The sequence below is a fragment of the Monopterus albus genome, unplaced genomic scaffold (assembly GCF_001952655.1).
Source record: "Monopterus albus unplaced genomic scaffold, M_albus_1.0 scaffold74.1, whole genome shotgun sequence".
Taxonomy (NCBI): Eukaryota; Metazoa; Chordata; class Actinopteri; order Synbranchiformes; family Synbranchidae; genus Monopterus; species Monopterus albus.
This window is the reverse complement of record NW_018127954.1, coordinates 1,119,848-1,191,936: the sequence shown is the minus strand read 5'-3', so window position 1 is coordinate 1,191,936 and position 72,089 is coordinate 1,119,848.

The window sequence follows — 72,089 nt, the reverse complement described above, 5'->3', positions numbered from 1 at the left end:
TAAAACACATCTACACAATAAAATAACAACAAAAATGCATAGTCAAAACAAATACATCAATCAATAAAATTGTCAAAGGCCCGTGAATACAAATGCATTTTGAGAAGCAATCTAAAAACAGTCAGATTCGGAGCAGATCTAATATCCCGTGGCAGACCATTCCACAGTATAGGAGCCCGAACTGGAAAAGCTTGGTCTCCCCAATGTTTTCATCTGGACTTCAGTACTTCCTGGAACAACTGGTTCGAAGACCTAAGTGTCCTTTCTGGAGTATAAAAACGCACAAGCTCAGAAATATATGAAGGTGCCAGACAATGTACAGCCTTATAGACAAACATCAACAATTTAAAATCAATCCTAAAATGAACAGGAAGCCAATGTAGTGAGGTAAGAACTGGAGTGATATGCTCATGACGCCGTGTATTAGTTAAAATATGAGCTGCTGCATTTTGGACCAACTGGAGTCGGGACAATAAGGCTTGAGAAATGCCAGTATACAGTGCGTTACAATAATCAAGTCTAGAGGTAATAAAGGCATGATTTGCCTTTTGAAAATCACTAAAAGAAAGAAAGTGTTTAACCTTAGCCAGAAGTCTCAATTGAAAGAAGCTGGCTTTAACCACAGATTTTATCTGTTCGTCCAGCTTAAGAGCACCATCAAATACCACCCCAAGATTTCTCACATAAGGCCTCAGGTAGGAGGCCAAAGAGCTAGGAATATCAGAACCAGTGACACCAGAGTTACCAATTACAACACATTCTGTCTTACTTTCATTAATATGTAAGAAATTATGTGATAATCAAGTCTTAATGTCCCTCAGGCAATCCATCAAGGTCTGAAATGAGTTGCTCTTCTTGACATTCAATGGCAAATAAATTTGAATATCATCCGCGTAACAATGAAAAGACAATCCATATTTCATAAAAATCGATCCAAGGGGAAGTAAATACAAATAAGAGGACTGGCCCAAGTATGAATGCCTGAGGAACAACACAGTTCAAAGGAACAACAGAAGAAGAGAAATCATCAATATGTACAGAAAAACTCCTATCAGATAAATATGATTCAAACCATTTTAGAACACCACCATGAAGTCCTACAGAGTGCTGCAGACGGGACAACAAAATACGATGGTCTACTGTATCAAAAGCAGCCGAAAGATCTAAGAGAATCAGAATAGCAGTATTACCTTCATCCACAGTCAACACAAGATCATTAAATACCCGCAACAGCACTGATTCGGTACTATGGTGTGTCTTAAAACCAGAGTGGAACTTCTCAAATATCCCATTATTCTCCAAAAAAGTCTGTAACTGTAACAAAACCGTTTTCTATAAAAGCTTAGATAAAAATGGTAACTTGGAAGCTGGTCTAAAATTTGATAAAACAGTAATATCAAGATTGTTTTTTTTAAGAATTGGTTGAACCGCTGCATGTTTAAGTGCCGTTGGGACAATCCCAGAAGCCAAAGAGCCATTAATAAGATTGACAATGCCCAAACCAATACTATGAAAAACCTCTTTAAACAGAGCTGCTGGCATAAAGGATAATGAGAGGTTTTCACAAGCTGAACTGCTTTCATAAGAGCAGTTAATGTAATAGTCTCAAATTGGTCAAAAACAGCTGAGCATATAGGAGCAACAGAAGGATCCAGAACAGAGTCATCAATCTGGGACCTGATCATAACAATTTTATCCACAAAAAATTGAAGAAACTCATTACAAGTAGCGGAGGACACATCTGTCCAAGCAACAGTAGGTAGATATAAGACCACATTTATGATGCTAAACAACACCCTGGGTCTATGACAATTGTTTACAATAAGCCTGGAAAAGTATTGAGCTGAGCTCTTAATCGCTTTTTTAAAATATCCAGCGAAATCTGAAGATGGTCTTTTTTTCCACTTCCGCTCAGCCTGCCTACATAACAAGTTTAAGTGAACGGGTGTTTTCATTTAGCCAAGGTTCAGGCTTAATTCTGGCTCATTTATTCCTAAAAGGAGCACACGAGTCAAGGATGTCAGTGCATGTAGAGCTAAACCAGGCTAATAGCTCATCTACAGTCTCTTGACCAGCATCCAGTGACATATGAGGCTGTAGGTCATTATAGGCAGTGGAAAACAATTCAGCTGTCTTAGGAGTAATCAAGCGGCATCGGCGGGCAGGCATACTAGAAGTAGTTATAGAATAAGAAATTGTAGCATCGAATAAAACAGGGAAATGATCAGAAATCCCCACATCACAAATATCAGTCATGCAGACGGGACACCAAGAGAAAGCATCAAATCAGGAGTATGGCCTTGAGCATGTGTAGGGCCACTTACAAACTGGGTCAAATTAAAAGAGTCAATAATGTTCATAATATCCTTACTCTTGGACAGGACACATGAATATTAAAATCCCCAAAGATTAAAATTTTGTCAAATTTTGGCATGATTCCAGCAAGAAAGTCAGAGTAATCACAAATAAAATCCTTATTAAATTTAGGGGGGCAATAAACTATCACACACAAAATAGGACAGCTCACCTTTATCACAAACAGCTGCATTTCAAAGCTGGAATAAGCATCCATTGTAATTTGACGACAATCAAAACAATTTCTAAAAATTGTTGCCACACCACCACCTCTCCCAGTAGTCCTCGGAGAGTTAAAGAACGTACAGTCCGGGGGAAGGAGTTCAGAGAAGGTTTCCACTTCACCGGGCCTCAGCCAAGTCTCAGTTAATAACATAAAATCTAGGCCATGAGCTTTTGGAAAAGAAGTCCTTTAGGATAAAGGTCTTGTTCACTAGTGATCTAGCATTGATAATAGCCATCCTCATAGTCATCTGCCTGGTAGGTAGATGCGACGCCTGATCCAACGGGCTTAGATTAGCCCAGGCTACACCCCTCATCAGCCTTCATTGGATCCTTTGCTGGTAAAAAGCCAATGAGTAGACTGGTACAATGGGCCGGACCCATCTGTAGCAGTCCCTATGAACACTCAAAATAGAGGGATGGTCCTGACTTAAATTATATCCACCATTAAAAATGTGAAGATCAGAGCCAGGATAATGCCCCAGGTGGGCCTTAAGCCTCACCAACACTCCTCCTCTCTTTCCCCCTATACAGCCCTTCCTCCGTGGAAGGCCTCAGGGAGAACGGCAAAGATAGGGTGGAACAGCTGCTAGAAATCGAGGAAGGCTCTTTGATGGCTTTCCCGGTGCAAAAACAAGCAACTTCTCCACTGAGGCCCTGATACTAATAAGGGTAAGGTGATCGTATACCAAGGCAGGCAAGGTGCTATGAAAATAGTGTAAAAAACATATTAAAACAAACCACAAACACTATAGCCGCAGATGTGAGAGGGATACCCTCAAACAATTTTGCCATGGAAAAGCACACTGCGGTTTTTTTATTACAGCTAACTGAGCTCATGTCTTCCTGTTAACATCCTCCATTTGGTAAGTATGCGGGGTACCTATTGGAATTTATTTCACTACTTTGGGATTGTATGTGGTCGTGAAGGGGAGACGTATTGACCACCAGTTGGATTTACTGACACTTTGGACACAACACCGGCAACAGGAGTTGTGCGTGTTCACAAACTCTCCTCTCATTTTTAAGAAAAGGCTCTCTGGTTTTATGGTTCTGAGTATTTAGAGTTATGAAGGGTGCCAAGCTGATCTAGAGGTATCCAAGATTAAACATTAAATGACTGGAAATGAGCAAAATGAGCATGCCATGGCCACTTTAATAGTGCTTCACTGAAGCATTTGTTTTGTTGGACCTTTACCTATTTTCGCATCAAAGAAAGACTTTCGTCAAAGCCGGTTTTTGTATTTCCCTTTTGTTGTCTTGGAAACAAAACCTGACATCTCACTTGTCCACTCTCCAGGAAAAGTGTTTGTAGCATACGGGCAGAACTGTTATAACATTAATTCTGCTTCTTAAAGGGCTCTGGGCAGAAACTCTTTCATAAACCGTGGTTCTGCTTCTCTGCATCGCAAAAAATGACTCCAAAAATTATTTGATTTTTATTTCAATATTTGATGACACTGATATTTTCAACTAATCGAATAATCAGTTGTTAATGAACATCTCTAGTAGCAGCTATGTCAAACAAAAAAACTGATTGGCCTCGGGCTTGACTTCCAGCCTACAACTGTCCAGCACATAATCCAAACCCCTTTATTATACAGTAGCTCCCACTGCTTTGTGCCACTAATACACTGTACTGTTTTCTAGAGAATGATGTCTGACCCTCCTTCTCTGACTCTGTAGGTGGGCATGTCAGTGATCTTGCCCATCCTGTCTCCATGCCATCCATTCCTCTCCATCTTTCTCTCCCCTTCCATCTCCTCAGTCCATCACTCTGTGAGTCAGTGTTTCAGATCTGTGGGGAGTTTGACATCCCATCTACCACTTCATCACTGACCTTCCTCCTCCTCCTCCTACACTGTCTTTTTCCCTTCTGTTTCTTTCCTTTACTTGTCAATTTGTTCCCCCACTCTTTCTCCCATCCTCTTTATCACTGACCTCTCGCTCTGCCTGATGCTATCTCTGCTCCTCCATCCATGTCTCTCTCATTCTCCCTGTATCCATATGGATGTTGATAAATGTGGCGTGCTGGCCAGTTCAATTACTCAGAATTGTTCATTTCCATATAAAATGTTGTTCTGCAGCCAGTGTTGTGGAGGAGGGATGGAACATATTCTCCAGAGTTTTATTAGTGGGTATTAGAGAGGTTGCAGGGCTTTTCTGCAGAGAAGGAGAAGAGGGCAGATGGAAAAGGGTGGAAATATGCCACACATCTTGGTGATAATAACTCTTTTACAAATATCACTGGATACAGTTTATCTTGCATGATATTGTAGATTTTTAGGATTTTTTTGACACTGTATATCATTGGCCTAAGTTGCAAGTAACAAAAAAATCTTTCCACATGGTCCTTCATTGCCCTGATAACAGCACATTGTCATTTTTAGCCACTTTATTTAAATTAATGGCTCCTGCTATCCACAAGTTAATGAGCCATTTTCAGCTCAAAGACAGTCAAAAGGGAACAAACTTTAAGCCATAATGAAAAAGTACAATTTGCAGGGTAACTGTATCATTTGTCTTCCAACTTCAATTCTCCAAAAAAATACCATGTACACTTTAAATCAGAAGTTTACATACACTTAGGCTCCACAGATATCATGTTAACAAGCTCTCATTTTGACAAGTCGGCTAGGACATGTACATTATGAATGACAAGCAATTTCCCAGCAGTTGTTTACAGATAGATTCTTTCACTTATAATTTACTATATTACAATTCTAGTGGGTCAGAAGTTTATATACACTTAGTTGACTGGGCCTTTAAACAGCTTAGAAAATTTCAGAAAATGTCATGGCTTCTGATCGGCTCACTGACATCATCTGAATCAATGGGAGGTGCATCTGTGGATGTATTTTAAAGTCTACCTGTTTGTTTGACATCATGGGAAAATCAAAAGAAATTAGCTAAGACCTCTGACAAATAACTGGATCTCCACAAGTCTGGTACTCCTGAAGGGACCACGTTCATCGGTACAAACAATTCTACAAAAAGTATACACACCTTAGGACTACGTAGCCATCATACAGAAATGACTAGACTTATGAACATAAATATTAATATTTAATATTAAATACCTCATTAGATTAGGGCACCAGATAGTTTTAAGTGCTATCACACTGTGATTAAGTCAATAGGAGTAATTAATTCAGTCTCACTAATAATTCTGGAGTTCTCATAACACTGACCGATTTACTGAAAATCGGAGAGACCCAAAGATGGCACGATAAAGCCAGTTATAAGCTATATAAATGTTTTACAATATGTACACATGGAAAATGATCAGGATCAGAGTTTGAGTTTAAATAGTACATTTGTAACAGAGATTAATGTGTTTGATAACGGGAGGAATTACTAGTCTCTTGTTAGCAATGGCGGAGAATGAGTTATTTATCTAAAATGACATTAGATTATGATCTAAACTGTGTGGTTTCAAAATAAATTTGAAAGCCTGCAGTTTTAAGAGAGCCATCAGCTGTTAGCCATGAGGTCACTTAGCTGTTAGCAGGAGTTAGCCATTAGCTCTGGATCATGGTCGATCAGGAAAGTGGCCTTTGTTCCAAAGCCTTTGGGCTGAAGTTTCAGAACACAGTTTAGCTCAGAAGGTATTCATCATCTTTGGAGTGGCGTTGCCTCTCTCTTGTTATAATGTTGCTTCCAGTCTGCAGTTGTGACTTTATGCTTGAACACTGGCTTCACCAGATTCTATTCTTTGCACGTGGTGTTTAGAAATGCCTCAGAAAAAATGTATTTAATTTAAATTGATTGTTGTGGGATTGTTTTGATTGTGTCTCTGGAGTTTAACAAAGGATTCAGCTTAAATAAAACTCAATATAAACTTGGCTACAAAACATTTATTTTGTGGCAAAACTGTCAAAGACAATTTGAACTGTTTGCATGTGTTCATATTGAAGGTGTCGTAGTGGGGTTTTGTGCTGAAGAAGTAAAGTGACACAACAGGAATATGCAATATGCATTTTAAAGTGTTCCCATTCAGGGATGCAAAATAAGGGCGGAGAGAATGAAAATTTATAGACACCCTCAGCGCCAGATTTAAAGTCAGGAGGCCACAGGTATAAATTTGCAGAACTGCTGTCAGCATGGCAGCTGTTCGTCATCTGCATTTCTTGGAGTGCAGATCACATAAGGAAGGAGATGGTGCTTGTAAATTGCATCGCTCACCAGAGAATGTGAGGGCCTTGCACAGGCTTTCAGGCCAAACCATGCTTTAATTACTGAAAAAAGCAAAAGATGAATTGTCTGTCAAGAGACTATGTGACTGGCTCGAAATATGTTTGTTAATGTCTACAACTACATTAAGTTTCAGTCACTGTAAACTTTGTTCTACTCTGCCTCTCGGTGCACAAGATCTTAAACAGAGAGGTATTAATGGAGATGCACAGCTACGACTATGCTCATTTACAGAATCAGTGTTGGTAGATATGCTGCTAAATTAAGGAAAAGGGTTTCAGCAATATTTTGCACACCTTATGGTAATTTGCGGCAGGTTTAGTAAATATCCCGTACAGTATCTGTGTTCTCTCCATGTTACATTATGAACTATGTTAACCTGGTCATGGGGCCACATTTCTCACACCCGCACCCATGCACTGTCTCACTCTTCCTTTACCTGCAATTCTCAAGCATGAGTTCACTTTTCTTGCCTGTGTATTGCTGTGACACACATTATATTGGTGTTTAAGTTACATCCATCTTTGTCTGCTTTATCCGAGACCGGGTCGCAGGGGCAGTAGTCTGAGCAGAGCGTCCCAGACTTCCCTGTCCCCACACACCTCCTCTAGCTTCTCAGGAGGAACCCCAAGGCGTTCCCAGGCCAGCCGGGAGACATAGTCTCTCCAACGTGTCCTGGGTCTGCCCTGAGGCCTTCTCCCGGAGGGACATTCCTGAAATACCTCCCCAGGGAGGCGTCCAGGGGGCATCCTAAACAGGTACCCGAGCCACCTCAATTGGCTTCGCTCAGCGTGGAGGAGCAGCTCCTCATGGGTGACTGAGCTCCGCGCCTTATCCCTAAGGGTGCGCCCAGTCACTCTCTGGAGGAAACTTATTTCTGCCGCTTGTATCCGCGATTTCATTTTTTCGGTCATGATCCAGAGTTCATGGACATAGGTGAGGGTAGGCACGTAGATTAACTGCTATTTTGAGAGCTTCGCCTTATGACTCAGCTCCTTCTTCACCACAACGGACCAGTACAGAGATCCCATTACTACGGACGCTGCACCTATCCGTCTGTCAACCTGCCGCTCCATTTTTCCCTCATTCCCTCCCTGGAACCGACACCTTAACGTGGTTGAGGGGTTTGAGTGCCTGAATGTTCCCAGGAGCTATGTTGTCAGGGGCTATATGTCCCTGGTAGGGTCTCTCATGGCAAACATGTTCTGGGTGACAGACCGGATATAGGGTGGCTCATAGTCCACTTATGGCGAATAAAAAATCAGGGCTCACGTTTACCCCGCCCGGTATGGGGTCACCGGGACCCCACCCTTGAGCCAGGCCTGGGGGAGGGGCTCGCATGTGAGTGCCTGGTGGCCAGGCCTATACCCATGAGGCCTGGTTGGGCTCAGCCTGAAACCATAATGTGGAGCCACTCCCCGGTGGGCTCACCACCTGCTGGAGAGGCCGTAAGGGGCGGGTGTATTGTGTTTTGGGCAGTGGCCAGGGCCGAGTGCCTGGCTGATCCAAACCTTGGTTTTTGGGACTTGGTGTTAAAGCTAGCTAGATAAAATCATTATATTTTACAGTAATTATAATATAATGCCTAGCATTTAGTATGGCATCATTATATAGACAAAGTTTCACTTTCAGCATCCCTGATGTGAAACAGCTGCAGGAAATGTTTGCTCATGCTGGGTACAGCTCTGGCTATGATTTATGTTTCAACTCTTATTTGAATGCCAGCTTTTATTTGAGAATTTACAGTGGACAGATCAATAAAACGCCCTTCCGTCTCACTACAAAGACATTATTTTCATATTATGCTTCTTAGTTATTTTTAGTGTTTATTTCTGTTTTCTCCATTTGTTTTTTTCCTTTGCTTGTGCATCCACCCATGCCATCATAATGTGTTTTTATTTCTTGTTCAATAGTCCTAATTACATTCATTTAACAGTTCAGCAAACACCACTACCTCCAGGAAGGGTTAATGAAGACATGTCACAGCATGTTAGTAAGTGGTGCCCATGAAAATGCAGCATGAGACACAAAAAAGATAAGATCACAGTTTAGACCAGGCAGTTATGTACATGTAAGGTAAAAAAAAAACTGTGGAGGAACAACCATGAAAATGTTTGGTACAGGCAACTTTCAAGTGATTGCATATGCTATGTCTACAATGAAAGCATAGTGTGTGCTGTGCATAGCACCTCTCATGCACCTCGTGCGAGGCCCAATTTGACACAGGCCTTGTGTTCACTCACACATTGGAAGCACACAGAGGAGCCTACAGAAACCCCTTGGACAAGGGAAAGCAACCTATTGGCAACACTTGAAATGCATGTGTTGCAGGCTGTGTACAGCAAATGAAAACCGCACACAAAAGAACGGCATGTTCAGTAGGATTGATGTAACAGGCATTCTTGTGTTTCTATTACCTGTTGAACCTGTTTATATTTTGAAAAGCACGAACAATGCTTGAGTGGTGTGGTGGAAGAGTGGTTAGTGCTGTCGTCTCACAGCAAGAAGGTTCTGGTCTTTCTATGTAGAGTTTACATGTCTTTCCTGTGTTTGTGTGGGTTCTCTCCAGGTACTCCGGCTTCCTCCCACAATACAAAGACATGCAGCTTAAGTTGACTGGTGACTCTAAATTGCCCATAGGAGTGAATGTGGGTGTGTGTGGTTGTCTGTCTCTAAGTGTCAGCCCTGTGATAGACTGGCAACCTGTCCAGCATGTACCCCGCCTCTCGCCCAGTGTCAGCTGAGACTGGCTCCAGTCCCCCTGACCCTCTTCAGGATAAGTGGTATAAATAATGGATGAACAAACATTGCCACCCTATTTCATCCCTTTTCCAGCCTTTATATTTCATCAATTGCTGTATTGCTCCAAACTGCTGAACAATAACTTACTGACTGCCAATTAAAGGTAGAGTTGGTGATCCTGGAAAAACCAGCAAAAGGAAGCTCCATTTTGAAAGTAGCCAACAGACGAAATCTCACCCTTTAGTTCTGACTTCTCTCCAAAACACAGCACACACTGCAATGCCTGCTGCCTGACTACTAGTTACAAATGTCAAACGCCCCCCAAACAAAACAAAAGCAATAATTACCAGCAGAATTACGGCCACCATGGCATCACTTTTCAGCACCTTTTGTTCTCTTAGTTGTCACCATCAGTCAAAAGCCACACCAATGTTAATTCTGGTTTTACTTCTTGCAGCATCCAACTTCTTTTTAGTTGTAACTTTCTTGAATACAGTGTTACCTGCCCAGATCTGTGGGCATAGTTGGGGACCTCTGGTTCGTGACTAAGCTGCTTTAGGCTTGGCTCGTAGCTGGTAACTAGCCTTAGAAGTCAGGGCTTCTCCGCAAGGGAGAAGTGAAGAGGGAGGCCAGATAACTGTTCAAAACACAGGCTTTAGTTTGTCTTGGTAACATGAACACTGCATGTGGCCTAGTTAACTGCATTACAATCCTATCTATACACTTAGAGCAGACTACTATTGGTATTTTCCTGCCCGTGGCTGCATGTACCTATAGGGTTATGTCTTACAAAGCCTTAGCCTGTAACAACAGTGTCCATTCTCTGCCATAGCTCGCTAGGTTTAGCTAGTGAAATAGAGCGGTAACATGTCTGCCTGCAGCTGCAGTGCCTTGTGGGAGACTCTTGGCTCATGCACGGGCAGAGTGCGCACAAGTAGGAATTTAGGTTAACTGGCAGGTTGGGCATTCAATGGTTTTGTTTGAGATGAGTAAAATTACTGGTCAGGTTTTTTTCACTCCTGCTGCTGCCACAGATCATGGCTTTTTTTTTCTTTATGTTGTCAGTGCATTTAATTTTACTTAATATATTCACTGCCACTGGGATTACAAGAGAAATTCAAGACATGCAACACAAAACGCTCCTGACAAGAATCACCAGGCCTACCTTTAAGGCATATGATTGGGTTAACTGTTTCATTACCTCCATAGACAAATAGTCAGCTATTCAGTGATTCATACAGGCTGAGCTAGCAATCTCTTTTGATAGATAATCAATATGGGGAGACAATGATAAAAGATTATGGTTGCCTAAAAGACATAAGTGAAACCTGCTCAGTACATTCTCCCTCAAAGATGTTTGAAGGGCCTCCTCTTTAAGTGTTATGGCTTAGTTCCCCTCACCAGGAGGGTGAGGGAGAACTGGGGTTGGACTCAAGATGGCTGACCCAGGTGCTAGTACAAAAAAAGGAGGTTTAATGGAATAAAAAAACAAAAAACAAAGTGACAACATAACAGGGTCCATAATACATACAACAAGGGAAGGGCAGTGATGACTACGGAGACCAGGACGAACAGGTACACATGCACACTAATGGCAGGAATAAGGAGGATGAGAACGGACAGATGAACAAAAAGAACTAACATACACAATGTAATCCACAGCACAGGGACTGTCAGCATGGAAGACAAAGCACGTATTTAAGTATTGCTAACCACATAATTAGCGTGATAAGGTCAAGCCAAAACGCACAGAGACTGTCAGCGTAGCATCTTACACACGTCTAAAAATATGCGGGTCAAACACAACATTTATCTTACTTTGGGTAAGTATTGTCCATTACATGCCGCAATGCTCCGTCTGCCAGAGGTATAAATAAGGAAGCCAACAAATCACTGGAATACGCCTCAGGTGTGCGCACCGACCCCCGAGTCACTAATTACCCGATGTGACACAGCTGAGGCCAACACAGCTGAGGTGCAGAATCCCGCAGATCAAGAAAATAGAGGAGAGAAAGGTGGGGGAGAGGCAGCGGCCGCAGAGCGGCCCTGACATTAAGTACTGCTCAATGTTCCCCAGTATACACAATGATGTTGTCAGCAAATGTTGTGTTATAAATCACAAATACTGACCCTACTCTTTAAATAGTTGCCTACTGGAATATGTTATCTTGGTGTTAATTTAAAACAAAGTATATTTGATATGGTTTTATTTAACTTCAGCACACATCAATAATATTAAAATGGACATTGAAAGATGGAGCCATCTTCAATTGACCATTTTTGGGTGAAGTAGATTCAAATTGAATATTTTACCACATATTTCTTTTTTAAAAGTATCAATTCCTCCATTCATAAAGGTTTCAAGACATCAATGTGATACAAAGAAAATTTATTTGGAAAGACAAGGCAAGTGGGGTTTACCAGAAAACTGTCCATAAATAAGGAAAATTGAGGCCTTGGCCTACAAGATTACTGTATACTGTATGTAATTACTATATTGCTTTTCACTTAAGGTACTTTCTAGTACCTTCATCTTCAGCCAATAATAGACAAAGTGAACTGATATGGGATTACAGAAGATGCACACCAGATAGACACTGACAATGAGCTTCACAACTATGACACAGCTCTCTATCTTAAATGCAGTAATGAGACCTTCAGAAGACAATGATCCCGCAAACCATTCCTCAGCCAGCCCTGAAGTCATCCCTTATAACCTCGTGTCACACTGCCCACGCAAAGAAACCACTCAGAGCTGATGAAAATCTAATTCTGCCTGCTGCTGCAGATACTGTCTGGGAAATTGATGAGGCTGCTAGGAGAGCTGATAAAGTACCACTCTTCATCGGCACTGTGGTGTGGTGCATAAGTGAGCTGGCCTAGGTATCAAGACAAACACCTGAAAGTGGCTCACTCAATTCAGTTCAGTATAACAAAATTTTAAAATTATGAAATGCATGTGGAACACATCTAAATAAAGCTCAGTGAAACAATCACTGAAATGAACTAATGACGAATACATGTATAAAGATTTTTTTGCTGAAAGGCATTCTAAGGACAGTGAAAATGAAAAAGAAAGCACGTTCTTGCAAAAGTAACTAAATCTAAAGAACACAATAGGTCATGTACAGTAGGTCCATGTTGGCACAAGTACATCCACGCCCCTGTGATCTAAATCAGATGGTGCTCAGTCTTGCACAGCATGTGGGTGGATGATAGCTTATTTTGGATGTCCTTGGCCCTGTACATTAGCTCTGATTACAGTTTTACTTGCTTTAATAGGTGCTGAAATTTGCCTTATCTACAACCTGGTTATAGATATGATGAACAATTATATTTAAAACTGGTTTAGTGTGATCAAATTACATCTACTAATATACAAGAATGAATTGTGTTTTGTGCTATGTGAGCACAAAAGCAAAAAAGCTTCTGTTTCACACAGTACATATTGCTATTTATACACACTGAATTGAAATGCTGCACAAATATATGCCTGTTGTGCCAAATGCCAAAAAAAAAAAAAAAATTATAAAAGAGTGCGAACTCTGTAAACTCTTCTCCTCTCAGTCACTGACCTTTGAGGAAGACTTATTTGACAGAGGACCTCGGCTTAGAGGAGACATCATCTCAAGTGGATTGTGAAATATTTAAGACAAGTTTGGTCTTAATCTACCCAGGATGAAAACAGTTTTTTTTACTTTAGAGGTCTTTTTTTCCACAGGGACAGGGCAGCTTATCATATGTCATCTCAGATCAGGATAGTTTTGAGAAATGCCCAAGCTAGAATTCATATGTGGTAGATCTGGTGTGGATCAGTGAATATGACGGTTATGTTAGGAGAACAGGCACATTGCTGCATTCCATTGCTACAAGTTATTGGCTTTGTGTGTAATAGTTCTTGTTGTATCTTAACTGAATGATGTAACTGCACATCAGGTACAGGAAACCTACTGCCATAGTGTATTAAGATATGTTTAAAACTGTTGTGTAATTTAATAGCTTTAAATGCATTAAAAAGAAATCACAAGTGTGAAATTGACTATGTATCATACAATGTCCTGTCCCGACTACTAACCCTAACCCCATTACTATGAAAAGCAAGCTAGCAAACACAGTCATAATGCATTTATTAGACTGACACAGCCGCACTCCCATCATCTGACAACAAACCCATGCCCTTACTACTGATCATGTGTAAAGAAGCTTTGTTGTGGATCTAATCATGAATAATGATGATGATATAATTTTATCATTTCTGTAAGAGATATGAAAAATTTGGAAACTATTTCTCTTACTAGTAAAGACACAAACCTGATTGCCATATAAAGAATGTATAGACAACAAGCACTTGTTTTGAATAAATGTGCTCAGTTACAGAGTTTTTACAAAGAAAAATAAAGTCAATAGCTGCTAGCTGTTCTTTTCTGGGCCAACAATAACTGTCAGCCAGGCAGAGCGCGGGAGCTGCATGTGTAATCAATAAGTCTGCCAAACTCAAATTTAGTGGTTTTAGACTTGTGACACAGAAATCAAAGGTGGGTTTGTGTGTGCTGATGTTGAGAGTACAAAGCTTGTACTGTATGTACAGTATATGACAGTACGATGTGAGCAGCTGTGGGGTAATTTCTTCCCATGGACTGCAGAGAAGCTATCTTCTCTGACAGAAAGGTCCAGCAGAGGGAGGAGGTATTCTAAACTCTAATCTCAATGGTTTGTCGATAACGCTGCAGGTGATTTCACAGCCCATTCTGCTCTCAGCTCTGTCAGTTGGGTAAACTCAGCAGTGGCCAAGATAATGCATACACTCTCTCTCTCACAAACTTAACACTTCTTCTTTACTTTCTTCCTCTCCTTACTCATTACATGGAAGGACAGGCAGAAAGATGTTGTTTCTTTCTTGGAAAACAGAAACTAAGCGTGCCATCCAGAGACTATCTATGGAGAGATGCTTGCTTTGCATGTGCTGCAGTGAAGCACAGACACTTCTTCAGAAAAAGTCCTATCTCCATCCTCATAGCACATAGTTTGAACTGATAATCTTGTCTTTTATGTTACTGATTCATCTTTTTTACAGCATTCAAGAATGTTGTACTGTAGAATAGATGATGCTAACATATTCTCCTTAGGCTTTGGAGTACAATCTTATATTACTAGTGAACAGAAATTGCCCTTAAAAGGCACCAATATCTGTGATGAGACATGCATCTTAGTGACATTTACACCTGTGGATTTATTTTGCTGCAATAGGGCACAGCACTAAACTCCAAGTGCAAGGTGAATATGGGCGTGTTCAACTGTGTTTTGCAAGTTTGGTGACCACAGATGCAGTACACTTTCATGTGCAGCCTAGCATTACTGGGAGCAGTATGGAGGAGAGGCAGGATACATTATTAGAGGGAGGGATTGGGTCTGAGCAGGTGGAGTCGGGCTGAGTTAAAAATTCTTAATCTGCTAATATCACTGACCAGCTTTTGTACACGGAAGAAAGAATGTCTCTGGTCCTGGAACCAGCAACAATTATATAGTGTAATTTACTCACAGCTGAGTCCAGTGTGTGAAATCCACAGGGGTCTCACATGTAACTTTATAAATGTTTCTCTGTTTATAAAATAATACAATAACATCCCACTGTAATCACTGTATTTATGGTAAAACTGACTGTGGTCCACCAGAGCTCAGAGCCAGTGGATGTGTCGCCCACCTTATCTCCACCTACAGCTGCTTTGAAAGCTGATCAGACCACAATAAAATGCAAAAACATACACAACATATATTCCCGTGGTAGTAACGAAGGTATGTCTTTGTGAAACTTGTTCATTTGAAGAAACTGTAACTTAACAGTGACAGCAGCCACAGTGAGGTCAGACTGACTTTACCTGCTGTGTAACAGGATTAATGGCAGTGTCTGCAGGGTGTTTGTGGTTTATCTTGGCTCATGAGCTGTTTTATGTGTTATTATTATTATTATTATGTGTTATACTGTGTATTTCTAGTCAAAACAAGCACCAAAACTGCACTGCGCTGTCTGATTAGCATACACGTGTCCTCAACAGCACCTCTCCTCACACCTCAGCATTAGTGCATTCATTCATAGCAGGTAAATACCAAACACACCAATGTGCAAAAAATGGTGGCATGTGCCAGAGGAAAACTGCACAAGGACTGCAGAAATTGCACTGGCAGGAAAATAGAGCCCCTGGTGTTAACAGAAGATCTGTGCCTAATAAGGAAATGTGCATAATAATGCAAAGAGTGAAGGCCTGCAGAATGCATTGTAACTGGAATGCCTTTGGATGCTAATTACGGCTGGATCACTTTCAGCCATAATTACAAAATATCTTTAGGCTAAACACAGCTTCTAATTGGCTAAGTCAGAAGAAACTCCAAAAGTAGTGGGTGTGTCAATCTTAACAACACTGTTAAGTGTTTGCTTTGCAATTAATTTGCAATGATTCAAATTAATATAGTATAAATTATCAATGATGAAAACAACAGGTAAGACAAACACCAGTAAAATAACAATAAAAATATACAGACTGATGGAAAAATACACTAAAGTATGTAAAAAAAAAAAAAACTCATAGCCTAAAAAAACAAAAATAAAATTGTTTGGCCAAACAAAAAACAACAGCAACAGCATGTCAACATGCAGGTGTTTCCAGTCTACAAGTAAATGTTACTTACAAGCAGACAAAATAAAAGGTTGGAACCAGAAATCTAGCAGCTACAGTGCAGAAAGTGCAGCTTAGAAACCAGTCAAACAAAGCCACAGAAAATCAGGTGAGACTTGAAAGTGGCAGAGTTGGGGCACAATCAAACAAAGTTTGCCCCGTGTGCTGTGCTGTACTGATAAACATCTTATTTCACATTCATCAACACAGATTGGTCGCCTATCAACCAATCACTGAATTGCATTCATTAAAGGTTGTCATACAGAGCAATGGTTAACCCCGCCCTCTCTCACTTCTCAGTATCCTGTTCTAAAATCCTTGCGAATGTATGATAACTGGAGAGGGTGGGGCCTGCCCTATTCTTTCCAATGGGCATTGTTTCTAAGTTGAAAGGTTCCCGTCCTCTGCGTCTTGCTGCTGCCTCAGCCTGGCAAAAAGCTATGTTTCCCTGTCAAAATCAAGGACACACAGTAGCATTGTTTCTATTAACCTTAAACATGCAATGGTGCACGTGTAAAAGCCTGTGATCATGTTATTATTCTGATAACGCATTCAGATACATGATAATAGCAAGTGCAAGTGTCTTCTAGTTCATCCATGACCGTTAACCTTTTGCTCATGGTAGAAAGTAAAAGTGCTGAAGATCTTGTTGGTGAAGCATTAAGTCTGTGAAAGAACTGAATGACTTAGAACCTTCTGTATGCTATTTGTTTAAAAAAACATTTAAACCTCTCAAAGCAAAAATGCTTGGGATGCTTTCGAGGTTGTTCGTGCCTGTAGGAGCACAGTTATGAGCCGCCCACCCTGGTAAACAAGTCATACAGAGCTTTTAGTGAGAATACATGTGCTGTGATGGAAATGCAGGGTTATAGTCCAGGTCAGCATCGGCTCCAAGTGAATGTGAGAGAGAATTTAAATTTCAAAAGGTATAAAAGTCCTACTTAAGTATGTAGGACTTTTTTTTTTTATTGCAACACAAAATAAAACATTTACAGGACAAAGAACATAACATAGTAAATGAGCCAACAGACATTAACAAAGGAGACAAAGGGATTATTAAATTAAGTTATTGAGCTGTGTGTGTAACAGTGTGAGTGTATCCACACTGTGCAGACTGATATTCAGTACTTATTGAAAATAATAATAATAATATTAAACCAAAAATATTAAGAAATTGTATTGGTGGGTTAAATGTAAGGAAGGAAAAGACAGTTGATAGAAAATGGATGATTGTAGTAGTGAAATAAAAAAAAAGAATAAAGCAATTTCAATAATATTAATACAATATATACATTTTGCATAGACAATACTTATATATACCCAGATATATACTGTATGTATAGACATATTCATAAAACAAAAGTAAATGAAATTCAATTGGTAAATGATTAGAAAGAGAGGAGAAAAAAGGAAGGGGAGTAGGTAATATTCTCAGTTAATTTGGTTTGATTGATAGGTGTGACATACTCAAAACAGTAGCATGGACAATGAGGACTTATAACAGTAACAATAATAAAATAACAAGCAACTTGTTGTAGCTCTAGGAGTTTGTGGAAATGTGTGTGGCCTCAGCCCCTGGTATCTGGTTTAAGTTAAAAAGATAGAAGATGATTTCAAATGCTGGTCCAACCTCCCACTCTCACTTATTGGCCAAATTGCTACAGTCAAAATGAAAATTTTACCACAAATTAACTACTTGTTTTCAATGCTTCTCACAACACCAACAGATAAATGGTTCAAATCACTCAATTCTCTAACTTCACAATTTTACTGGAATAACAAAAAAAAAACAAAATTTCCCTGTCAACACTTCAAAAGAACAAATCACAAGGTGGCCTAGACCCACCAAAGCATTATTTCTTAGCAAATCAACTACAATATTTAGTTAAATGGATTCAGAAGGACAGTTGTAATAGCACATGGATAGAACTAGAACAAAATCAATGCAAAAATACTTCTGTTGCACACCTTGCCTTCTTACCATATTCAATTAAGAAACCGGATAATCACCTTTACTTGGAATTTGTGTGTAACATACTTGGGAAATTCCTTTTCGGTACAGAACCGAGGCAGCCATCTGCAGCACCAACTCAACCGATGGCAACTTGGGGGTTCAGTGTCTTGCTCAAGGACACTTCAACACATGGACTGCAGGCACCGAGATTCGAACCTCCAGTTGGGAGATGAATGATCTACCCACTGAACCCTGAATTTTTTTGGAGCCGATAGCCCCAAGCCATTTTGTGCATGTGCGGTCATCACGGGCAACTTGGGGGTCAGTGTCTTGCCCAAGGACACTTTGACATGTGGACTGCAGGCACTGAGATTCAGACCTTTGTTGGGAAACGACTGCTCTACCCACCGCACCACTGTGACCCCACATGGGTTTTCACTGAACTATTGCAAAAATATTACAATCTCTGCAACTCTGACACAGGCTGTCAGGCTGTGGAAAGCAAACAAAACCACAAAATCATCATTAACACCATATAGATACACTCCAATTTGGCACAACCCTGACTTTCAACTTCATAACAACCCCATCTACTTTCCAACATGGCAACACAAAGGAATCACTCACCTTCTTCATCTATTTGAAAACAGCCAGCTTATACCATTTAATACATTAGTTCAGAAGTAAGGAGTTGGGAGACGAGAATTTCTCCAGTACCAACAGTTAAAATCCATAATTAAATCAAAGATAAATATAATCAACAACTGTGTGACTACCAATATAAACCTACAGCTTATACAATACAAGACTATTCACAGGACTCACATCACACAAGGTAAAATGTTTAAAATGGGTTTCATTGATACATATACTTGTTCACAATGTACTCTGGGTTGTGCCGATGATTACTTTCATGTTATTTGGACCTGTCAACCTGTTTACTCCCTCTGGGTAGCGGTGACAGAGAAACTCCACCATCTTGAGCTGTAGAATCCCCCATCCCCATCACTCTGCATCACAGAAGTCAACCACCTACCAATTAAATATAAAAACCCACTTCTTATCTCTCTAACTATCACCAAGAAAACAATCTTTCTAAACTAAAAAAGTATGTAGGACTTGTTAACTAGGGTGCTGTAATCTATGAAATGTTACTTTGTAAATGGCAAGTAGCTGAAGGTGGTTGTGAGGGATTTCAGAGAGAGAGAGATGAACTATAAACAGGAGCTTTATGTGGGCTACAACTTGATCCCAGTTTTGTTATGTTTGTTTGTTTTTAGCCCATTAAATATGCCGAGTTCATTATTAGCAGTTCCTGTTTCCTATTAATGAACCATTGACAATTATCAGTGAATTACTTTGATACTGAAGAAAGGTTTTACAGCATCTTTTTTGTGATTTCTAAGTAGTTTTATTGATTTTTTTTAAACAAAGAACATCAGAGATTATTATATCCCTGGAAAGTGGAAAATCACACTGAAAAATGTGTGTATTGTGTCTGGGTGTTCTGCTTTGACAGAAATAGCTGAAATGTATGTCAAAGCCCACCTAAATTATATCCATGAGCTGTGTCAAATTAATTTATTCATATAACACATAAAAACAACAAATGCTGACCAAAGTGCACTGCAAACCGAGGAAATTAGTAGACAATTTGATCATTTTTATCAAATAAAGCCCAGGGAAGATAAATAAATCCAGACAAGAGACCAGTGCTGTGGAGATATGTTCTCTCTTCTTTGTTCAGTGAGGATCTTCGCTGCTGCATTCTGAACCAGCTGCAGGCGAGATAAGGCTGTCTGACTGATTCCTACAGAGAGTTAGTTGCAATAGTTGATGTGAGAGGGGGAAAAGGGGAGGCACTTGATATTTTATTGCTGAGTGACTCAGTTTTGTGATGGATGCAACACTAAAGGATTACGTTTATCTTTGGATTGTCCGATGCTGGATTTATTATAGTTCAGCATTTTGAGACTGTTTCCCAATGTGTATAATTGAACTGCCCTTCCTCAGATAGATCTGGCTATAATTGGATGCTCAGTATGACTATCCTGCTCATTTAATATCTGTTTTGACACGGAGAACACTGCAAGCCATAAGCAAGATTCTATAAGTTTGGAGGACAAAATCCCACCTTGTTCTCAAAGATGGTTACAACAGCTCATTTACAGTATGTTACATATTTGAAAGTTCTGTCCATCCAAGGAAAATCTTGGGGACTTCTTCTACAATATCTTGAGAAAAGATAAATGACAAAGTTGACATTTGATTTTGCAATATCTGGTTTAACTTAAGCAAAGAGAAATGACTTGATTGTGGTGTCTTTGTTGTTATTTGGTGCTCAAATGTTACTTTTGTGTCAAATGTTTACCTGTACTTTAGTGTTTGCTAACCTGACTTTTAACATTCAAGAACAATACAATAATGATAAAAATACATATATTGACTTGCCAGTTCTAGCATTTCCATCTATTTCTAAAAAAAAGTAAAGTATTTGCTACTGTGTTGAAGGTACCCTGTGAGTTTTTTGACCATTAGTAGTGCTTTGGCACCATGTTAAAAGCAGGTCCCACTGTCATTTATGTTTTGTGGTCATGCACAGACAGGAGTACACAGGTAACATGAAACACAATCGCGATGATGGTTTTACACTGTTCCACTGATTCACAGTTGAGAGCAGGGACAGGTCAAAAATATATACGTAGTTCTATGAAGAAGGAAATGCATTCAGACACATACGTTAAGCCTCAAGTACAAACATACAGTATTTATTTATTGCTACAATTCCTCACATTTAGTACATAGTATCACCAGTGCATGCTGTGATACAAAATACAAACCAAAATAATCATTTAATTAATATTTGTCCTGTGAAAAAATGAATGAGGAATGAAGTCTTTAGGGAACTGGAAGAGTGATGAAATTTAGCAACAAAGTGACCAAGTTGACAGCAGTGCCTCTCCTGCCTAGAGACAATTTTGAGGTATCAGTACTTGAGCATTTTTTGTTACTTCCTACTTAAACTTCACTACATTTTAGAGGCAAATGTTGCACTTTTCACTCTACTACTACCAGGGCTGCTCTGTGGCCGCTGCCTCTCCTCCACCGTTCTCTCCTCTATTTTCTTGATCTGCGGGATTCTGCACCTCAGCTGTGTTGCACTCGGTAATTGGCGACTCATTTGTCGGTGCACACAGCTGGGGTGCATCCCGCTGATTAGTTTTCCTCCTTATTTATACCTCGGTCAGACGCTCAGCTGCGCTGACAGTATCTGTGCATTTTGGCTTGAACTTATCACGCTAATTATGCGGTTAGCAATACCTAAATACGTGCTTTGTCTTCCACGCTGACAGTCCCTGTGCTGTGGATTACATTGTGTACATTAGTTCTTTTTGTTCATCTGTTCGTTCTCATCCTCCTGATTCCTGCCATTAGTGTGCATGTGTACCTGTTCATCCTGGTCTCCGTAGTCATCACTGCCCTTCCCTTGTATGTATTATGGACCCTGTTATGTTGTCACTTTGTTGTTTTTATTCCATTAAACCTCCTTTTTTGTACTAGCACCTGGGTCAGCCATCTTGAGTCCAACCCCAGTTCTCCCTCATCCTCCTGGTGAGGGGGACTAAACCATAACAACTACACTTATTTTATAACTTACTTACTAGTTACTTTGCATAACCAGAAGAATACAAAAAATACACTATAGTTATAAGACCTCATTGAAATGTGCCATTCTGCATAATGAGTGCTTTTAATACTTTATCACTTTTACTACTTTTATACTCATGCCACATTTTGAATGCAGAACTTTTACTTGTAACAGAGTATTTTACACTGTTGTACTGCTACCTTTACTTAAGTAAAGGATCTGATTACTTCTTCCACCACTGTTTCTAATTGTACCTTAAAGGGACCCCAATATAACTGATTACTGAGAGAGGTCCAGTGAGCCAACTGTGTCTGTCCCAACACCTCCTCCACTTTAGCTTCATCATTTTCATATAAATTGTGTATCTTGGTTACAGTGGTGGCTCTTGAAGGTAATTCATACATTCAGTCTTTGGATGTGATGTGAATTATTTTAAGCAGACCCTCGTCCTCCACAATGTTAAATCACCCTGCAAACTGTAGCCATCCATTTAGCTGTCATTGTTGAAAGTTTGTTGCTTGTGGAGTTGTCTAGGTATCTCTGTTGCAAACTATCCAGTGTGGTGTGCCTTTGGCGAGGAGGGCTCTCTACATCATCTGTATGCTTGGCCAGCAAGTGGTATTTGACGCTCAACATGGCCCTATGGCTGTTAGTGTCAGTTAGTTGGTCACTTTTTTTGGTTGTTCTACCCCTTTGGTCCACACTGAAATATTTCAACATCAAATGGGTGAATTTCCATGAAATGTTGTACAAACATTTATGGTCCCTGCAGGATGTATCCTACTGATTTTGATCATCCATGTAGTGCCCACAAGTCCAAAGCAGACATTTTGAAGAGATGTTATATTCTCAGGAACTCAGAATAGTCATAATTAATAAACTAACTTTGATTTCAGGCATTAAGGAGCAGGAAAGAACAATTGCCCTGGCCCCAGAACTAAGCTGGTTGTCTGCTTTGTGTTTAAAAGACATCTTAATGCACTGCCCTCTGAACACTACTCTCCTTATCAGTCAGAGAGCCCGGAGTCTGTCTCCAGAGACACCCCTCCCCCCTTGAGTTTTAATACACTTCAATACACATCTTGAACTCACACCTCTGACCTTAGACAATAAGTTTGAATTTACTCAAAGAAGTCCAAGACCCTTGCTTCCCTTATCTGATTCCTTCCCAGGAAAAGACCAGGATGCTCTATTCTTGTTATCTGACCCTTTTTATCTTCACAGGACGCCCCTGAAATGCAGGCTCTCTCATCAGAACTTGTAACTGCAGTAAAAAGGACTATGTGTGATTCTTCTCCTTTGTCCCTCTCTCAGTAATGACACATTGTATTTTTGGGACTTGTGTTTTATCAAGGCTGAGATAAATTTGACTCACACATAACTAAAAATATATAAAATTCCACCCACCAAAGTGGCTAAAGGGAGGGAGTCAGACCCGCCACTCCTGAAATCCACCCACATTTGATGGGTTGGTGGGTGTTAATGTCAAGCCCTGCCACCATGTATACATTGTAGCCTGTTGTTTTTCCACCTCTGTACAGGTTGTACCATGACATCTATGTGGTAATTCATCACACCCAGCTGTCCCTCGACCACAGTATTTTGCAGGCAGACCTGACACCTATTAAGGTGTAATTACTCAGCCCCCTTCAACATCTGTTACTGTCACATATTACAATATTTATTCAGATGAGACCATTGTGTTCAATTTTTTCTCATGCTCTTTATCATAAAACTGTCACATGTAGAACATGCACTGTGGCCTTGACGTACTGTGGTACATTAATAAATGGAAAAAACAGTGGAGTGGATTCAAAGGGAAAATTGATCCTGTTCATTTTAAATCAGCCCCGCACTGATCCGCACTCTGCCTTTTACAAAATGTTCATAGACAACATTGGTATATTTTTTTTATCTATAAAATGATACTGGGTAAGCATCAAGCTTACAGTATCTTTGCATCTTTTTCTGTCTCAGCTCAGGTGATTGCCAGCTATGCTCCTCCAGGTGGTTACTTTTTAATGTACATCAAATATTTAAAGATATCGGGAAAACTGCATTTTCCTACTATGCACCTTGGACATGGCATAACTTGCAGAAAGATGTAAAGTTAGACACATTCATATCTATTGTAGAATTTTAGGACATCATAAAGAATGTGGTAAAGGAGACATGCAGCTGTTTCTCCGGAGAGTCTGCTGTTTTTATGTTATGAATGGAATTTTTGTTTATTGTGTGGTATGTGCTGAATTTTAAGATAATGCAAATTTGTATGGCTGCTATCTTGGCCAGGGGCCTATTTCAAGAAGGCGGTTTTGTCGAAACTCAGAGTTTGTTAACCCCGAAATGAGGGAAACTCGGAGTTTTCGGTTTCAGAAACGGAGGTAACTTAAACCCGTGAAAGCGGGGTAAGTTAAACCCGTTTCACAAAGAGAGGTAATCTAAACTCAGAGTCAGTTACTATGGCAACTTACTCTGTGAACCTAACCTGGTTGGGAGCAGGTTTTGTTCGGGAAACTCAGAGTTTCCTCCGGGTCTCCGCCCCTTTTTAAAGTGAAAGGTGTTTAATACCTCATTTAATCTTTCAGTACATTCATAGATTGCACACGTTTCCGTCACGCAGAGACCAAAATGGCGTGTCCATTCATAGAGGATCCTGTAGATGAGGACGCTGTATTAATTCGCAGGGAATTGCATTTACGTCGGGAGAAGATATTGAGGCCACGAGTTGATTTTTTGTCATATCACCATGTATTTTTATTTGAGCGGTACCGTTTTTCTAGAGAGTCCATAACATATATCAATAATCTTATCCACCCATACATCAGACACATCACCCATCGTGGCCGTGCTCTTACATCCGAGCAGATGCTTTGTGTTGCATTACGATTTGTTGCAAACGGCAGTTTTCATTATAACATCGGGGATGCAGAGCACATTAGTAAGGCCACAGTATGTAGAATAGTTCGGAAAGTGTGCCTCACCCTCAAGCGCTTTCTGTGAATTTTTGTTGTGTTTCCTGGGCACAAACCCCTCAGAGCCATTAAAGAGGAGTTTCACAGGATTGCAGGTTAGTGGTATTGAATTAGTTTCAGTAAGGCTAATCTGAAAAATGATGATCAGTTAATAACATCTTGCTGTGACCTCTGGAAATAAACTAATAATTAGAATCCCCTTCAGGATTTCCTAATGCGGTTGGATGCATTGATGGCACACATATTCCCATCAATGCACCTACATGAAAATTAAAATTCAATTCTTATATTATTACATCAGTGTTGGGTCAATTTTAAAAAAGTATTTTGATTAATGTAATAATTACTCTCCATAAAACGTACTGGATTATTTATTAATCATTACTTTACAAATCCCATATCAACCACAATAGGAATTTTAAGAAAGGGTAGACATAAAACTGCACTTTTAATTCGTACAAAAATCGGTATTTTATGCAATTACTGAAGTTACTCATTCAATTATTGAAGAATTAAGAACCATTCCTTACTTTACAAGTGACAAATAATTCTGTTGGCGAAAAAACCGCAGACCTATTTTGGCTTGGTCCAGTTGCCATGGTGACTCATCATTTCTTCACTCTATTGTTCAGGGCTTTTTATAGTTGCGTGGCACGCGCCTAACTCTGAGTCAAACAACTCAGAGTTGATTAAACCAACTTTTTTCAGCTGTTCTGAAACCGAAAACTCCGAGTTTTCCAACTCTGGGTAAGTCAACTCAGAGTTCAGGTTTGAACTCTGAGTTTGTTAAACCGCCTTCTTGAAATAGGCCCCAGGCCTCCCTTGAAAAAGAGATCTTGATCTCAACGGGACTTCCTGGTATTTAAAAAAAAAAACATTTTTAGCCAGTGTATAATAAAATGTTTAAAAAAGGCTCTTAAAAACAATATGCTGCAACAATTTGTATTATATTACCCAGTGACACTGACCTCACAAAATAAGAAGTCTTCCATCAAGTTATTTCCCAATCTCAAATCAAACACACACATACTGCTAATGTGGACTGTTGGATTATTAGAAGTGCTGTTGTGTGTGTGTGTGTGTGTGTGTGTGTGTGTAAGTGTGTATGTTTGTTTTTGATAATCCAACATACTAGGAAAAAAAGAATGCTATTTCCAGTGCTAAATATAGTCTATACCCCACTTGCTCTCAATTTGGTTCACTGATTCATAGTTTGTAATATATTCAGTCTGCATCGTGTACAAGAAACCACAGTAAACAAGGCAATCAGAAATCTAAACTTTGGGGAAACTTCAGATATAGGGTTGTCATTTCCTATTAAAGAGCCCACAGCATGCTCACTTTGCTCATTTCCAGCCATTTAATGTTTAATCTTGGGTACCTCTAGATTAGCTCTGCACCCCTCATAACTCCAAATAGTCTGCAATTATTTCAGAACGATAAAACCAGAGAGCCTCTTCCTAAAAATGAGAGGATAGTTCGTGAACATGCACAACTCCTACTGCTGGTGTTGCATCCAAAGTGGATAGCACTCTGGAGAGTGTCAGAGCTGCTGCCTCCTCTCCAGGGGTTCATCCTCTCTGTACATACAGTTCATCCTGTGTGCTGGTTTATTTGTATTTTGAAAAGCTGTCTTACAAGACACCGTCTGCCACAGTACTTCACCAAGACTTCTGTTTATGCACTTGTAGGAAACCAGAACTCACAGATTCAGTGACTGCTGCCTCATGGCCTTGGTGCTACCCACTGGTTAACTCTGTATGTTTGTGTATCTTCACTGCTAACATTTGAAAGGCTGCATGTCCAACAGGTACTGGGATTCATGACCTGAGACAACAGACAAACAAGTTGTAAAATGGCAAAATACATCATAAAAAAGAGCAAGTGTGTAAAGTAATTTTTGTATAATCATGTATCACTGTCAGTACAGCATAAAAACATATCACAGTATGGTGCAGCCTGTTGCTTAGTGAAAACTGTTAACACTAACAACATGCTAACAACATATAATAAATTCACAGTTTTACATGAACATGAGCCTTGTGGCAGTTTTTTCAATAACTTAATGACAAAATGACTAGCTGACACATAAACATAAACTAAATTCATGATCTTAAGTGTTGACAAAATCCATAATGGCATTCAGTCCCCAAAGCTAAATAGGTAGCAGCCTGCTAACAGCTAACTTACCTTTGCTATGTCTGCACAGAGCAGATGCACATCTTGCAGACAGCACTCAAACTGTTCGTGGACCTCCAGAGATTTATCATGTTTGAACTCTGGTACAGTGAATGATGCTGTAATGTTATGCTGGCGGCAGAGTGAATAAGTGTTAGCAAGCTAGCTAGCTAGCTAGGTGACTGGAGAGCTCTCCATTTCCACCGCGGATCCCAACCGAGGCCATAATAATCACTAATCATCAATAAACTGAGATTTAAATACATCTTGTCAATCTGAACTAAAGTATAATTTCATATATGATAAAGCATGTCCATCAGGCTTCAAGAGTCAAAAATAAAGTCCAACTTTGAATGCATGCACAGTTTGTGGAATCATTGTATCTTCTGCTCAATGCCTGTGACCTCGTGATGTTTTTTGACAGTCAGGTCACTGCTGGAAATTCGTATTCATATTCCTCCTGTGGGTGGAAGCCGGAGTACCCAGAGAGAACCCACACAGGCATAGGGAGGACATGCAAACTCCGCACAAAAAGGCATCGGGTCAGCTGGGGCTCAAACCAAGAACCTGCTTGCTGTGAGGAAACAGTCCTAACCACTGCTCCACCATGCCACCCCTGTTTCCTAACATAGTCTAGAAATTCTTTCTGAGATTGGTTTACTGTTTTGAATCAGTCTATATATTGCAGTATCCATAATCCTCAGCATACATGTGGTTTTAAACAACATCTTTTCATAGATATAATTTTTTTTCAGATCACTCAACATACAGTCACTCAAATTATATACATAGTGACAATAACAGATGTTCAGTTAGTCAATAGTTCAAAATAAAAGGTGTCAAGAGGAGTGTCATTTCTCCCTGTAGATATTTTAGCAGGCACCTATATGTGTATATATCTGAGTGTGTGAGTTTGTGCTGGCTAAGTGATTCATTAGTGCTGTGACAATCTAGACAACTGGTATCACTGTCGAGAGCCTTGGATGTCCACTTGAACATGAATGCCAATTATCATAAAATGAGGAATATAAATCCAGGTACACAGATAGAAAGGTATGCACAACAAAGGCTGAACATTGGTTTGACAGTTTCACCCACAATGTGAGTGCGTTAACAGATTTTGGTCCCCTAAATGTAAGTAAGACAAAGGCCTACACACACTTGGGTCTGCTGCTGTTATAGTCACACACACAAACTGTACACACACATCACACATAAAGAGGTTAGTCATGTCTCTCATTACCTGAGGTTTAAAGGACATGTCACTGTGTCTGAGTTGCACAAAAACTCATCAGTTACCCGGCCAAGACGCATGTGGCCTCTGTCTCCACCTGCTCACTGTTAACTGGTCTAAGTGTGTGTGTGTGTGTGTGTGTGTGACAGAACAGGGTGATGGGATAATACATGAATTAGACAGAAAGGGAGAGAATGTGTGTGCATGCAGTGAATATAAATTCTGTGTCCATTATTCTCAAGGAGAGCCTCAGGGAAATATGACAGAAGAAGCCCAACTGGCTGCATGGGTGGATGATGTAATTTCTTCCATACACTGAGCCAGACCTCGGTAGATTTTTATCATGTTTCTAGCTGTGTGCGGTTATGTTCAGCTACACATAGACAGAAGCTCACAGTGCTGCTCAGCATGAGACACGGTGCAGTACACTTACAGTTTTTTTCTACTGCTATACACAAACATGCTTATCATAGAAATAAATACTCATTTAGATTCTTCTGTGAAAGTACATTAAGAACATGTATTGCCTTCATTTATAGTCAGAGGTGTGATGACACCAGCAGGAAACACATCTTCCTGACAAAGCTACCAACGTGTGTGAAAACATGGTCTGCTTTTCAGGAGCACAACAAATGTACTATAAGCAAGTTTAGCTGACTGCTGCTAATGTTCTGAAGAGCAAACTGCTGACTGGTTTGAAAACAAGGCATGCAAGAAGCCAAGCATGTTTTAAAATTATACATCATCAGGTAATGGATGCATGCAGCATCCCAGTGGTATAAAATGAAGTTGTCACAACATCTCCTTAAAGTCATGGAAACGTTCGGGCAACATACTGGCGATGTGACGCGCTGACAACCACACTCTGGAATTTCACTTTGTAGGTTACCACAGTATTACATGTGATGTCCCAGCAGTGTTTAAAGTTGCAAATATTATGTTGCAACAACGCTCCTGCAATGGATCTGTGTTTGGAGGGTAGTGTGTTTTGTTAGCTTTAGCCTTTACTTGTGGAGGTCTTCTGTAGCAGACATAACTGTTAGTGGTAAATCAAACAGCTAGCTAGGTAAAGAGCCAGATATGTTCTCAAAATGCATTAGCAAAGACCAAAGATACAGTCATTACAGTTTGTGATATAAACCCTGAAACACAATAGTAAAATTTAATTAACTTGTTTTAATTAATACACTTAATAAATTATGATCTTGTTAGAAAAAAGGCACCGCTAACTGTCATGGAGACTATAACATGCAAAAACTTCTTCAGATCACCTAATATTAAATGCCAGTAGTAATAGCTTTAAATTAGAAGCATACAAACACACACAGTACATTATTTATTGCATATGAGTCTAGATTTAGGTGTCAATTTAACATTCAGTTCTAATGAGTGAAAATAGCTTCTCTCTTTTGCAGTCCCCCTTCATCATTTAGGCTGATTGCTCAGACTAGAGTGAATCCACTGTAAGACTCATATGGTGAACTACACCACTGACATTGTATTTCTATATGATGTTTTTCCTGAACAAACTGCATTACATGAAGCATCCCAGATACCATCATCATAATTTGTCTAGGATTTTTTCTTATTCCAGAAAGTTAGTTTTCTTTCAACTCTACAATTAAAATCCTTCTGACTTTTATTTTAAATCATCCCCATTTTAATACTATTTAGGATATGTTTTTCAGCCATATCCATTCAATATAGACTCTCTGCACAGTATTAGAGTCAGCCACACACCTGCAGCATTCAGAGGATTATGCACAAGAATATACAAGAAACAGTGCATCTGATATACTCCAGTAAAGGCCTACTGTGTGATTTCATTGATGGCCTCACTATTTACTGCTCACACTTTATATTGTGTCACAGGTATAACAAGGTTCCAAAACAATTCCAATATTTCCTATGGTTGCTGTCTCAAAAACCAGAACAACAAGGCAACAGTCATTTTTAGAATTTGCATTCTATTTTAAATACTGCATCAGCCACAGCAGGCTCCGTGACCGTTCGGAACTAAGCGGTATAGAAAATGAGATGAGTTGAGATGAGATCAGCCACAGCAACGTGGCACACTACAGTTTTTTTTTTCATAAACATCTTATTTTCTCCATGTTAGCCTGGATATACAGTATGATCCTCATTAAAATATATGTTCCAGCAAGACTAACTGTTCATTTATCTGTCTTACTAGCATTTTCTCTTGCTATTTTCTCAAACAACTCACAGTTGACAATGACCCACTCTTACAATCAAAATGTGACCTTGTCTTCAGTTTGCAGAGAACAAGAGAATAATGAAACCATGGATACATTTACTTTGAATATTTTTTCCATATATGCTGCAGAGGAAAATCCGTTCTTTTGTTTCTTTGTTTTTTTACTATACAAATATAAAATCATTATAAACAAACATACTTTGCTATAGACTTTTACTTTGTGATCTGCTGAAACCCAATTCATTTTGTTTCCAGACTGATGCCAAAATGGATAAAATGAAAAACAATCTTTCTTTGTATAAGGAGTGAAATGTATTTTTTCATTGACCACAGTGACCACTATATTTACACGTGACTGTCCTTGAATCTGCTGAGCCTGTACTCATAGGAATAATTGTTTGATCTGAACTTTAAGTGGAAGAAAATGCAGATTGGACAATTGTAAAAAAAAGAAAAAGAAAAAAAATTATAAAATAAATAAAAATTTTAGATATCAGTAGAACCAGGGCCTTCTTACTGGTTCAGCTGCCATCACAGCATTGACCAGGAGAGGTTCCAGGGATAGGTGAATCATGGATGGACTGAAAATAGTGTAACCTATGTAAAAACATAATAGTATTAATAAGGTGTACGACTATACTGTCTATTCACAGTGAAGCACATACACCAATGTGTGATCACATTTGTATGAATGTGTAATTGATTTCAATGTATGTAATAACTTCAGTGTCACATGCTGCTGCTGCTGCTGTCATAACATACAGTGGTGTGTTATAAAATAATGTCTGTAGGTGGCGCTCAGCTTACTCACAGCTTTTTCCTGTGGCTGGGATGGCAGAAACTGTAAATAGTTAAAAATACTGATTAAAAGCAAATATAAGATGATAAAATAAACAAATATGCTTATTTGTTAAAAAATATCCAGAGATCTTGCACATGCACAGCGGACTCTGTTACTTCAGATGCTATAATGTTTATGGCAATTTGGAGCCTCTCGGCAACATTTTTAACAAATATCAGGGTCTTCTGTTTCATAATGAGGAAACATCACCCGGTACAGCGGTTTATTTTCCTGATGCGTTTTTAATCATTTTTTAACAACAGTGGAGTTTGATGGCACAGATGAATAAGCTAGTCCAGAACTGACAGATATGAACTGAATAGAGGCAATTCAGTATTGGTTTTATTCTTTTTATCAGGATTGATGAAAATATTGTTAATACAGAAAATGACTGACCTTTAAAATGACTGTACAGTGCAGTGCAGACTGATTGTTGTGTTTGGCCTTGAATCACATTGATTCTCAGACGTGGTTTATAACTGGCTGCAGAACCAAGGCTTTGCATTAGTCACATAAGATTCAATTCAATTCAGTTTTATTTGTATAGCGTCAAATCACAACAAAAGTCATCTGAGGAAACTTTACAAAATAAGGTTATCATTATTATTATTATAGAGGAAAAAGGATTAAATCTGGGTGGGACAAGTAAGAACACTCACCAACACAACCATGGTGTGCTTAAGCAAGACCCTGACCCCCAGCTGAGGTGCTCAGCTGTCAGCAGATCAGGCTGTGGCTGTACTGGGCAGCTTCCCAGTGTGAATGTGTAACTGCGTGAGTGATCAGGGGTTTCATGTAAAGAAACTAACCTGTCAAAGAAAGCTACCTGGATGAAATAAAGATTACCATACTAGTGTTTATCCTCTTAGGAGCATGAATGTGCACAGGCCATTTCCTAATAATCTTCTTATGAAATTATAAAATGAGTTGCTAAGCTCTTATTTTAGTCACAAGAACAAAACTAATGGACTATAAAAATCCAATAGGAAATGTTGCTCGTTAGTGTTCATACAGATATTTTGAACCAAAGTGTTGAATAGACAGACTAACCACCTGACATCTTGTCAACAACCTTGTAGTGAATGCGGGTGGAAAGTATGAATCGCTTTGCTGATTTGAATCATTCTGTTCAGTGACTTTGTAGTTCATTCACTTTTTTTCTACTCTAAATAATTGCATAACTCTTCAAGTTGACATCAGTATATGCAGTACAGAAGTAAATGAATGCATTCCCATTCACACCACTGTGACTTCAGGGCATATTCTGAATGGTACAGTTAAGTTCAATTCAGTGTAGAAACACTGCTCTTCAGCTACTGTTTATAGGGTTATTTAGTCAGCAGCCAGCTATTTTCAAGAGTCATCACATCATAATTGTTCCCGTTGCTTTCACGGTCTTCTATAAAGGTTCCCGGTGGAGTTTTTGACTTCTTGTAGCCTTATGGAGCTGTTTATCTGAATGGGTCCCCACTTTGTTTATCTTGTGCAAGAGTACACACATTACTGCCAATGTTTTAACACTGTTCCACGGAACTAAAGGTGGCAGCCAACCTGCCAACATATGCTGAAATAAAGGCAATGAATAAGAAGGCAAGCTAGTAAATATGGATGTAAGCAATTCTGGATATAAATTGCTTTAAAAATCTGCTTTGCAAATCTTTTATACAGAATGAAATGTCTTCATCATTTTTGTTAGACCTTAAGGATGCACAGAGTGCATTTTGGTGAGTAACTGAATGTAAACTAAATGTTCTTTGTTCTCAACAAAACTGCACAGTGCACTTTTAAGCCTTTAACCATGCAGTAATCCCAGCTGAGTCTCAGTCACTAGTGTATCTCCACTGCTAAAACCACCCAATTCATTTGGTGACAGTGATGATTGTGCTCTGTTTGTGTATTTGTTGTTGAAGATTTTTCCTTCATATATTTACTAAGCACTTGTAGCAGTGAACACAGTAGATCAGAAGGACAACAGAAGTCACAGCCCTTCATCAGTGTCTACATTGGAACGATTCATCCAGCAGTACTGTACAGTCAGAGCTGTTTGGGCAATTTACACAGTTTAAACAAGGCTAAAAATCTAGAGGCTCTGGATAATAACAATTTTTACCTGTGGATGGTGCTAGAAATTGCAGCGTGTTCTTTTATGAAGAATAATCAGAATCATCTATCACCTTTCAAACATTTATTATCATAACTGAATTGACCATCGAATGAAGCAATTTACAGAGCTCTGGGTTCCATCTCTATCTGAAGCCCTGACCTCAACAGCAAAACCGTTCAATTCGTCTTCAGGACGAGAAGGAACGCCTACCCTCCTGGAAACCCAGTTACTTATACAATTTGAAATGTGCAATTGTAGGCTGGTCTGGTCCTCTTGTGCTACTCCATTGGTCCATCTATCTATCCGTCCTCCTGCGTCCTTCATGCTCCAATGGGAAAGGGAGCTTCCTAAAGAGGGAGGAAATTCTACCCTGTCTAAATTCCTATACTCACTTCTTTCTTTGTTACTAACTAACTACACTATATGAGACATGGCTTTCCGTTTGGCTAATTAAACTGTCTTGCCTGTGTGTGTCTGTATTTAAAGTTATCTTCCTCTTGCTGGCTTTTAGGTCTAATCTCTGTTTATTACCCTTGGTGTCCCAGTGACCCCAAATTCTCTGGCCTCTTCAGCCAGGTGGTGATAATAAATTCACTGTGGACCCTTTTTGCCAAAGCTGTAAATCTAATGAGATTCAGTGTTTTAGTGAACCAGTCCCCTCTTTGATGTTAAACAGTGCTCCAGTTGACTAACATAGTAAATACTGGCCAAGAATTCAGTGAACACAGAATGATATACTCAACTATGTAAACATAATTGTAACATATAAGTAGGCAAACTTATGTGTGCTCTAAACTAAATCCTAACTATTCATTTTCTTAATATGATAGAATAATCATACGCACACAAAGTAAACAAACAGGTTAACTAATCAACAAACATAGTGTCAGTCTCCTACTTACTAAGTTCTTAATTCAGTCTAATATTAAACCTAATCCTAATGTATTATTTTGTTAACAATTTTACTCAACAAGATCAAGCCCGATGTATCAAATTTAATGGTAATCCATTACAGCTGATTTATTTCACTAAAATGTTAAACTCCTGGTGGTGCAAGAGGAAATCTCAAAGTCATTGGGATATATTGTCTGGACATAATCAATTTGTTTGATCGAGTGGCTATTGAGATATTTAACAAGATAATTATAAGTCTGACCTGCTGGTGGTGCTAGAGAAAAGGCTGATTCATTAGGATTCATTCTCTTGGCACACTGAGTTATCTGGCCCAAATTCCATGGCAATCCATTTAATGGCAGAGATACTTCAGTCTGGACCAAAGTGGTGGACTGACCAACCAGCCAGCTGACTAACACTGCCATGCTGCTAGCAAAGATAATTCTGTACAATTCCAGTATTTGCTGCACATATAAAGAAAATAAACCTTAAGCCTACAAAGACACTTCTCACTATTAGCAAGTGTATCCAAGAACACTGAGTATTGAAATATTTTGCATATTAAAGTTTTGTGATTGCATAAGGCAGGGGTTTTCAACCAGTCCAGTGTCCCCTGCTGGTCCGTGAAGGCATTTCAGGTGGTCAGTGACCATTCATTCAACAATGTATTTTCCCTATGGGAATCACAATTAATTTCAATTTTTTAAAATGCATTCCTGTGAATTAATTATAGTTTGTGAATAATGAAATTCCTGCAAGTATATTAAAGTCACAAAAGCCAGGGTGACTTTAAAGATTGAAATGGTGCTTATCTGGGCTACCCACCACACAGCAGTGGTCTTCAGGCTGCTTCATAGTCACAGTGGTGGTCCCTGGCTCACAACCAGCTGAAATCCCCTGGCATGGGGGTTTACATAGAGTTAGATGATACAGATTTCATATTCAGGTAAAAAAAATATATCAAGTCAGTTACAATAAAAAAAGTCAGAACTTCATCTATAAAACTGTTATTTTGGGGTAGTAATAATACAAACTTTAACAGACCAGAAGACGATGTGGGTACAGGATGTGTTGTGTTAAGTGTGACATGACTGTTTCATGTCAACTGCAAAACTCACTGTCCTGATGCTGTTATTGATTCTGGTTTCAGTTCCTGCTACTTATAACTGAACTTGACTATACTTACTGAAGATTGGGAAAGTGAGTACAACATCAGTCAGTTGCAACACATACACATTACATCACAGTAGCTCTTACACTGAACTATACAAATTCAACAATTCAAAGTGCCTGGGGTAGAAACTGCCTTCAACAACCCATGTTTCTTTCAATATTTTCTGTTCTGCATTACTGCAAAACAAATGCCCTCTTTGCTACACAAAGATGTAAATCTCGTTCTCTGAGACATCTCAGTTCTTAAAAGTAACTCTTTGCCTTGCTGTATGTCATCATCTTTCCTCCCTCTCTCTTCTTCTGACACTTCCTCACTCCTTCTCTCTGCCCCCTTCTCATTTGCATTGCAGCCCACTGTTGATTAGAGCGGTCGGAGAGTAGGTCTCACTTTCTTCCTCTGACTGTTCTTTTGATACTGCAATCCTTTCATCATCATCATCATATTATTATTATTATTCCTTCTGAGTGTCTAATATGGTATTTGGAATTCATTTTGCTTTGTCCTTTGTCTTTGAGAACAGCAAAATGAGAGGGTAACCTATCAAAGAATTCACAAATGCAGCTAAAATCTGTTGTCTTCTTATCTGTTGTATTTACATATACAGTATGAGACAAAACATTTTGACCACTCACACATGAAGCAAATGACTGGATGAACTGTGACTATACAGTACATCATGAACTGATGATCACTTCTCATAGTCAGCATGTTGGATGTTGGAGAAATGGGCAGGCACAAAGACTGGAGTCATTTTGACAAGGGCCAAAAATGTTATGATCCTGTTTGGTTTGGAACACTTTCTGTCAGCACTGGTCAGTACCTGCGCTTCCACCTCAAAACTTACAGGATCTGCTGCTAACATTGTGCCAGATACAGCATAGCACCCTCAGAGGTCTTGTACAGTCTGTGCCTTGATAGCTGCTTTGGACCAGTAGCATATTAGGCATGGGAGGTCAGAATGTTTTGACTAATCAGTGCATGTTCGTGTGGTCATATATTAATATTTGATATTTTTTCCATTTCTTTCTCACAAAGCAGCATATTTTCCGCAAAGGTTAAATTCTTTCCACTGACTAAAGGTCATCCTTATTTAGCACTGCACCGCTGGTTGTAAGATGTCAATCAAGTGTAAATATATCTCACCTATGTGCACTGTATAATGCATCAAATCTATGTACCTGTGATAACACTGACATTAGCATATGTGCAATGCTTATAAATGGAGATTCCATAAATGTCAGAGTGACTGCATTCAAGACAGAAAAGGTGGATCTTTTAGCATTGTTGTATAAGCAAATGCAGTTACTGAAGACAGTCAGCTTCTACCAGCCTCCACTACATCTCTATATTCTTTGCTCTCAGGCTAGCTTTGGGGTAAAATCTGCTTGATTTGTAGCACACAAACCAAAAAAAGGTTGCTGTTCAGAGTGTACAGATACACAGCTACAACGACCTGATGGAGACCAGGTCGTTTTAATCTGACATCTGGATATAAAGTATAACTGGAAACCTGCTCATAAAGATAAAGTGTGTTCCCAACTTTGAGAATTGTATAGTGAACTATCTGAACTAACCTGGGGCATCATTTATAAAACTGTGTGCAGGGTCCATATTAAAACTTTACATGCACGCCAGCTCCTGTCTCATGCTGCCCTCACCTGCCCCAGCTTTATGATTACATTGACCTGTTGCATGTTGTCTACCCTATTCAATCCTTTTATATTCACCTCACTTCCCTTAGCGCTTTGCTAGTTTGTATGTCATCACCATATGCTTTGTCTTTACCTGTGATAGTTTAACTGTGATTATTTGTCTATGTTTTTTTTGTTTGTTTGTTTCCTTGAAGGCTTTTTTTTTTTTTGCATCTGTTTCCCTGCTCCTCTTTCACCTGTCTGGACTTAGCTCCAGCTCACTTTGTTGGTTTGCCTCATGGGCTTCTGGTTTATGGATGTAAGTTTCCCATCATCTGGTAAGTCATCTGTTCCTTGCTCCCAGGTTGTGGTTCTGTGCCAGTGCTTCTGTTGCCTTTTGTGTTTGTTTTTGTGCCAGTTACTAATGGGTATCTTTTACTCTTGTCTGTATGGTCTGTAGTTGTGCTGGCACCGGTTCCCTGCTTCCAAGTTGTTGTTTAACTGGTAACCATTACTTAATCTACTCCTTGTTCTAGACTGGTGGCTTATTCTGTTACCACTTTACTTCCTGTAGCCCGTTCTCCTGAGTGTTTCTCTTCTCCATTTATTACTGATATAGTGTTAGTTTTTGCTTTACTGTGTTTTCCAGTGTAGCATTAGCATTGTTTCATGCAGCCCTTGTTGTTTATTTGTAATTCATGAGTTAGTTCTATTGTATATAAAGTTTGACTTGCATGTCTGAACCAAACACAATTTGTCTGAACCTTCGGGTACTTACTGGTCTTCTGAGGCGCTGGCTGGGTATTCGCTTTCTTCCATCTGTGTCATTGATTTCCCTCATATCCAAAATGTGCGTACACATTAGTTTACATACAGGTGTGCACACTCTTGCACCAAGTTTGTTTTAAGTGTGATTCAAGCCTCACTTTGTGTGTGCACAACATCTTCAAATGAGGATCCAGGAGTGTAGACTCCACACTGTACTCATTTCAGGGAAAGCCCCCTGACCATGTTTTCATTCAAATAAAAAATGTAATGACCATTACAGTGCCACAACCGGTGGCTACCAATCAACTCATCTACTGTATATCGAGATAACACAGTTAATGATATGTTTAAACCAAGGTGCATGCATATCAGTTCAATGGAGCTTAAAGTAAATAGTGTATATTTTAGTTTAATTCTTCATATAATTTTGTTAGAGATCTCAAAAAGCAATCATGCATTTTGTGTACTGTGTCATCCAGCAAGATCCCTTTTTAAAGTTAATCTAACAGTGGTTTAGTTTGCTACTCACTGTCTTTGTGTCTTTCTCTTCTCTTTATCCATCTGCTGATCAAAAGTTCACCTGGAATAATTAGACAAATATTTTATATTTCCTACACCTACTATATTAATTTAAACTGTGAAGTGAGCAGATTTCTTTCTTTAAAATCCAAAAGGAAGAAATCTTCAGCTAAAAGCACCTTTTAGCAAATGAAAACAAAAACCAGAACTTTTTTTTTTTTTGCTTCTTGTGGAACTCGGAGCTATATTGCATTTGAGTTTGTGTGTGTGTGTTTCTCGGCATGTCCGACTTGCATGGGGTTCCTCTGAGGACAAACAGCAGTTTTCACCACAGCACACACCATTAACTCTCTGTCCAAGACACAACACCATACAACTCTGCACATACACAAATGACAAGTATACTAGTATTTTTATAATGGCCTGCAATAGTTTCACATTTGACACATTTGCTCAAGTTCTTGCACACATTTCTACTAGTTTTAAAGACATGAACACACACTAAATCTCTACAACTTTCCTGGAAGGGAACTGCTGCTTGGTCCATTGCCACTAAAACCAAATGAGGTGCTTCATTACAGAAGAAGATGAATGTCAATACAATGAAATGGGTTTTACTACTGTACAATGGGAAATTCACAAAAAGTACATGGGTGCATTCCAAGTGCACTCACGCATGATTGTAATCGCTCTTCAAAAATGTTGTGAAATCAGTGGAAATCAAATGTTAAAAGTTGGATGCTAAACAATGAGTTAGATCCATGGTCTCCTTTGAGAGGCCAGTATCTGCTGCTCCAGGCTGTTCTCATTCCCAGGGCATCCAATACTAACAATAATGTTAATATTTGGCATTGCAAACAGACACACAGGATCTTTATTTTAGTTAACTGTTAACCCCCTCGCAATATTATTTGACACCCAGTGCAGCTGCTCCAGGTGTGCACTGACTTCAGTGTAGCTGTGGTGATGTGGAATATAGAGCAAGAAAGTCTATGTTAGGTGGTCGTCAGACTTTTCTACCAATGATGCTAACTCCTCAGTAAGGAAAGTAGCTATTGGCTGTCCTAGAAGTTGCTAAATTACATTATCACATAATTTGCATAATTGTCCATTTGCAAGTAAGTGTAATGGATGCTATAGAAGAGAAGAATAATGTCATGGGAGAGACCCTAAATAAGTTTAGAACTACAAATGAGCATTCTTCTGTTGATTCTTGGATTGTTTGTTTTTTATTTTGCCATTGAAATGCATACATTTTTTGTATAGATGGTTTTAACTTGACCACATTAACAATTTAAATGGACCAAAAAGAGACAACAAAAAAACTGTCAATGGCACTGTGAGAAAATGATGGTAACTAGTCTGGCCCTAATTCAGTTTCATTGTTTGTTTTCTTCAGACCCCCTCCACACACGTTTCATTCCACTTACACCATTGCTGAACAGAAAGGGGGGGGGGGGGGCCGCCGTGAACTCGCTTTGGGGCGACCCCGGCAGCTGATGGAAGCGGGTCTGTGGGATGAAGCAAATGCCCAGAAGCAGCATTTGGAGGAGCGTCAGAGGCTGAAGAGGAAGAGAAGGAAGGCACAAGCTAATTGGGTCCTCAAAGAAGATGAGATCAAGGCAACCAGCAAGAGCAAAGATGGATTCTCCTTTTTACCCCTTTACCTTAACATCAACTTAGATGATGTGTTGGGTTTTTAGAAATATTGTGGTATGTGTGTTGATAAGAACCACTGTGTCTTTATTCTCTTTCATTTTTTCATGGGCTTTTATTTTTCATATTTCTCCTGTGTTTTTTTTTCTTTTAAGATTTAAGTATAAAAAAGTCTTTAAAGTGTAAAAAAAAAAGTCATTTGGTCGTGAAATGTACAAGTCCATCATCTCTAAAGGGTTAGCCCTGTGATGGATTGGCGACCTGTCCAGGGTGTACCCCGCCTTTGCCTGATTGCCAGCCGGGACTGTGTAACATATAAGTAGGCAAATCCACCCCCCCATCCATGTAGGGGAGCCAGTCAAAGAATCAACTTGCACACAACTCACAAGATACCCCATTTACCTCAGTCTTTGTGTCCTCTTTATTAAACAGTAAACAATCAAATCCTATAAGTTTTCTACTCAGATCAGACTGTTCTGGCAGCATTCTAATTAAATATGAGGATTATATATTGGATTGTATTGGAAGCAAAAGAGAAATCAATAAATACAAGTGTGTTTAAACAGCTTGGGAGAGATTTTGTTCAAGACATACTTAAGTACCCACACAGATACAAATTGTGCCTCTTACACATATAGTATATGCTGAGCTCATTTATTTACCATATAACCTCTTTTCCCATTCAGGGTCAATATGGCCTGGAGCCTGTTTCAGTTTAAGCTGGCCAGAAAGCACAGAAAAATAATTTTGACTTGAAATAAATGTATAAATAGCCTGTTGAACTTTAACATGACTTGTAGAATAAAGAGTGCTCTGGTTATAATAAGGTTATATTTGTGTCAGCTGGTAATATTGTTTGTGTCTGAGTTTTGCATGTTGCTTTTAAAATTATGTACAAAAATACTGTAATGAGCTGCATATAGAGCCCTGTAGAATGGATCAAGTGATTGGGGGGCTACAGTGTGGGGTATATGGTGCATGAATGTATATTGTATTAAAAAGTTGTACTTTTTTCTGTTGAACATCAATTAGACTATGGCACCAGATTGATGACTTTAGCCTTTGTGTGGGAAAAGTAGATGTCCTTGATGAGGTTTTTTTGGACCGACCCCCTTAATACTTTATTTTGTTTGCTTCCTATATTTAGTTCAGTGTTAGTCTAAAAGTAATGAAAGTCAGCATGTAAAGGCATGCAGTAGCACCATGGTGTCACTCGGTGGGATTCGCTGGTTTTGAGCATGGTTTTTTGGGAGTGGAGGCTTTTCGTAGAAAGAGAGATGTGTGTGTGTGTGTGATCGTGAACATGCCCGAATTTAAATAAATGTGTTGTGTGTCGCTGGAAAAAAGACAATAAAATCCGCTGAAAACCAACAGAAAGTTTCTTCTTCTTCAAAAGTGCAACAAAACTTGGTAGCAGAGGATGGTTCAGCTGTGCTTTGAAAGACAGTGAGTCCGGAGAAAAAGGAATATTATGGAATTGGAGCAGCTACAAGACCAGCTAAGTGAGGCTTTGGTGCAGCTTCTTCCAGAACAGCTACACGAGCTATGTTGTTTTGCTAAAATTGAGACGGTAAAGCCTTCCAAAAAGTACACGCTGATAAGAATAATAAGTGAAGAGACGGAAAAGGTTATTGAAAATGATGAGGAAGTAGCCCACACGTTTCTGCTAAGGCTAATCTTGCATGCTAAAAGTGCTAAACAATCTGACCAGCTGCCACAGATGGCAGCAACGGGCATCAATCAGGACACCGAGGTGCTGGCAAGCTTACAGAGACAATATGCAGCTCTGCAAGAACATTTTCTGGATTCAGTTACAAGGATTGAAAAGGAAATAACAAAGCTAACAACAAAAGTGGCAGACCAACCACAAAGGAGCAATACGCTGGCACAGCCTGTTGTTCCCTTGGCTCCCCCACCACCAGAGGTCACCATTAAAAGAGAGTTTAGAATAACTGGTCGGATTGGAGAAAGGGGCCAAAAGGATAAGTTGTCATATTCAAACCTCATTCACCAGATTGACATGGGTCTAAAGAAAAAACACAGTGAGGCTGAGATAATTGAAGCTGTTGTCAGAGCAGTGAGTCCTGGACTGACTTTATGTGATATGCTGGAGATCAAGTCAGATCTTACCCTGGCACAGTTGTGCACAATTCTGTTACAGGCCATAACAAAGAGGACAGTACAATCGCCTAATAAACCTTACACAGGACATTAATGAGTCACCACAGAACTTCCTGTTTTGAGCGATTGAGTTAAAAGAGAGACTTTTAGTGGCATCCAAAGAACCAGGCATGGAGGAGCAGTACAGTCCTGATCTGATCCAAAGGAAGTTTCTAAGGGCAGTGGAAACAGGACTCATTAGTGCTGATGTGAAATACCAACTCAAGCGCTACCTGGAAGATCCAGCTGTCACAGACGAGCTATTAATAACCAAAACAAACACAGCAGCCAGTCTTGAGTGGGAAAGACATCAAAAATTCAGAAAGCATAGTCAAGAACTGAAAATTAGAGAGGTTCGAGTGTAAGCTCAGCCAGTTCCAGAAGCAACAGTGGGGAGCCTGGGCAGTCCAGAATGTCCTCTCCCACCACCTACTAAAGGTAAAACGACTAAGGGGCAAACCCCGGTTACTGCTGGACCAGAGCTCCTCGACCTAGTGACACAACTAAAGGGTGAAATGGAGGAGATCAAAAAAGCAATATGTGAGTCTCCCAGAGTCCCCTACATTACCCGAGCGACCAGGAAACGTGGCTACAAAAATTGTCAGACAGGCAATAACGGAGATCAGTGTGATCACTGCTTCAAATGTGGGGTGAGTGGTCATTTGTCATGAGATTGCAGAGCTCGGAGAGGTTCACATAAATGGGCTGGACAAAGAGACATGTCAGCTAGTACCATCACAACCATGCCCACACAACCTGTAAACACACAAGATTTGTACAAATTAGTTACAGGCAGTATTCAGAAACTAGAGGCAAAGCTGGCAGCTAAAGCAGAGGAACCTCAGAAAAAAGAGGCAGTTAATGTCAGTCTCCTGTCTCCCAAATGCAGAACACAGTTGCTCAAACTGATTGGGAAGAAATATGTTACTGCCTGCTCCCTTAATGAGGTGGAGACAAAAGCACTATGGGACACAGGGTCACAGGCCTGCTTGATGAATGAACTCTGGAGACAAGAAAACCTGCCAAACACTACAGTCAGGGATCTAGCTGAGTTAGTGGGCCCTGGTGTACTAGATGGGAGGGCAGTGAACCAGACACCAATTCCATTCTCGAGGTGGGTCGAGGTAACCTTTACACTGCCAAAAGACAGTGGCTCACAGGTGGAGCTTCAGGTCCCAGTGTTGGTGGCAAATGAGGAAGGGGTAGCAGAGCAGCCTATTATTGGGTTTAATGTGATTGAGCACATCCTTAAGATGGGCATCAAACCCCCTTGTGCAATCAGTGAAGCAGTCAGCGCAGCTTTCTCATTTGATTGTAAGAAAGCAGAAGTGTTTCTAAAGATGATGCAAAGTGGGGATGATGGATTTGGGGAAGGTTGTGTAAAGTTAGGCCATGAAACAGTGACTATTCCAGCTGGCCAAACTAAAACAGTGAAATGTTTTGTCAGAGCAGGCCTAATATCAGACACACAAGATGTGTTATTTGAGCCTGTGTACTCAATTTCCTGATGGGCTGCAAACGGGAAGTGGGATAGTACGGTTAAAGAAAGGGAAACGGGCCATGTTTATAATCCCAGTCACAAACAGTACTGCCCTTGATATTCAACTTCCCACTAAGACCATAATGGGACAGACACAGAGAGTCAAGACTATCTACCCAGCAGACGTAAGACCCGTTGGAGTCGGCCAGGTGGAAACAGGTGCAGGCATGAAAGACAGAGAAACTGACAGAGAAGGGAGTACTGAAACCGATAGTGCAGTCAATGACATGGATATTTGGGACCCCCCAGTTCCCATTGATCACCTCTCCCCAATACAACAAGAGAAAGTAAGACAGCTGCTAAGGGAGGAAAGGCATGCTTTTGCCCGTGATGAGTATGGTTGTGGGACTATCCCTTCCCTTCAGTTAAAATTAAGACTGAATGATCCCACTCCTGTCAAAAAGACTTACATCTCAGTTCCTAGGCCACTCCACAAAGAAGTAAAGGAGTATTTGGAAGATTTGTTAAACAGGGTCTGGATAACTAGGTCTTCCTACTCTAGTCCAATAGTCTGTGTGCGAAAAAAGGACAGAGGTCTTCGCTTGTGCTGTGACTATAGCAAACTGAAGAAAAAGTCAATACCTGACCATCACCCAATACCCCACATACATGCTGAACAGCCTGAAGGGAAGTACCTGGTTTTCAGCCCTCAATCAAGGGAAGGTGTATCACCAGGGCTTCCTGGAAGAGTCAAGCCGACCCCTCACTGCTCTTATCAAGCCCTGGGGCATGTTTGAATGGGTAAGGATCCTGTTTGGTTTGTCCTCAGCACCAGCAGCATTCCAAAGATCAATGGAGGAGTGCTTGTGGGGCTTGAGAGATGATATATGTCCGCCTTACCTCGATGATAATCTTGTTCATGTACAGACATTTGTAGACCACATGTGTTACATGAAGAACGTTCTGCTGTGATACAAAAACCATGGGGTGAAGTTGACTCCTAAGAAATGTGAGTTATTCAAGAAGCAGGTACGTTTCCTAGGCAAACTAGTCACAAGAGGGCTACACCATGGACCCTGCGGACCGTGCCCCAGTGCAGGCCCTAAAACAGCAACAACCCACCACCTTTGGGGAGTTAAGAAGGCTGCTTGGCTTCATCTCATATTACCGCAGCTACATTGCAAACTTCTCCCGTGTGGCAAAGCCCCTCTATGATCTCCTAGCCAATGAGAAAACAGAGAAGACAAAATATAACCAGAGAAAACAGGCCAAAATGAAACCAAACAGCAGAGGCCAACTAACCTCGTCACATAAGATCGCTTGGTCCCCAGAGCACCACCAAAGACTCTGCCAACTGACTGTATATCACTGCCCCCTGTGTTAGGTTACCCAAATTTTGAGGAGCCCTTTATATTGCACTGCGATGCTTCACAGGAGGGGCTTGGAGTGGTGCTATATCAGCGGCAACAAGGAAAGCTGGTGGTAATAGCATATGGCTACAGGACACTCACAAACCCAGAGAAAAATGACCATCTTCATTCGGGGGAGCTGGAGTTTCTGGCCTTGAACTGGGCAATATGTGAGAGGTTCCGGGATTATCTCTACTATTCCCTACCATTTACAGTCTATACTGACAATAATCCCCTTACATATGTGCTCACCACAGCAAAGTTAAATGCAACAACACAAAGGTGGGTAGCTGAGCTGGCTGACTTCCAGTTTGTGATAAAATATTGCCCTGGGAAAGCCAATAGGGATGCGGACGACCTCTTGCGTATGCCTTTAAATATGGAGCAGTACATGACAAACTGTACACAAGATGTTCACCCTGATGTGATGCACTGTGTGACTCAGGCCGTCACCGTTAAGTCACAAGAAGATGAGCCGTGGCTTTGCGCAGCCACCATTGCTACTCTTATAACGAGGCAGATCAGGAAGTTAATGATGTAGCCAAAATACCAAAGACTATTCTAAAAGAGGCTCAAAAAGAGGACACAGTGATTGGGGAGGTTTTAAAGTATGTAGTGTCAAAACAATGGCCAGAAGATGTCAAACAGCTGAACAGTAAAGTTGCAGTGTTAGTTAGAGAAAAAAAGACAAACTGCAAATGGTTGATGGATTGCTTTACAGGAAAACAGCATCCCGAGTGCAGTTATTCTTACCCCAAAAGTTCCACAAGCTAGTTTATAAGGAGCTCCATGAGGACATGGGCCCTTTTGGGGTGAAGAGGGTGATTCACCTGATTAGAGAACGTTTTTATTGGGCCCACATGCAAAGAGACGTTGAGCACCATATCACCAAAGTCTGTTGCTGTCTGAAAAAATAAGAACCCTATTTTCTATTATTTGGTTGCAGTCCAAAGCTCCCTGTTGACCTGATGTTTGGTCTGGTCTCAAAACAAAGGAACAGAGTTCATCCCACACAGACTATGCTGAGAGGTGGAGGGCCACGATGGCTGAAGCTTATAGGTTGGCCTCCCAATCAACCATCAAGCAGATCAGGACGGGCAAAGTGCTCTATGACAAAAAGACACATGGTTGTGAGTTACTCCTTGGATCCAGAGTGCTTATCAGAAACTTAACAGAGAAAGGGGGGCCAGGGAAACTGAGATCATTCTGGGAAGATAAAGTCTATGTGGTAACTGGAAAAAAAAAACACCCAGACAGTCCTGTGTATGAAATCAAGCCAGAAAATGGGAAATGACGTGTTTGGATAATGCACAGAAACTTGCTGTTACCATATGACTTTCTCCCAGTAGTGGCAAGGGAGGTTCCTGCTAAAGTGACAAAAAAGGCGAGAAATTATTAAAAGGCAGAGATCTGTGGACAGACAAGACAGTACCGATGCTGATGAGGATGACGACGGCTGGGGCTCCATCATCGGACTGCGAGCTGCAAATGATAATCAAAGCACCAGTCAACTGAGAGCTGATGCCCCTGAGTTTAACCCAGACAGTGATACAGTTTCAGAGGGTGAGGACAAGGACACAGACCATGCAAGAGCACAGCTGGCACCAGAGTTTGACGGCATTGTGGTACCAGACAACCCATCTGGGGCAGCTGAGGGCCAGGGTGAGGCATTTGCTGAGTCTGCCTCCAGTGACCAGGTGGATCCTGTCCAGGCCCAAGTTAAAATAAACATGTTGTTTGTCGCTGGAAAAAGGACAATAAAATCCGTTGAAAACCAACAGAAAGCTTCTTCTTCTTCAAAAGTGTAATATTTGGCACTGAAAAATAAAGCTTGGCATTAAAAACAAAAGTGTAACCAAAAAAGCAAACATTGGCATTGCAGCAGACCTCTGGCACACCAGCATAATGTTAGTTAAAAGTGAGCTTTAACATAGCTCAGTTCTGTGAGTAAAGATACCAGTAGAAAAAAACACAGCAGTTTGAGAGTTCCGGCTAAATTCGGGGAAGCCGCTGCAGTAACTGTGCCGTCCGTGCTCAGTACACAGAAGCCTCAATGTGGACAGGGGCTCAGGGGAGAGGGCTGTTTCCTCCTCGCAGAGAGAACCACAATGTGCAAATCACACTCTCCATAGCCCTGCCCCTCCAAACCAAAACAGGGACAATTAAATTCAGTTTTATTTGTATAGTGCCGAATCACAACAAGTCATCTTAGGACATTTTACAAATTTAGGTCTAGCCCTTACTACTACTACTACTACTACTACTACTATTATTATTATTATTATTATTATTATTATTATTATTATACTTTAGAGGAAAACCCAACAAATCCCCCTTCAACAGCACTTTGCAACAGTGGAAAGAAGGAAGATTGTCATTTTTCCAATATTAATACTTTGTTGTTTTTTTTCTTTCCCCCCATACAAATGCTTCAGTGCTGATGATTTGTTTTTCTCAGTTATGGTTTTCTTTTCAGTGCCAAAGACTGAAGTCATCGATCTGGTGCCATATTAGACTTACCAAGTCAATGTAGTTTGTGCAATAAGTACACTCTCCAATCAAAACAACTGAACATTTCTGCTACACCCATGTACCATGGTCCATCATTTCTAGGTTTGGCCTCTCTGTCACTTCTGATGTCTCCTTTGTGTCATCGGTGGTGTGCAGCAGTGATGTGTAAAACACAAAAATGCCACCATCACTGATTATTGTATTGTAATGTGCCATTTGATTGGTTCAAACAAAAGAAAGACATTTTAACACTTAATACCCACCTTATTTTAGTCAACATGATACTCATGACCAGTGCAATTCATTTTTATGTTTTGGGAGACACAAGCTAACTTTCCTGATATGCTGAGACCAGTTCTTGTCTCCACTCTTAGTCTGACATCTCACTGTTGCCACAGGGTCTGTGGAAAGTAAACCCACATTCAGAAAATCAGCGAGGAAGGCATGGTGAATGAGGATTTACTGTAAATCAAGACTAATGGAGCAGAGCAAGGAGTGTAAAGGCCAAAGATGAGAGGAAATAATAACAGAACTTGGAATGAGTATAAGCAAGGGCGACACTGGCCAAGCTACAGAATATAAACCAAAAGGGCTTAGGATCACCCTCTATACAATGGGCAGATACTAAGAAATTAATTGTGCTAATAGCTGGATGAAACTCTAGACAAAAAGAAATGCACAGAGATAAAATGACAAATAACCTACTGTATAGAACACAAGATCAGAAACAACTTTGCATAACTCGTTCGTTAAAAAAAAGTCAGAAAGAAATGCACCTGGATAACAATCAGACTAGGTAAACAAATTTAAGTAGTATAGATATGATTTGTTTATACTGGGTGAGTCATTAAAAACAGTAAAAGTGTATTTGTTGAATTGACAGTCTAGAAGTCAAACAAGTTCTAAATGGATTTAGATTTCAGTTGTTTTAGATTTAATTTGTCTGTTAGCAGAACACTGTCAACAGTATGTAAATACGGTGTATACATTATATACTATATGAGTATTTGATATATTATTTTGTTCTTTGTTCTTACTATTGTAGCACTGGGAGCAGCGAGACACTTGGCCGCAACCCCCAGAATGCCTGAGGGGAGACACACCTGGTGGGATCCCCCATAATGCTCCTCTGAGCAGGCTGTATATAGTTTAGACTTGGCAGGACTTGTTAGAGTGTTTGGTGTGTTCTCTTGTTGCTGTGTGTTTCCTGTCTGTGTGCGTAATAAAATAGCGGCTTGATGGAATGCAGAAAAGGCAGTCTGTGTCCGCAACTCCTCCTTCAACCCAGCCCAATGATGTTATTGCTTTGGGCTGACCCTTTGTTAAAGTACTTTAATTGCAGATTTTGCTAAGCACTATATCAGCAAATTATCATTATCATTAATATTATAGTGAGGCCCTCAGACGATCAACTTTCTGTTAACCCACAAACTTTAAACATTTTATCTTAAATATTGCCTACTGGTAAAAATGACATCACTGTAACCTTGACAAAAAGTGTGGTTCAAGATGCAACACCACTAAAATGTAATTGTATGGCTTTGTGACATGCCACACATAAACAGACGGCATCATCATCACAGGTACAACTTTACTGGCATGGAAACTAAACTGATACTTGTGTTGATGCTACTGTTTTTGAGTTACTAGGGATGTCCTGTATTTATGCTGATTATCCTGACAAAAATAAACAGCAACTGTCAGATGTTTTGACTCTTATGATGGAAGTAAAAAAAAAAACAAAAAAAACATTTGATATGCGTTTTAAAAATGCATCCATTATTGTTGATGTACAGTCAGATTTGGGGAAAAAAAAACAACCAGCATTGTGTAGTGTAGGGTAAAAATGCCCACTAATCAGCATCCACCGTGTGTTCACACAGGCCTAGCATCATTTCTAATCAGACAGCAGACAATACAGAGGAGTCTGAATTCTCAGTAGAACAAGATAACGACAGATAGCAGAGTGAATCAGACTACTGACACCAGTGATGATGAGCCTGTACTGTTGTGCGCCTCTTTGTGCCTTGCAATCATTTTCTTATTTCACTAACCTGCCTCCCGTCATTTATATCATAGCTTTCCCTTTTCTGCTATCTCTCTGTCAACACATAAGGTGCTGATAAAGAAGCAAACTAATTCTCTGTGGAACAACACTAATTTTATTCACCAAACCCCAGAACTGATGTATTATTATATCCTCTTTTTTTATGACCCCAATGTTAATGTTACCGGAATAAAAAAGAGCAGTTAACTAAATCCAGGTGATTCATTTTACAAAAGCTTTCCAAGATGACAGTTTGATTCACTTTGAAAGAAAACACCTGATTTATTCTGGTGCTTTGAGCACCAACCAGACAGTTAGCAACTAGTGGGTGAACACACTGGAGCATTTAGCAGATAAGGAGAATAAATGGTGGACTGCTTATAGTGTTATCCCCTCTCTATCCCATCTCTGCAGAGAGCCTCTGAAACTCTGTTAGAGTGACTGTTGGGTTCTTGGTCACTACCCTGACTGAGGCCCTTCTTGCCCAGTTATTTGATTTGGCCAGACTGTTAACTCCGGGAAGAGTCCTGGTGGTTCTTCCATTTCACAGTTATTGAGGCCACCATGCTCCTGGGAACACCCAAAAGCTTTAGAAATGGTTTTACCCTTGTCCCAGTCTGTCTTGTCATAATTGTATTGTCAACAACTAGAGAGTTTCTTAGAGTTAAAGGAAACATGATGCACCTGATAACAGTTTGTAAAGGTGAGATCTTGATTTTTAATAAACTCACAGAGGGCAGAATAGTGGAACATTGGCTAGCTCTGTCACGTCACAGCCACAAGGTTCCAGGTTTGAGCCTGAGCTGACCTGGGGCCTTTCTGTGTGGAGTATGCATGTTCTCCCTGTGCCTGTGTGGGTTTTACTCCAGCTTCCTCTCACAAAGACATGTGGCTTAGGTTGACTGGCGACTCTAAATTGCCAGTGGGTGTGTGTGGTTGTCTGTCTCTAAGTGTCAGCCCTGTGACAGAATGGCAACCTGTCCAGGGTGCACCCTGCCTCTTACCCAGTGTCAGCTGGGATTGGCACCAGCCCCCCATGACCCTATTGAGGAGAAATTTGTAAAAATGTTTTCACTTTGTCATCATGGGCTATTGAGTGTAGACTGGACAAAATGGCAGTTTTATCCATTTCAAATGAAATTTACAACACAATATTGACTGTAGTCTGAAATGGTGTGTGTGTTTAACAATATGGATAGCAGATGTGATCCAGAGAACAAGACAGAAATTCAGATTTTTCTGTTCTTCACATACTGAATAGAGTCTTAAGTTCGTCTCCGAGACAGAGTTGCCTGATTCCCAGAGTTTGAAACACCTGCAGCTGTGTGGGATACTTTGAAAACAGATGGGACTTTCTAAACACACTTTGTACAATACAATATGTGTTCTCCTTTGCTGCCTTTTAGTTAGTGCAAGGAAGTGTTTATAATATTAGAACAAACTAAGTTGGTGACTAATAGGGTATTGTGTTTGTTTATTCTCTATATAAATTTGCTTCAATCTATGCCATTTTCATACCAGCAGTGAACACCTTGTTAAGGCTGCAAGATTTGAAATAAATCATAAATTTAAACCACAAAAAGCATATTTTCAAATGAATATCAGTGGGGAGAAAAGTTAAAATTACAGTTTTAGACTAAACTACTTGGTTATGTTAAGAAGCAGAAATATCACAAACGACAGTCTGGAATTGCAGACAGGTTTCCTGAGAGAAAGTTTTGTGGTTTGTGTACCTATCCTTTCTTCTAACATGCACTTTTGGACTCTATATATTACATCACATTGCTACTTTCTTTTTCTCATAATTACTACAGTTGCTAGCTGTCACAGAACTACAACATGTAACAGTTCATCATAATAACCTACTGGCACAAACAGCATATACATTGTATTTTACAGGGGGACAGTCTAGAAAAACTCCATTCCAACTACTTAGTGGATAAGAACATAATTTCACTGCTTAGTGCCAAAAATGAGCCACAAAACCTTAATCATTTTCCCTATCATTCAGTTGACTGAATGCCTCACTGACCACGAATACATCTACAATTTTAAAAAAGCTTCTCTACAGTGATTCTTTTTTCTACCAGAACAAATGTCAGATAGCCTATATCAAGAATTTCACTCCCCGGATCAGAATCACACAAGTGAACATGTAGTATTATATAAATACTAATAGGTTATTTTATGAATCTCATACAGCCTGTACAAAATTGATATGTCTCAGGGATTAAGTTTGTTGGTAGTGGTTTATGAGAGTGTGTGTGAGTCGGGGGCTATGCCTCCAGCTGATGGTGCCAGAGATGTGACAAAGTCATTGTTCTGCAAGTCTCTGGTCTTAAATCCTGCTTGGGATTATGTACATACACATTGAGAGCCGATGTACCAGAGTCAAATTCCTCATGTGTCTGACACACCTGGCCAATAAAGCTGATTCTGATTCAGAAATCATGGTGATGAAGTCCATGGTTAAGGATTGACAAGCCCAGGGTTAAGGTCCATGTGTCGAGTCCAAAGTAAACGCCACCAAGTCCCAAGAACAGCCCTCGGTCAAGAACAAAAAGTTCCATATATATTCTTATACAGTTCAATGCATATCAGTACACTTACTCAAGCATTCAAGCCTCAGTCCAAGTAATGCCATTGCCAATGTTCCCATCTAAATATCCTCAAATGCATTTGTATGGTTTTCTATCTATTCTTGCTGTCAAATGTAAATAAATAAATAAATAAAATAAAATAAATTGTACCCAACATGCAAAATACACCAGGAGCTGCAATTATTACAAAACTGACAGCAGCAGTCACACATACAGGCCTACAGTAGGAGACAAATAGAGCCCAAACTAAATTATTTAGCTAAAGACACAGATAAACACAGTCTTCAATCAAGCTCAGTAAGCACCAAGTGGGTATCTTTCAAGTGTAGGCCCCTGTCCCATATCCACTATCTCTCTAAATGCATATTCATGTTAATTCAAATGCTGGATTGTGTTTCCTTCTCAATATACAGGAGACACTGGAGGCCATGCTGCAACAAAACAGTAAATAAAATTTTGTATTTTTACATATTATTGTGATTTAAAAAAAAGTTCAAATCATGTTGACTAATAGAATGATTTATTTATCTGTATGTTTTTAGCAACTTGGGGGCAGCAAAAAGAAAAAAACAAAACAAAAATAAAACAAAACACTGGACATGCAGACACCTTTTAGTTTACTGAGCAGCATTAATCTGTCTGTAATTTAGTGCTGAGCAGGTAGTGTAGATTTAAAAACTTCTTCCTGCCCTGCTTGCCGTGGCCTAAAACAATGCAATGCAAGCAGTGCGAGTGAACCAAAACAGTAAAATTACAGCCAGACAGCTAAACAATGGGAACTGCAGGCTCAGGTGATAATTCATCACTTCATCGCTACAAGTGACCCATTTCACTTTGTCACCGTTTTTACATTACCATTTGAGACACTGGTATTATAAAAATGTCAATTGTAGCTGCTTTAATATTCACAATTTTGGCTGAATAACAGTAGGCTCCATTCTAATTAGCATAAAACTGATATATGTATGGTAAGGTTAGGTTCTGTGTTTCATATAGCATATTGCAAGATTGTTAAATAACTGGTGATCACTGCTGATAATGTCAAAGAAAGGTTTGCATGTTCTACTTAGAAATGTGACTCACCGGTCAAACAGTAAAGGAAGGTAAAAGTATTTTCTTATAAAGTAATGAGTTATAAATAATGATAACATTTTAACTTTGTTAACCCCACTACTTCACTGACTGTTAACTTGTAGCCTACAGTCGTTTCTCCGTTAGTGAGTAGACTTCTAGAGTGTTTGCATCGCTAGTATTATTCTACTAATAAATAGACCTAGTTTAAACCATTCCTTTCACAGAAATTGACTTGGGAAGGGCTTCATCTAATAAAACAGACATTGCGATTGGCCTAATTGGTTTATGGATATATGTAACAAATATAACATGGATATATAAGCTACAAGTCAATGGTTCTACTTTTTCAAACCAAGGCGATGTGTATTCGTGGGCCTTGAAGCATGGTGAGCTGGACTGACCTGGTAAGAGTAATAACATGCTAGCAACCTGTGAGTAGCATACCAGTCAAGCAGAATTTTGCTGGTCCTCCATCAGACAGATCCATCTTTCGTTTCATTGCCTTTCAGTGCTCTCATCCAACAGGGAGCAGCGGGGCAGTGGCTCGATCAGTAGGTCACTGGCCTTCATCAGCTTCTTCTACAGATCCTCCCACTGTCTCTGCACCAACAGATGCTGCTGCAGTCACAACCTTTTTAATATGTTTCAGCTCCACAGGAAGAGCAACCTTTTTTCAGCTTGTTGGGGTAACACGCCCATAATGAATTGTTATGTCCTGATACAGTATTAGCTATGGCATGAACAATTACTTTTTTGGTCAGCATTTAATTTTGCCTTAGGTTAGACTTGTGTCAGTATGTTTTAATTTATCTTCATTTTCTATTTTCAAATAAATGTTCAACTGGTCATGAATACTACAATGACTTAATGTTAGCAATTATCTCCAAGCTCCCTGTGCCTGAGTAGCCTCACATGCAGCTAGCATCACTATAAAATATTAATTTTGCTATGGTAAAAATGGACCAAATTATTATGTGTATGTAACTGGAATCATTTACAGTGGCACATCCAAAAAGGTTAAGGATAATCACCTTTATTTGGCCAAGTATGTTGCATGCAAGGAATTTGTTTCTGGTACAGAACCGATGGCAGCCATCTGCGGTGCCAACTCAACCGATGGCTCTAACCATCGGGGGCAACAGGGGGTTCAGTGTCTTGCCCAAGGACACTTTGACATGTGGACTGCTGGCACTGAGATTCAAACCTTCAACCTTCTGGTTGGGAGATGACTGCTCTACCCACTGCACCACTGTCGCAACACAGATCTCTTTTATCAGGTCACTGGCTTAGTTTGATATAATTGCATCAGAAAGAATGCTCAACAGCAGTCTGCACTGAATGAGTTTAATTATTTTTCAAGTTCTTCTACAGTTATGCAAACAATAATGAGGTAGGGAATATTGGATTGAGTTGAAAGCAAAGTGCCCTACTTGTTTTCCAACTATCCCTGCCCTACCCACTGCTGATTACCTGGATCAGCTGTGTTCAGTCAATCAGAAGCTGGAAGATACAAATTAGATGAAGGTGGAGTGGGGAAAGAAAGTGAATTGGCATCTTCCAGGATTATCCACCCCTGCTCTAAAGAAATGTATCATCTGCTGATGCAATTCATATAATTCTTCTAGTTGCTTCAGTGAACTCCTGAAGCAGAAGCACAATTTTTTTTCTCCACCTTCATATACATGTACCATTACTTACAGTATATGTAGATTATCAAAATACTACCTGTCATAAATTCCTTTTTCATGAGGGAGTCCAGTTTTTTCCTCAGAGCTTCTCTACATGAGCCTGTCAAATTACAATGGAGAGTGACAGGAAAGACTGTGAAAAGTCAATTACATCTGACAAGCCATGAAGCTACACTAACACCACAGGCTGCCACACACATTACATCTCATATGCATGAATTAAATTTATGTTATGACTTTGAGTCTTGAATCATATTGTGAAAATTAAGTTATTACAGTGTGTTAAGTCATTGGGAGATGTAGTGTGGAATGAGGAGTGACATAAGGGGAAGGTGCTCAGTACACAGAAGCCTCAATGTGGACAGGGGCTCAGGGGAGAGGGCTGTTTCCTCCTCGCAGAGAGAACCACAATGTGCAAATCACACTCTCCATAGCCCTGCCCCTCCAAACCAAAACAGGGACAATTAAATTCAGTTTTATTTGTATAGTGCCGAATCACAACAAGTCATCTTAGGACATTTTACAAATTTAGGTCTAGCCCTTACTACTACTACTACTACTACTACTACTATTATTATTATTATTATTATTATTATTATTATTATTATACTTTAGAGGAAAACCCAACAAATCCCCCTTCAACAGCACTTTGCAACAGTGGAAAGAAGGAAGATTGTCATTTTTCCAATATTAATACTTTGTTGTTTTTTTTCTTTCCCCCCATACAAATGCTTCAGTGCTGATGATTTGTTTTTCTCAGTTATGGTTTTCTTTTCAGTGCCAAAGACTGAAGTCATCGATCTGGTGCCATATTAGACTTACCAAGTCAATGTAGTTTGTGCAATAAGTACACTCTCCAATCAAAACAACTGAACATTTCTGCTACACCCATGTACCATGGTCCATCATTTCTAGGTTTGGCCTCTCTGTCACTTCTGATGTCTCCTTTGTGTCATCGGTGGTGTGCAGCAGTGATGTGTAAAACACAAAAATGCCACCATCACTGATTATTGTATTGTAATGTGCCATTTGATTGGTTCAAACAAAAGAAAGACATTTTAACACTTAATACCCACCTTATTTTAGTCAACATGATACTCATGACCAGTGCAATTCATTTTTATGTTTTGGGAGACACAAGCTAACTTTCCTGATATGCTGAGACCAGTTCTTGTCTCCACTCTTAGTCTGACATCTCACTGTTGCCACAGGGTCTGTGGAAAGTAAACCCACATTCAGAAAATCAGCGAGGAAGGCATGGTGAATGAGGATTTACTGTAAATCAAGACTAATGGAGCAGAGCAAGGAGTGTAAAGGCCAAAGATGAGAGGAAATAATAACAGAACTTGGAATGAGTATAAGCAAGGGCGACACTGGCCAAGCTACAGAATATAAACCAAAAGGGCTTAGGATCACCCTCTATACAATGGGCAGATACTAAGAAATTAATTGTGCTAATAGCTGGATGAAACTCTAGACAAAAAGAAATGCACAGAGATAAAATGACAAATAACCTACTGTATAGAACACAAGATCAGAAACAACTTTGCATAACTCGTTCGTTAAAAAAAAGTCAGAAAGAAATGCACCTGGATAACAATCAGACTAGGTAAACAAATTTAAGTAGTATAGATATGATTTGTTTATACTGGGTGAGTCATTAAAAACAGTAAAAGTGTATTTGTTGAATTGACAGTCTAGAAGTCAAACAAGTTCTAAATGGATTTAGATTTCAGTTGTTTTAGATTTAATTTGTCTGTTAGCAGAACACTGTCAACAGTATGTAAATACGGTGTATACATTATATACTATATGAGTATTTGATATATTATTTTGTTCTTTGTTCTTACTATTGTAGCACTGGGAGCAGCGAGACACTTGGCCGCAACCCCCAGAATGCCTGAGGGGAGACACACCTGGTGGGATCCCCCATAATGCCCCTCTGAGCAGGCTGTATATAGTTTAGACTTGGCAGGACTTGTTAGAGTGTTTGGTGTGTTCTCTTGTTGCTGTGTGTTTCCTGTCTGTGTGCGTAATAAAATAGCGGCTTGATGGAATGCAGAAAAGGCAGTCTGTGTCCGCAACTCCTCCTTCAACCCAGCCCAATGATGTTATTGCTTTGGGCTGACCCTTTGTTAAAGTACTTTAATTGCAGATTTTGCTAAGCACTATATCAGCAAATTATCATTATCATTAATATTATAGTGAGGCCCTCAGACGATCAACTTTCTGTTAACCCACAAACTTTAAACATTTTATCTTAAATATTGCCTACTGGTAAAAATGACATCACTGTAACCTTGACAAAAAGTGTGGTTCAAGATGCAACACCACTAAAATGTAATTGTATGGCTTTGTGACATGCCACACATAAACAGACGGCATCATCATCACAGGTACAACTTTACTGGCATGGAAACTAAACTGATACTTGTGTTGATGCTACTGTTTTTGAGTTACTAGGGATGTCCTGTATTTATGCTGATTATCCTGACAAAAATAAACAGCAACTGTCAGATGTTTTGACTCTTATGATGGAAGTAAAAAAAAAAACAAAAAAAACATTTGATATGCGTTTTAAAAATGCATCCATTATTGTTGATGTACAGTCAGATTTGGGGAAAAAAAAACAACCAGCATTGTGTAGTGTAGGGTAAAAATGCCCACTAATCAGCATCCACCGTGTGTTCACACAGGCCTAGCATCATTTCTAATCAGACAGCAGACAATACAGAGGAGTCTGAATTCTCAGTAGAACAAGATAACGACAGATAGCAGAGTGAATCAGACTACTGACACCAGTGATGATGAGCCTGTACTGTTGTGCGCCTCTTTGTGCCTTGCAATCATTTTCTTATTTCACTAACCTGCCTCCCGTCATTTATATCATAGCTTTCCCTTTTCTGCTATCTCTCTGTCAACACATAAGGTGCTGATAAAGAAGCAAACTAATTCTCTGTGGAACAACACTAATTTTATTCACCAAACCCCAGAACTGATGTATTATTATATCCTCTTTCTTTATGACCCCAATGTTAATGTTACCGGAATAAAAAAGAGCAGTTAACTAAATCCAGGTGATTCATTTTACAAAAGCTTTCCAAGATGACAGTTTGATTCACTTTGAAAGAAAACACCTGATTTATTCTGGTGCTTTGAGCACCAACCAGACAGTTAGCAACTAGTGGGTGAACACACTGGAGCATTTAGCAGATAAGGAGAATAAATGGTGGACTGCTTATAGTGTTATCCCCTCTCTATCCCATCTCTGCAGAGAGCCTCTGAAACTCTGTTAGAGTGACTGTTGGGTTCTTGGTCACTACCCTGACTGAGGCCCTTCTTGCCCAGTTATTTGATTTGGCCAGACTGTTAACTCCGGGAAGAGTCCTGGTGGTTCTTCCATTTCACAGTTATTGAGGCCACCATGCTCCTGGGAACACCCAAAAGCTTTAGAAATGGTTTTACCCTTGTCCCAGTCTGTCTTGTCATAATTGTATTGTCAACAACTAGAGAGTTTCTTAGAGTTAAAGGAAACATGATGCACCTGATAACAGTTTGTAAAGGTGAGATCTTGATTTTTAATAAACTCACAGAGGGCAGAATAGTGGAACATTGGCTAGCTCTGTCACGTCACAGCCACAAGGTTCCAGGTTTGAGCCTGAGCTGACCTGGGGCCTTTCTGTGTGGAGTATGCATGTTCTCCCTGTGCCTGTGTGGGTTTTACTCCAGCTTCCTCTCACAAAGACATGTGGCTTAGGTTGACTGGCGACTCTAAATTGCCAGTGGGTGTGTGTGGTTGTCTGTCTCTAAGTGTCAGCCCTGTGACAGAATGGCAACCTGTCCAGGGTGCACCCTGCCTCTTACCCAGTGTCAGCTGGGATTGGCACCAGCCCCCCATGACCCTATTGAGGAGAAATTTGTAAAAATGTTTTCACTTTGTCATCATGGGCTATTGAGTGTAGACTGGACAAAATGGCAGTTTTATCCATTTCAAATGAAATTTACAACACAATATTGACTGTAGTCTGAAATGGTGTGTGTGTTTAACAATATGGATAGCAGATGTGATCCAGAGAACAAGACAGAAATTCAGATTTTTCTGTTCTTCACATACTGAATAGAGTCTTAAGTTCGTCTCCGAGACAGAGTTGCCTGATGTCCAGAGTTTGAAACACCTGCAGCTGTGTGGGATACTTTGAAAACAGATGGGACTTTCTAAACACACTTTGTACAATACAATATGTGTTCTCCTTTGCTGCCTTTTAGTTAGTGCAAGGAAGTGTTTATAATATTAGAACAAACTAAGTTGGTGACTAATAGGGTATTGTGTTTGTTTATTCTCTATATAAATTTGCTTCAATCTATGCCATTTTCATACCAGCAGTGAACACCTTGTTAAGGCTGCAAGATTTGAAATAAATCATAAATTTAAACCACAAAAAGCATATTTTCAAATGAATATCAGTGGGGAGAAAAGTTAAAATTACAGTTTTAGACTAAACTACTTGGTTATGTTAAGAAGCAGAAATATCACAAACGACAGTCTGGAATTGCAGACAGGTTTCCTGAGAGAAAGTTTTGTGGTTTGTGTACCTATCCTTTCTTCTAACATGCACTTTTGGACTCTATATATTACATCACATTGCTACTTTCTTTTTCTCATAATTACTACAGTTGCTAGCTGTCACAGAACTACAACATGTAACAGTTCATCATAATAACCTACTGGCACAAACAGCATATACATTGTATTTTACAGGGGGACAGTCTAGAAAAACTCCATTCCAACTACTTAGTGGATAAGAACATAATTTCACTGCTTAGTGCCAAAAATGAGCCACAAAACCTTAATCATTTTCCCTATCATTCAGTTGACTGAATGCCTCACTGACCACGAATACATCTACAATTTTAAAAAAGCTTCTCTACAGTGATTCTTTTTTCTACCAGAACAAATGTCAGATAGCCTATATCAAGAATTTCACTCCCCGGATCAGAATCACACAAGTGAACATGTAGTATTATATAAATACTAATAGGTTATTTTATGAATCTCATACAGCCTGTACAAAATTGATATGTCTCAGGGATTAAGTTTGTTGGTAGTGGTTTATGAGAGTGTGTGTGAGTCGGGGGCTATGCCTCCAGCTGATGGTGCCAGAGATGTGACAAAGTCATTGTTCTGCAAGTCTCTGGTCTTAAATCCTGCTTGGGATTATGTACATACACATTGAGAGCCGATGTACCAGAGTCAAATTCCTCATGTGTCTGACACACCTGGCCAATAAAGCTGATTCTGATTCAGAAATCATGGTGATGAAGTCCATGGTTAAGGATTAACAAGCCCAGGGTTAAGGTCCATGTGTCGAGTCCAAAGTAAACGCCACCAAGTCCCAAGAACAGCCCTCGGTCAAGAACAAAAAGTTCCATATATATTCTTATACAGTTCAATGCATATCAGTACACTTACTCAAGCATTCAAGCCTCAGTCCAAGTAATGCCATTGCCAATGTTCCCATCTAAATATCCTCAAATGCATTTGTATGGTTTTCTATCTATTCTTGCTGTCAAATGTAAATAAATAAATAAATAAAATAAAATAAATTGTACCCAACATGCAAAATACACCAGGAGCTGCAATTATTACAAAACTGACAGCAGCAGTCACACATACAGGCCTACAGTAGGAGACAAATAGAGCCCAAACTAAATTATTTAGCTAAAGACACAGATAAACACAGTCTTCAATCAAGCTCAGTAAGCACCAAGTGGGTATCTTTCAAGTGTAGGCCCCTGTCCCATATCCACTATCTCTCTAAATGCATATTCATGTTAATTCAAATGCTGGATTGTGTTTCCTTCTCAATATACAGGAGACACTGGAGGCCATGCTGCAACAAAACAGTAAATAAAATTTTGTATTTTTACATATTATTGTGATTTAAAAAAAAGTTCAAATCATGTTGACTAATAGAATGATTTATTTATCTGTATGTTTTTAGCAACTTGGGGGCAGCAAAAAGAAAAAAACAAAACAAAAATAAAACAAAAGACTGGACATGCAGACACCTTTTAGTTTACTGAGCAGCATTAATCTGTCTGTAATTTAGTGCTGAGCAGGTAGTGTAGATTTAAAAACTTCTTCCTGCCCTGCTTGCCGTGGCCTAAAACAATGCAATGCAAGCAGTGCGAGTGAACCAAAACAGTAAAATTACAGCCAGACAGCTAAACAATGGGAACTGCAGGCTCAGGTGATAATTCATCACTTCATCGCTACAAGTGACCCATTTCACTTTGTCACCGTTTTTACATTACCATTTGAGACACTGGTATTATAAAAATGTCAATTGTAGCTGCTTTAATATTCACAATTTTGGCTGAATAACAGTAGGCTCCATTCTAATTAGCATAAAACTGATATATGTATGGTAAGGTTAGGTTCTGTGTTTCATATAGCATATTGCAAGATTGTTAAATAACTGGTGATCACTGCTGATAATGTCAAAGAAAAGTTTGCATGTTCTACTTAGAAATGTGACTCACCGGTCAAACAGTAAAGGAAGGTAAAAGTATTTTCTTATAAAGTAATGAGTTATAAATAATGATAACATTTTAACTTTGTTAACCCCACTACTTCACTGACTGTTAACTTGTAGCCTACAGTCGTTTCTCCGTTAGTGAGTAGACTTCTAGAGTGTTTGCATCGCTAGTATTATTCTACTAATAAATAGACCTAGTTTAAACCATTCCTTTCACAGAAATTGACTTGGGAAGGGCTTCATCTAATAAAACAGACATTGCGATTGGCCTAATTGGTTTATGGATATATGTAACAAATATAACATGGATATATAAGCTACAAGTCAATGGTTCTACTTTTTCAAACCAAGGCGATGTGTATTCGTGGGCCTTGAAGCATGGTGAGCTGGACTGACCTGGTAAGAGTAATAACATGCTAGCAACCTGTGAGTAGCATACCAGTCAAGCAGAATTTTGCTGGTCCTCCATCAGACAGATCCATCTTTCGTTTCATTGCCTTTCAGTGCTCTCATCCAACAGGGAGCAGCGGGGCAGTGGCTCGATCAGTAGGTCACTGGCCTTCATCAGCTTCTTCTACAGATCCTCCCACTGTCTCTGCACCAACAGATGCTGCTGCAGTCACAACCTTTTTAATATGTTTCAGCTCCACAGGAAGAGCAACCTTTTTTCAGCTTGTTGGGGTAACACGCCCATAATGAATTGTTATGTCCTGATACAGTATTAGCTATGGCATGAACAATTACTTTTTTGGTCAGCATTTAATTTTGCCTTAGGTTAGACTTGTGTCAGTATGTTTTAATTTATCTTCATTTTCTATTTTCAAATAAATGTTCAACTGGTCATGAATACTACAATGACTTAATGTTAGCAATTATCTCCAAGCTCCCTGTGCCTGAGTAGCCTCACATGCAGCTAGCATCACTATAAAATATTAATTTTGCTATGGTAAAAATGGACCAAATTATTATGTGTATGTAACTGGAATCATTTACAGTGGCACATCCAAAAAGGTTAAGGATAATCACCTTTATTTGGCCAAGTATGTTGCATGCAAGGAATTTGTTTCTGGTACAGAACCGATGGCAGCCATCTGCGGTGCCAACTCAACCGATGGCTCTAACCATCGGGGGCAACAGGGGGTTCAGTGTCTTGCCCAAGGACACTTTGACATGTGGACTGCTGGCACTGAGATTCAAACCTTCAACCTTCTGGTTGGGAGATGACTGCTCTACCCACTGCACCACTGTCGCAACACAGATCTCTTTTATCAGGTCACTGGCTTAGTTTGATATAATTGCATCAGAAAGAATGCTCAACAGCAGTCTGCACTGAATGAGTTTAATTATTTTTCAAGTTCTTCTACAGTTATGCAAACAATAATGAGGTAGGGAATATTGGATTGAGTTGAAAGCAAAGTGCCCTACTTGTTTTCCAACTATCCCTGCCCTACCCACTGCTGATTACCTGGATCAGCTGTGTTCAGTCAATCAGAAGCTGGAAGATACAAATTAGATGAAGGTGGAGTGGGGAAAGAAAGTGAATTGGCATCTTCCAGGATTATCCACCCCTGCTCTAAAGAAATGTATCATCTGCTGATGCAATTCATATAATTCTTCTAGTTGCTTCAGTGAACTCCTGAAGCAGAAGCACAATTTTTTTTCTCCACCTTCATATACATGTACCATTACTTACAGTATATGTAGATTATCAAAATACTACCTGTCATAAATTCCTTTTTCATGAGGGAGTCCAGTTTTTTCCTCAGAGCTTCTCTACATGAGCCTGTCAAATTACAATGGAGAGTGACAGGAAAGACTGTGAAAAGTCAATTACATCTGACAAGCCATGAAGCTACACTAACACCACAGGCTGCCACACACATTACATCTCATATGCATGAATTAAATTTATGTTATGACTTTGAGTCTTGAATCATATTGTGAAAATTAAGTTATTACAGTGTGTTAAGTCATTGGGAGATGTAGTGTGGAATGAGGAGTGACATAAGGGGAAGAGGAGTAAATTAAATGTTGTGTTACATTTACAAAATTAGAATATTTTTTGTCCAAACTCAGGATTGTTCATTCAACACTAACAGGATCATACAAAAATTATGCCAACTAACATCTCTGGCCATTTAAAAATGTTTTTCCATAAACATATTAAGTAACTCATTAGGACTGACTGAGTGAATGCCTCTGTGTAACATACTGTCCTAATACAACAAAACAAGGACATGATACCCCCTCAGTCACATTATAGCAAGTCAGACAGGGTGAACATGTGCCAGCTTTAATATATCTTCAAACTGTGGCAAATATCTTAGAGCAAGCATAATTGCAGACAATAAATAAATAGCACAGCAGGGCATCAACAAAGGCCAGAATGTTACCACAGTGCCAGTCGTGTTGTCCTACGTAGCTTTTCCTTGGGGCTTTTTGAGACTAAATTCATCAGAGCACAACATAGTAAAAAATAGTACTAAATTTCTTAAATGTGCTGCCACCTCTGGGCTCCTGTGCGTCAGGCTGCAGCTGAAACAATGAATACTATTTGAAGAAGGGAGCCTTGACTGTATCCTTGCCTGAAAGCTGCAGTTCCTATTCTCCTGAGCTCAGAGCACTTATTGCTTGTACCCGGACAGCATTTCAAAGAAGCTGACCTGCAGGTCAGCACCAACTAAAGCATTTTTTTTTTTATAATAAATGGTACTACAGTTGGAAATATTTTAATGATTTAACTTGAAAATATTTAAAATATTTAGGTTCAAAGGTAATTATCAGGACACATTGCAACTTTTATTTAGCTTTATACTGGTTTTCAAGGCTATTACAGGCACATATGCAGAATTTCTTAAAATCAGAATGTTTGCTGAGTCACTAGAAAAATGGAATGTGATATAAGCTATTATGGGCAGTATATATTACACAACACAACACAAAAGCATGGGGACACCTGATGTTACACCAATATGTATAGTCCTCGAAGTCCAGAAATATGACTTTTTTAATCTTGTGAATTTAGAAGGGGTTCAAGGATTCAAAATTTTTATTTGCCATTTATGCATAAACAGACAGTCTAGCCATATAGAAATTCTTGTGCCACTCTCCTTTGGAGTCAGGTAAGGAGTCAAAAGCCAGAAAGAACACTCAGTCTTAAATAAAAAAGTTACATAAAGGCAATAAAGCATTAAAAACCGTAATACACAAAAATAGGGTAATTGTATTTCCCACACTGAAACTCAATCACACTCAGTAATTCACATGGTGGAGCTGGATATGTCATTACACTTGCTGAGGTAGTGAGGGGTTACTGCACATGTCTAGTAAGGGGTTACTGCACATATATTCTCACATTTCTCACACTTTTGTATTTGCCATCAGTCTTACTGCGGCAGGGAAAAAGCTGTTGTAAAGTCTTGTTCTGTGTGTGATGATAGTGTCCACCCTGCCATGCCTGAGGCTGTAGGTACAGTTTTTGTGTCTGAGCAGAGTGTGAGCTGGGTGGCGTGGATCTCTGAGTATGTTCTCCGCCCTTTTATGACAGCGCTGTGTGTACAGTGTGTTCATAGCAGGCAGTTCAGTCCCAGTGATCCTCTCTGAAGTCTTTATGACCCTTTGCAATGTCAGGTCCGCGTGGCACAACCTGCCTCTCTTCCTCCTTTCTCTCCCCTGCTCTCTCATGCCACGGGCTCAACGACACAGCTGAGTCGCATTCACCTGTTGATTGACTCCCGGGCGTAGTGCACAGCTGAAGCTCGTCCCCACTTATTAAACCACCCTTATGCTCCTTTGTGGCCAGAGCATTACATGTGTTTAGCCATACGTAACGTGATTTCAACGCTGCCAGTTCCTGTGCTGTCGATTTCAGTTGTACATTGTGTATATGTTACGTTATCTATATGTTATTTTTAGATTCTAACCTTTTTGTTAGAAATTAACCCAATTCTTTTGTTGAAAGCACAAGAAGTGAAGACAGGAGAGGACTGTTTAAAATCAACAAAGTTTACTAAAAGTCTGATTACAAGCAAGTCTTACAGCGCTGGATTCAGAGAGGTAGAGCTCCCACAGGAAAACCAACTTCTGAATCTCGAATCATGTTTTACAATGCATTTTATCTTCTTGGGCTGCTCTGCCCTGGATAGAGGTACAACATTCAACAGCTTTTGATCCTATTCTCCATTTGGTGTGAACCGGAGCTCCCCTTGTTTCAATGTGTTAGAGTCTAGGTGTATGTGTGTGTGTGTGTGTGTGTGTGTGTGTGTGTGTGTGTGTGTGTGTCTCTCTCATGTGGTAACTTGGACTTGATCAAGCACACAGAAAAATGGGTTAACTAGGTTGCACAGCCCCTATGTGTGTGTGAGACAATAAGCATGCCCAACTGGCCAAGTGGTCATCTCAGGTGATGAGACCCCCTGTGTGTGTAAGACACCTCCTGGTGGGGCAGAACTTGGGATATGCTATGTGTGTCCAGGTGTGGGCTAGTGGGGCTTTGTTAAAATGTAAATAGGCTGTCTGGTCACAAAGAGATGCAGACATCTAGTCTCTACACAGAAGTTACAGCACTCAAAGTAAGCAGATTCTGCTTCATTATAGCTGTAAGATATATATATAAGCAAGGGAAACAAATGCATTAAAATAACCAAAGCTCAATAGTTCTGGACAATCATCAATACAGCTGTAATATGCATAACCAAGTAAGATAAAGTTATGAAAGATAACTACAGGTATGAGAAGTAACTAAAGCTTATAAAGTAACTAGAGTCTATAAGACTCAAATCTTACATTATCTTTGATACGGACTAACGTTGACGAGGACACATTGAGGAAGTATGACAGTTTGTGTGAATGGCGACATTGACGGTGAGAACAGAATTGTTTTATGTTAGATGGGACCATTCTGTTGGCGATCTTCTCCCTGCTGTGATTACCTCTGGCGAATTCCCCAGCCGTGTGTATCTGACTGTGATCTTCCCAGCCATAGGTACGTGATGGCGAGCACTATAACGAGCACTACGCCTGCTCTGTCTTCTCGTTCCTGTGTCCCTCCTGTCATCTCACCTGTCGCCGTTCTCCTGTCTGCTCACCTGCCTTGGTCGTCTACTCACCTGTCCGTCCTGGTCCTCTGACTCTCTTGGTTCCTGCAGTTCTCCTGTCTACTCACCTGCCTGTCTTGGTCTCCTCAGCCACCACTGCTCTGCCCTGGTTATGGACTATACATATACTCAGTTACTTTGTTTGTGCTTTCCCTAGTACCTGGGTTTACACCTTGAGTCCTCCTTTTTTGTTCTCCCTCACCCCCTGGTGAGGGGACTCAATCATAACATGTAGAGCCTTCCTCTCTGCCTGTGTGGTGTTACCATACCAAACTGTGATCCATAAACTCTCCATAAACAAGAATGTCACTCACCAAGCTTCTGTAACTCAACTCGTCTCCCCCTTTGATGAGGCCCAGAATGATGGTGTCATCAGCATATTTAATGATGATGGTGTTGTCATGTTTGGAGACACAGTCATGGGTGTACAGGGTGAAGAGTTTGGGGCTGAGACAGCAGCCCTATGGTGAGCCTGTGCTGATTGTGAGCTCAGCAGATACCCGCCCTCCCATTCTGACCACCTGTGCTATTTCAGTCAGAAAGTCCAGAATCCAGTTATAGGTGGGAGTTAGGACACCGAGGTCTGCCATCATCCCAATCAGCCTGCACAGGCGAATGGTGTTGAATGCAGAACTGTAATCCAGGAATCCAGGGTTGGTGGTCAAGTCTAGGTGAGAACCAGTCAAGTTCCTCTACACTGAACTTGGAAAACCTTATTTATTAGACCTGGCTTTGTGCTTGGGACACTGCTATATTGAAACTGGTTATTATTGTCCAGTATGTAAAATTGTCAGTCTAAGTGCCATATAGACAATGGTCAGTGAAATTAAAAAATCAAAATACTATTCACTGATTTTGGACTGCACTCCAGACTAATAGTTACATCAAACTAGTCACCCTGTCTGCACTAAACATCTTCTAATACAACAGATCTCTAATCCATATCTATCTAACTAAGAAATAACCTAACACTGTGCTCATTCATACTGTGGGACTGGACAATTTTCAAGTCAAGGAACAGTTTTTGGGGCTCTTTTGGAATGACGAATCTAATGGAGATAGTCTGTAAATTCTCATTCTGAAGAGACTAGATGAATTTAACATCCTTTTTCACCACTGTAAAGTGCAGTCATCTGATAACAGCAAATTTGAGAAGCAAAAAGAAGGGTGTTCAGGCTAGACTTTTGGAAGAGAATCCCAGGGCATTCTTTGTGCCATGTGGTGCGCACACATTCAATCTGATGGTAGCAGAGGCCTGTCACCCCTAACATTGAAATCCTAGTCAGAGGCCAGATGGGAGAGTCATGTGGAAAGTGTAGAAGTTGTAAGGAACCAGGCAACAAAAGTCAGGGATGTCCCTTTGGAGCTGAAGGAGAATACTACTGACCCAGTGATTAATTAACACTGGGGCACAATCATTGGCTAAAGAAGTTGGACCTTACAGTTTCTCCATTTGCACAGTTGTTTGGTAGGACATCACAAATTTGTCATGTCAGCATACTGATGCAGTCAGAGTCCATGCAGCTTGATGTCACTGTGAATCTCCTCAAGAAAACAGAAGCATCCATGTTCACCTACAGGAAAACTGGCTTTGCATCTGCTCAAGCCTCTGCAAAAGAGATTTGTGATGACTTAAATGTGGAGCCTGTGCCAAAGCAGAAAAAGCTGAGAAGAATCAAGCAACAGTTTTCTTATGGGGCTCCTCATGAGCCATTCAGTGATGCACTGAAACAAATGGAGGTTTTCTTCTTCAGCACAGTTGTGGATGTCTATATTACATCTCTTCAGGAATGATTTCAGAGCCTAAGTAAAACTGAGAGTAAGTTTGGAGTGCTGACCAACTTCCCAGTGCGTTCCACTGATGATGTTCATCAACAGTGTGCAGCTCTGAGTATGAGGGACAGTTAGACTTAGATGGAAAAAAACTTGCATCAGAAATGCAAATTTTACCTGACCTACCTAAAGCTAACACGGCCACTTTGGAACTCCCACCTTTCTTGCATGAAAAAAAAAACTGATGGAGATTTACCAAAATATGTGGGTGGCCCTTAGAATTGCTGCCACAACCCCAGTAATAGTAGCATCTGCAGAGAGGAGTTTCTAAAAACTGAGGCTCATTAAAACTTATCTGTGTCAGGATCGGCGCGTGAAGCTGCCGATAATGTTGTGGTGAACTCAATTAAAGTGCCAGACGAGGATACGTAAAACAACACCTTCTCTATAATAAGAGCACAGACACAGAACAAAAATGAAACAAGACACGGTGTAAACACAAAATGCACTTACAGGTCAATTATACAGTCCAGTGTTAGAGCCAGCAAACACATACATCAAAGGAATCCAAAGTTTGTTGTCCAAAAGGGAAGTCTGATAATTCATACACAACAGGCAGTCCAAAGCAAGAGGGCAAGGCAGAATAGAATGGTCAAAGTACACGATCCGGGTCAGAACAGGACGTACCAAAAACAAAAAACGCTGGAGAGTCAGAGCTGGAGTCCAGAACAATCTGGCAGCATCCTGGTGAGAGGATGCTGCCTAAATAGAGGTGAAAATAGGTGCAAACACTTAGGAGCAGGTGAAACTAATGTGAGTGATGACTAAAGTAAAAAGACTGAGACTGTGGTGAAAATAGAAACAGGAAGTAATGTCAAAATAAAAGCACGAGAACAGAAACAGGTGGGACCAAATCATGACAATCTGAGGTCTTCAGTGTCACAAGACCATCTCAGTGGACTGACTAAAATGAGCATAAACAGAGATGTATCAGGGAGACTGCCATAGAATGACATTATTAATACCTTTGCTGCAAGGAGGTCAAGGCGCATCCAGTGGGTTCTCTCCGGATACTCCAGCTTCCTCCCACAGTCCACAGACATGTAGCTTAGGTTGATTGGTGACTCTAAATTGCCCGCAGGAGTGAAAGTGGGTGTATGTGGTTGTTGGTCTCCAAGTGTCAGCCCTGTGATAGACTGGTGGCCTGTCCAGGGTGTACCTCGCCTCTCACCCAATGTCAGCTGGGATTGGCTCCAGCCCTCCACAATAATGGATGCATGGAAGGGGGATTTCAGAAAATGAAAGTATGACTTGCTCATAGTTTTAATGTTGTTTAGAGATGATATGGTTATGTTTACTTGATTGACAGATTTACAGATGAAAGCCCAACACATCATTCCTAACACATTATGATGGGCTTTATATAAAATGTGCTCTAAGTTTCTCAGTTGTGGCCACAAACAGACATTATAGATGTCTCTTTTAAGGTTCGGGCTTGGAAAGCAGACACAGACTGAGAAAGAGTCTTTGGTAGATTTAATATGATTGAGAGAAAAATATCATAACTCTGGGTGCTCAACCTGACAAGTATAACAAAAGAAATACCGAACATAAAAACAAAACAGTTCAATCAGGGAGCTAAATAGTAACTGAAAACTGAACTCCAAAAATTCAAAATAACAAACCAAAAATCCAGGATGACAAGTTCATGGAGAGGCAGGTGAAAGAGTCCAAAAGTTTATAGGCAGAGTAAAATAAGAAACAAATACAGAGCCAGGAACAATTGGTACAAGCAGGGTGCGGTGCGCAGAGGTCATCTTGCCTATGGCACCAAACACTCGATATTCAGTGTCGATTCTCTCAACTGTCGATATTCAGAAATGGCCCTGCCGTCATCTCATTACATTGGTGAGAGCCCCAAAGACACCTTTGCCCAGTGTTCGTTCGGGCATTGCACACAGCCATCTCATGGCCGTTTCTGGGAGACAGCAGCAAGTATCACATGGTTATGGTTATGGAGCAGAGCCTAACCTAACAGTAAAGCATAAGTAGGGACTGCTACTTGCACAAATAACCTCTGAGGTTGTTTTCTACAGAGGGCCTGTCTTACGGTACATGCTGTTGCTACAGAGAACCATTTCCATGACAAACATGTACCTTTGCTTACCTTTTTTAATAGTTTGTCTTAATGTCCTTGAAGGAGTTTATAAAACTGGTGAGTGTTGGAAGGCCATTTTGAGCATGATGTGTCAGTGTACTGTAACTAAGAGACTGAGATTTTATGAACAAAATAAGCAGAGGGGCCAGCATTGGGACTCTATAACGAGATTTCTAAATCCATAACATGTATGTTGTTTTACTTGCAGAACAAGTCCAACATTTAAAAAAATGCCACAGAACTCACCTAATAAGAAAAACATTGCTCAATCAATTAGATTTTTCAAGTTTGTGTAACAAAAGTACCATCATCCTGTATTTTACCTGATGGTCTCAGAAATGTAATGTCATTAGCAAAGTGACCACCACTGGTCAAGTTGGGTCAGTTTTTTTTTAATTAAAAAACTCTCCCTTTATTTTTTTCCTGAGAGTGTTTCTTGTAGCTGCATGTAGGTTAGCTGCTGGGACACAACACCTATATGTGACTACCAAGATTAAAATACCAACTTGTTTTGTGTAAAGCTGGAAGTATGCTCCTGTTAAGCCCTACATCCCAATTTTGTCTGCAAACATATAAGGTGATTTATTGAGCTGTAACCAAGGCATTTTATTTGCACAGACCCAACCTGACCTAAACCTAAGAGGTGGTAGATTACAAAACATTCATATGAACATATCTGTAATACATATACAGTAGGATTCTAATTTGTTGTAGTTCTGCCAGATCAAAAAACAATTAAAGTACATGGCTTGTTTTGGAAGATGATGAATTACCTCTTCTGTTGTTTAGGTATAAGTACTTGTTGGAAAACACTGTGAGCATGGAAGTGAGAATCCCAGAGGAAGCAGACAGATGTGAGATTCAAGAAAACCTTCCCCATTCAGACCTCCAGCAGAAGGAAATGAACAACAACAAAAAAGGCAGCATTAGCTAAGCAAATGTAAACTCTAGGGGAGTTCACTCAAGTACTTCCCTGCAATCAGAATCAGCTTTATTGGCCAGGTGTGTTGAAAACACAAGGAATCTGACTGGTACAGTGACTCTCAATGTGCATGTACAATGTTCTCTGTAAGGCAACGAGTAGACAAGTGAACAAGATAAGACTGAGAGAACAAAAAAGAAAAAGAATGTGCAAACAAGAAAAAGGAATGCGCATTAGGAAAACAAAAAAAGTATGTATAAATATACAAATATACAGTATATACACAGAGAAAAACTGCATTTTGAGATAGATATATACCAGAGTATAGTTGTAGGTGCATATTTGCAGTCATTCTGTTATACAGTCATGGGTTAAGTGTTCATCAGAGTGATGGTCCGGTGGAAGAAACTATCCTTGTGTCTGGACAGACTATGTCCAGGATGTGAGGGGTCAGCAGAAATCTTCTCTGCCCTCCTTTTGACCTGAGAAGTGCACAGGTCCTCCATAAAGGGCAGGCTGGCACCGATGACTTTTTCTGCAGACTTAACTGTCCTCTGGAGTCTGTTCCTGTCTTGTTTGTTGCTGAGCCAAACCAGACAGAAATGGAAGTGCAGATAACAGACTTGATTCCTTTATAGAACTGAATCAGCAGT